General features: G+C 29.0%; 4 protein-coding genes and 1 long non-coding RNA gene across 9 annotated transcripts; 3 read left to right on the plus strand and 2 right to left on the minus strand.

Moving 5' to 3' along the window:
* Window positions 1–591: 591 nt before the first annotated feature.
* Window positions 592–3,178, minus strand: LOC127276752 (uncharacterized). The gene is made up of 5 exons (XM_051297394.1): window positions 2,788–3,178; window positions 2,234–2,381; window positions 1,791–1,873; window positions 1,100–1,250; window positions 592–1,001 (listed from the first exon to the last, which is right to left on the minus strand). The coding sequence occupies exons 1-5, from the start codon at window positions 2,845–2,847 to the stop codon at window positions 790–792; spliced, it is 654 nt and encodes a 217-aa protein (XP_051153351.1). The 5' UTR covers window positions 2,848–3,178; the 3' UTR covers window positions 592–789.
* A 793-nt stretch (window positions 3,179–3,971) lies between these two features.
* LOC127276744 (probable ATP-dependent RNA helicase DDX31) lies at window positions 3,972–20,308 on the plus strand. The gene is made up of 9 exons (XM_051297381.1): window positions 3,972–4,168; window positions 4,249–5,007; window positions 5,117–5,383; window positions 6,074–6,294; window positions 6,387–6,966; window positions 7,113–7,343; window positions 9,440–9,782; window positions 15,562–15,763; window positions 20,081–20,308. Exons 1-9 carry the CDS (start codon window positions 4,103–4,105, stop codon window positions 20,214–20,216), a joined length of 2,805 nt encoding a protein of 934 aa, XP_051153338.1. The 5' UTR covers window positions 3,972–4,102; the 3' UTR covers window positions 20,217–20,308.
* Window positions 20,309–23,128: 2,820 nt separating this feature from the next.
* On the plus strand, window positions 23,129–50,758 carry LOC127276755 (uncharacterized). The gene is made up of 3 exons (XR_007842257.1): window positions 23,129–23,230; window positions 36,146–36,194; window positions 50,405–50,758. It is a non-coding gene; the product is annotated as an uncharacterized LOC127276755 (long non-coding RNA).
* LOC127276750 (rac GTPase-activating protein 1-like) lies at window positions 26,002–28,210 on the minus strand. Of its 4 annotated transcripts, XM_051297391.1 has the most exons (9): window positions 28,140–28,165; window positions 27,975–28,053; window positions 27,766–27,798; window positions 27,326–27,561; window positions 26,955–27,243; window positions 26,823–26,879; window positions 26,661–26,702; window positions 26,298–26,438; window positions 26,002–26,126 (listed from the first exon to the last, which is right to left on the minus strand). In XM_051297391.1, exons 2-8 carry the CDS (start codon window positions 28,047–28,049, stop codon window positions 26,310–26,312), a joined length of 861 nt encoding a protein of 286 aa, XP_051153348.1. In that variant the 5' UTR covers window positions 28,050–28,053; window positions 28,140–28,165; the 3' UTR covers window positions 26,002–26,126; window positions 26,298–26,309. The 4 variants fall into 4 exon arrangements, with proteins under 4 accessions (XP_051153348.1, XP_051153350.1, XP_051153347.1 ...); XM_051297393.1 differs by lacking the exon at window positions 27,975–28,053 and having other exon boundaries at window positions 28,140–28,210; XM_051297390.1 differs by having other exon boundaries at window positions 27,975–28,186.
* Window positions 50,759–63,853: 13,095 nt separating the features above from the next.
* Window positions 63,854–65,598, plus strand: LOC127276753 (uncharacterized). 2 transcript variants are annotated; one of them, XM_051297396.1, is made up of 6 exons: window positions 63,854–63,926; window positions 64,040–64,192; window positions 64,381–64,569; window positions 64,801–64,959; window positions 65,166–65,204; window positions 65,386–65,598. In XM_051297396.1, the coding sequence occupies exons 2-6, from the start codon at window positions 64,109–64,111 to the stop codon at window positions 65,455–65,457; spliced, it is 543 nt and encodes a 180-aa protein (XP_051153353.1). In that variant the 5' UTR covers window positions 63,854–63,926; window positions 64,040–64,108; the 3' UTR covers window positions 65,458–65,598. The 2 variants fall into 2 exon arrangements, with proteins under 2 accessions (XP_051153353.1, XP_051153352.1); XM_051297395.1 differs by lacking the exon at window positions 63,854–63,926 and having other exon boundaries at window positions 64,005–64,192.
* The last annotated feature ends 6,491 nt before the right edge of the window (window positions 65,599–72,089 follow it).

Below are 72,089 nucleotides of genomic sequence, written 5' to 3' on the forward strand. Positions count from 1 at the left end.
TTCATTCGAAACCGATTTGTTTTGAAAAGAATATACAGAACTTTTTTTTAAAAAACATTTTCATGACAATGGTCAAGCACTCGATCGACAATTTATTTTAAGAAAATACACCGCACCCTTAAATCATTTTTTTTTACTTTTATGAATGAAGAGAATATGTTTGCGAGACGTTATTTATGAAAAGTAACTTAATTTTCATTGGGCCAAATTTTTATCTAATTCTTATGTAGCCTGAACTCTATTTAACCTAATATTTATCTGGCCGAATTTTTATTTAGCCTAATTTTTGTCCAATCTAATTCTTATTAATTTTTATACAGCCTAATTTTTGTTTGGCTTAATTTTTATGTAACCTACACCCTAACCTAATATTTATTTGACCTAATTTATATTTAGCCTATTTTTTCCCTTCTAATTCATATTTGGCATAACTTTTATGTATAGCCTAATTCTCATTTTGCCTAATTTTTATATATGACTTAATTTTAATTTGGCCTAATTCATACATAACCTAATCTTTATGCGGACTGTAAAAAATTAATAATTAATAATAATAAAAAAGCAGGAAATATTCAAAGAAAAGTCATAAAAAAATTCTTGCAAACATTATTTTTAAAAAATGTATAAATTTTTTCTCCTCATTTACAATAAATTAATTTATATTATATTATATAATAAGTAAAAAAAATATATTTGTTTTACAAATGTATTAATTAGTTATTTTGTTAAATATTCACAAAATTATATAAAATATCATTTAATTAAAATTCTTTTTTTTTCATATAAAAGTCATATCTCCTCGTATTTAGCTGATATCGTGTAATTTGGTGAATTATTTATAAAGTTTTGATCAGCTAAATATGACGGTGATTTTGGTAAATTAAAACCCTGTTGAACCTCCTGTGTTCTCGTTATCGTTGAAATGTGAATTGTTCGTTCCGGATAATCAAGCCAATTTTTTCTAGCCGAACGAACGATTAACAAAAAATAAGCGCTTAGCACTAAAAAAAATTAAATAAATTTTTATTATTATTATATTATTTTTAATTTTTAATTTTCGTTTTTTTTTCATTTGTTAATTAGAATTTTATATACTCACACAAATAGGAACTAGATAATGACATACTCCAGTTAGATTTATTATAAAATTTGAAATCCGAATTAAATAAATTCATAAAAATAGCAAAACTTTGGTCCATTATGCTAATTATTTGTATGTAAATCCATGGTACTAGAAAATTTGGTCTTTTCTGCAAAATTATTATTAGATAATTTTTATATACATATAAAAAAAAAAAGTGCGATACTTTATGGCATTGAAAATAATAATAAATGTTAGACTGATTTTCTCAATCTATTTTCAAACACTTTTACGCGTTATCAGGACGATGTCATAATTAAACACTCTTATCGAATTATTACAAAAATTTTGATACTAGATGAAAACATAATTATTCGATTAAAATTTATATTATTTTCTAATTATATAATTGTTTAATTAAATTTTATTACGTAAATTTGTGTTTATTTTTGTTATAAAATTAATCAGAAAAATTAAATATAGTGCAACTTATATACAATTGGAATTATATTTACTTATAAATATTAAATTTTTTTATTTTTTATTAATTTATAAATAAACAAATATAAATTTCTACTTATATTTTTTGTATATTTCATTTGTTATTCATAATTTTTGTAATATTTTATAGTCCTCGTCTTTTTAATATTTTGTTAATAAATTTTTCAGTCTAAATTTATTATATTTTTCAATATATTAGTTTACTTACTGAAATAGCAGCTAAACATAACATTGTATTTGCCACAAAAGAGCATCCAGCATAGAAAAGAACACAAAATAAAAGTAATTTCGCTGCAAATCAATTTATTAATTTTATTTTATTATAATTTATTTTTTTTATTTACATATAAATTTAAAAGTACATATAATATTTTGAGAATAAATATTAAAACAGGATTAAACGATATAAATTTGTTTTTATTATAAAAAAATTTCCTCTTTTTCTAAAAAAAAAAAAATTTGGTCATCACTGTTGTGTGTTTTTTTTGTTTTTGAAAAAAGAGGAAATTTTTTATAATAAAAACAAATTTATTATTTTTTCAGTTTCATCTTACTTTGATAATTGTTCTCAAAATATAAGTACAGTGCGAAATTAATTATACAATTAAAAAAATATACAATAAAAATAAATTATTTTATTTTTCCGCTTACCTTGATAACTTTTTTGTATATTTTTTACGAAATAAGTCCAATTTAATCCGAAAAGGGTCCAAGATTCGACAGTAATTGAAAATGCATTTGGCTCTTCTGCCGAGAAAAAGTCAGTCACTAATATATTTATCATCAATATTGAAACTGTCTGTAACGTTAAACCAAAAGAAAAACCATTTTATTTCACGGGACACTTTTGAAATTCCAAAAAAAAAACTTTTTTCTCCCATATAAATTGTATATTTTTTTTTGAATGAATTTTTTAAATTAATTGAAATTTTTATATAAATTTTTGAATTTTAATTAAAAGATTGTTTTTAATTAAAAACAGAAATTTATATTTAAAAGAAAAATGATAAAAAAAAAGATTTATTTTCTACTACCATGGAAATTGTTAAATTTGTATATATTTTTAATTTTAATTAAAATATATTATTTTAATTAAAAGGAAATTTTTATTTAAAACAATTTATAAAAAAAATATATATAAAATTAAATTTCTAAATTGTTGAAACTATTTTTTGAAAAATAAAAATTATAACAATAATACTTACAACTCCAAATGAACCGATAAGTTTAATTGCTAAAGAATAACTAATACACAATTGAGTCATAATGAAATCATCTGTCAATTTTTTTAAGAAAAAACTATAATTTTTTAAGATTTTAAAAAAAAATAATGTATAAAATTTGCTTTATTTCTAAACGAATTAAATTTTAAACGTGTTTGATTATTAACTACTTTATAATGAATGATGAACAGTCGGAAAATAAAATGTAAATAAATTCAGAGCTGTCACAAGTAGTTTTGTGACCCTTCTTTATAATAATATCGAAAATTTTGTGTATTACGTAAAATCTTTTTTCTTTGTTCAGAAAAACACTTGTGATAACAAATTTATAACTGTTCTATTTCCTATCAATTGTGCGAGTACGTTCTATTCTTTTAATATATGTACTGTTACATATGTTAAGAAAATATTTTTATCGTTATTTTACAGTCAAACATTATCATATTTCGTCACAATATTTTGCATGAAATTAAATCGAAAAAAAAAATATTTCAGAAATTTTATTTTTAAAATTCATTTCGAGAAAATAAATTGTTTTTAAAAAATATATTATAAATTTAGTTTAAAAGAAAATAAATAAATTTATAATTCAATTAATTATTTAGTTCAATAAAAAATAATATAATAATAATAATAATAATAATTTATAATAAATAATATATAAAAAAAAATTTTGATTTAATAAAATTTTTTTTTGAAATAGTTAAAATTTTATTTCGAATTAGAAAATATAAAACAAATTTAAATAAAATTATTATTAATTAATTAATTTTTTTTGTAATTTAATTTATTATTAACAGTAATTTACTTATTTTATTGTTTTTTATAATAATTATTTATTTTATTAATTATTGTAACTATTATATAAATAATAAATAAATAATTAGATAAATATTATAAATTTATCAAGAAAATAATTTAAAAGTTAATAATAATAATTATTATTATTTACGAGGTATTTATTACGTTATTTAGCTCTTTATTTTATTATATTAATTATCATTATTGTTTCGGCAATATATATTAATTGTATTTAACAAAAAAAAGTTAACAATTCATTTTTGTATAAATAATTTTGAATTCAAATTTTGAAATTAATAGCGCCATTAAGTTGCGCTTGCGCAGAGTCATCTTCCTCTGCGCATTGATTTCCGCGAGAAGTCTGCCACACACGTGTTGGAAATTTCGTTCGTGTAACATTAACAGGTTATGTTTATATCTTGAAAGTGAGTGTTTTGTTGGTGAAATTGTGTGATTATTTTTATTATTTCAAGTGATAATTAATAAATTATTTAAAATGACTGTTCCCGAAATGGATATTTGTATAAATATAACGACAGACTCGTCATCTACAAATACAAAGGTGAGTAACCTCAAAATAATTACTTGTTGACAATTTGTTCAATATTTTATCATTAAAATTCATATTCTTTTTGGCTTCAGGGTAATAAAAATACGAAAAAAATCACTTCTGAATTATTAGCAAAGAATTCGAAAAAAGAAAAATTATCAAAAACAATTCGTTCTAAACAAATTTCTGATAGTTCAATAAATAAGACAAAAACAAGAATTAAACAAAAATCACTTGCTGCAATTGTTGCAAAACAATTAGGACACAGTGTTAATAAAAAGAAAGTTTCTTTTTTAACTGATAAAAAAAATTCAGTTCCTATTAATAATTTAATTCAAAAAAATGACGAAAAATTAGATGCACAGAATATTGTAAAATTTGTTAAAACTAATAATGATAATGAAATTAAAGCCACATTAATAAGAAAAAAAAATGTCAATTCAAATGGTGAGAAAAAATCTTTAAGTGATGTTTTTTCAATAAATTCGGAAAAAACAGATTCAGATAAATTGCCATTTAAATTTGGAAATTTGTCAAAAAATAATAATGAAGAAAAAATGGATTCAAATTTTAATAGAGAAGATAATTTTGGAAATAAAAAAAATAGGGAAGAGAAAAAATTTAATTCTGACTTTAGGACAAATAAATATAATGAGAAAAATAATGACAGAACGAATAAAAAATTTAAGGGAAAAGTTGAACGAATAATGAATAAACCTACTGGTAAAATTTCATCTCTTTTTGGTAATAATCCAGATGTACCAAATATTGGACAAAGATATGTTAAACCAGTGCAAGAAAATGTTTTTTCCGGTATAAACTTTAGTGATCTCGACATTCATCCATTTTCGGTTCGTATTTTTTGTTTTATTTTTACAAAAATTTATTTATTTAAATTTAATAAAATTTATGATTTTAATTTTATTGTTTGCCGTGAATATTAATGGATTTTTATATTAGGTTTCTAATTTGGAGCAAAATATGCAAATAACTAAAATGACCACAGTACAACAAAAAGGAATTCCCGTGATTCTTTCCGGAAAAGATGTTTTAATTAGATCACAAACTGGTTCTGGAAAAACTCTAACTTATTCTTTACCGATTATTGAATTATTACAAAAAATTACACCAAAAATAACGAGAAACAGTGGTTTGAAAGCCCTTATTGTTGTGCCAACTAGAGAACTTGCTTTACAGACGTACGAATGTTTTTTGAAACTTTTAAAAGTAAGTCAGTATTTTTTTTTTTATTAATTTTTATAAATTATTTTTTATTCCTTTGTCTTTAAATTCAATATTAATTTACTATTTATTTTATTGAACTGAATGTTTATTTAATGGAATTTTTATTTATTAGAATTTCTATTTAATAGAATTTATAATTAACAAAATTTCTATTTAATGGAATTTCTAATTAACAAAATTTCTATTTAATAGCATTTTTTTTTAAATCTAATTTACACTTATTCAAATATTTATCTAAAAAAAATTTTGATTTAATTAAATTGTCATTGAATATAATTTTTATTTAAACAAATTTTTTATTTTGCAAAATATTCAATTCACTTATGATTATTTGGAAATAATTTCAATTATTTGACTAAATAATTAAATACAATTTAATTTTTTCATACAATAATTGATAAACCTTTCAATTTAAATCACAAAAAAATTTTAGAATTAAACGTGAATCGAATTAATTAAAAATTTTACTTTAAAAATATTAATACATACATAAAATTTATTGCTACAATTATTCCAAATATTTTAATTATCTGTAATTTTGAACAATTTGATTTTGAATAATATCAAATTAATTAGATTTTATTCGCATAAAAAAGGAATAAAATAATAATTTTTATTTTTAAAGAATTGTCAAAATATTTTTTTTTTTTTAATGTACAATATAAATTACAGCCGTTTATGTGGATTGTACCTGGTTATTTAGTCGGTGGGGAAAAACGAAAAGCCGAAAAAGCACGATTAAGACGTGGCTGTAATATTTTAATTGCAACACCTGGACGATTATTAGATCACATTAAACATACTGAAGCTTTAAAATTAAATGATGTCTCTTATTTTGTCCTGGACGAAGCTGATCGTATGCTTGATATGGGATATGAAAAAGACATTTCCGGGTAATTTTAATTTATAATTTTTATATTTTTTTTTTAAATTTCATTATTTAATTACTTGTAATTTTAATTTTCTTATAATTTATAATTTTTAGAATTGTAAGCGCCTTAAAAATTAGTGTATCAGATCCAAAAGAAACGGGATACGATCCAATAAAAATGCTTCGTCAAAATAGTATAAAGAAATTTAGCGATGATAACGAAGAATTACAAGAGAAAAATGAGAATGAAGACAAATTGAAGGAAGATGAAAAAGAAGAAGAAGATAAAAATGTCAATACTAAAAGAGTTTATAATTCTGAATCAGAAATGGATTCTGATGATGGAAATGTTTATATTGGAAGAAAAAAGAAAAAAATAATTAAAGACGATAAAAATGATTTAACAAAAAATGTGAAACAAGAAAATATTGATGGTGATTCTAATCAATCAACAAGGCAGACAATTTTACTTTCCGCTACTTTAACTCAAGCTGTGGAAAAACTCGCTGGTCTCACTATGAAAAATCCAACATTTGTCGATGCTGCCAAAGAAAATTTGGAAATTTCCGGCGATAATATTAGTGACATGAATGAAGATTTAATTGTCCCTCAAAGTGTCGTTCAAAGTTACATTATCACACCACCAAAATTGCGGCTCGTCAGTTTGTGCGCTTACATCCGTGGGAAATGTCTGGTAAATTTATTAGTTTTATTTATTTGATTTATTTTTAAATTTCTCTTTATTTTTAAATTAAAATAATTTTTTATAAAAAAAAAATTTTTTTGTAAATAAAACAATTTTTATTATAAATTATTATAATTGGAAAATAATTTTTCCAGAGTTCCGGACAGCATAAAATACTTGTTTTTATGGCAACACAAGATATGATTGATTATCATACAGAGATTTTAACTTCGATTTTATCGAAACCAGAAGATGAAAATGATGAAGATTCTGATCCGCTTGTGGATGTTGAATTTTTTAAACTCCATGGAAATATGTCGCAGAAAGAAAGAACGGAAGTATTCAAAACATTTAAAAAGGCCAACAGCGGTGTTCTATTTTGCACTGTAAGTAATTTTGTTCTATTTCCTTTTTTTTTTATATTTGAATTATAAGAAAATTGTCAGAAAAATAGGAATTTTTTTTTATAAGTAATTTATAAAATAAATAAGAAAATTATTTTTTTGATTCTATATCGCGAGTAAATTTTTGTGTCTTTGAAACTTTTAAGATCATCAGCGCATAATAAAAGAAATGATAATTAATAAGTAACGGCGAGGTTCCGTTCTTGAAATATGCACTCGATCATAAATAAAACTCATATAGTGCAATATGCTTCCGCGATCATAAAAAATAATAACAATATTAAAGAAATGAAGAAATAAAAAAAAGTAAAATAAAGACAAAACACAGGGAGCGAAAGAAAAGCATGCGAGAGTGCGGGCACGCCCAGAATTGTAAATTAGAGCGTGGCTTATATTTTTCTTTTTTTTTTTTTTTTGCAACTTGGAATTTAATATCTTTGGACCCACGCTGAGACCTAAGGTTAAAAATTATGCGCGTATGAGGCCCATCGTTATACCGAGTATAATTATCATTGCCAGGTTCTCTTTCTAAACCCAGTGGTTATTACCGCTACTAACTTTGTATAGTATTCCTCCTAATTTTTTTTAACATTACAAAAACGTGTACTTTTTTTAAGATAAAAAAATGTATATTATTATTTTATTACCCTACAAATGAAAGGGAAATTACGATAATTTGTAATTCTTACACAATTGCATATATATATACATATGCTAAATGAAAGATTATTTTTCTATACGCGTTTTGTTCTTTGTATATTGTTGTAGAGAAAGAGAAAAATAAAAACTATGAAGCGGAACTAATAACATGTGAGTGGCAATTAACAGAATACACGATTCTTAGAATTAGAAATTACAGGTCTATCGAACCAATTTGCAAATTGTCTCAGCGTGTTTTCAATCATCTATAAATTGCTTTATAAATGCGTATAGTATTGCATTGTCGTAATAGCTTACAGATCGTTACAGATAGTGTGTTTCGACATTTATCGAATAACGAATCAAATTATCCTTCAATTGCAAATAGAATTTATTATTTTGAAAAATATTTAAATAATCGTTTTTTGGTTTCTTGTATAACATTTTCTAATAGCCAAAAAAGATCGTAAGAAAAAAAAACAGGAATGGCGATTCTAGTTTTTAGAGGTCATTTCGATTATTAATTTTCTCGATGAAAGAGAGCAATGCTCGGATACTGCACAGCATGCTCAGCAGTGGTGAATTTTGTTTCAATGATCTATCGTCCGAGTGAGATGTTTTGAGTGGTTATCCGTTCACGAAACCCTAGTTATTCTTGCCGTCTCTTAAACGATCGTTTGTTTTAATCGCTGTCATTAATCGCCTTCACAAATGTCGGTATCGTCGACCCAAATCCAGAAGCAAGTAACCGGTTCATCGTGTGTTGACTAATTCCATCCGGATCTGTTGATTGCAATACAAAACTTTGTCTATTTTTATTTTCTCCTTTGCAATCAATTATGATCATGGAATTAGTTAGCAAATATATTTTTATTTAATCAAATTTATCATTCTAAGAGAATTTTAAAACAAAATTTAATAAAATTTTAATTGCTAATTATTTTTTTAAATTAGAAAATTAATATTTGTCAAATATAAGAGAAATATTAATTAAATGTGTCTAATAAATAATACTCGTTTGTTAAAAATAAAAAAAAGCTCGAAAATTGAATGTAGAGCATGACATTCTTTAAAATAAAATGGAATCAATTAATCTGTTGAAAAATTTGTCTTTATATTGATGTACGAGGATATATAAAGGAATGAATATTTGCAAAAACAATCTTTAAAAAACGAAATCGTTTCGTGAAAGAATTTTTAGCCACCCCCCACTGTTATCAGGATTTTTCGTGGGCCGCATCCAAGTATAGGATATATATATATACTAAATCATTGGCTAGCCAAACATAGGAGACTAAAAATCAAAAGGGAGATTTTAACTCAAACGTTCGCTGTTGGGGTTCACAGCGGGTACAATCGTTACAAGAGACGATTACAAAACGAAAAATCTTTAAGACATTTGTAAGGAGCAAACTTTACAATTTTTTTCTTTTTTTCAGGATGTAGCAGCTCGTGGTCTTGATTTGCCAAAAGTTGACAGTGTTGTTCAATACACGGGACCATTATCAGCGAGAGATTATGTTCATCGAATTGGTCGAACGGCACGAGCTGGCTCATCGGGAACGGCGACAATTTTTTTAACACCACCTGAAATTGAATTTGTTCGTATGCTTGAATCAAGACGTATTAGAATCAAACAGGATAACATGAATGATGTACTTGAAAAACTTTTGGGTCATTTATCGAAATATCGTTCAACAGAAGCGGCTGCCATTGCACTTCAAAATGAATTTGAAAATCTTGTCATTGAGAACAAAAAATTACATGAAAAGGCCTGCAAGGGTGAGTCATTGTTCAAATAACACTTTCATTCTCTTTTTTTTTTAGTGGAATTACCATAATTGAATTCCGACAAATTTGCGAGACATTTAATAGCCCTGTTCCGATGAAAGACAACGATCTTGATTTAGTTGGAGAGAAATGGGTGGGGCCTGAGGAAGACTAAACCAATTCAAATGGCACCCCAGTAGCATATAAAGTCACCCCATACGGTGTATTAGAGGCTTTATTCATCTCTCTTATTTTCTCTTTCTGTTGCTTTTTTACTCATCTGTTTATCTCTTTCTCGACTCTCTTTCTCTCTCTCTCTTTCTCTCAATCGCAGCGTATTTACATAGTCTATAGGAGAGGAGGGATGATCTTGTTTGCCATGCTATGGTTACTCTATTAGGGTCGTTATAGAGGGGGGAAGAATTTATTTTCGACAATAATAAATCCATTATGATGCGACGACTCGTACTTGGTTGGGGTGTGATGCACCCCCTCAAAAGAGATATTCCTCCTACGATTTCTTCTTTTTTCCTGACGTCATCAATGGACCTTTCTTTTTTTTTTTACAAAATTCCAGCATTTATCTATTTTTATTGGCACTAATGTCGTTCGAACGAATCATTTTAGTAGAAAACGTTTTATTGAAAGGTATTATATAGAGAGAAAATAGGAAAGTTTTTTTTTTTTTTGTTGAAATAAATCTATTTAATTGTGACGATAAATCTTTTATTTTGTTTGTAAATATTTTACATCTAAACAATATCTGATTAATAATTTTCAAATTTTTTTAATTATTATTTTTATTAAATTTGTGTCACGCTCTGAAAAAAGGGACCTTAGAGGCAAAAAATTATAGGTTATGTTTCAAAATTTTAAACTTAAAATACAATCAACTCTCAATATAAATTATTGATATTTAAATCTTCATTACATTCAAAATAAAAACTGATTTTAAGTTTACATAAATAAAAAGAAAGGTAAAACTATCCTAAACATAACCTATAATTCGTTTGCTTCTAAGGTCCCTTTCTTCAGAGCGCGTCACATTTATTTATTACTAATTTTTTTATTATTTTTATAAATAAAATACTTTACTATAATTATTATTTTATTAAACTTAAATAAATAAAGTAAAATTAAAATAATTATTTAAATAAAATATTTAAATAAATAATAAATTAGATAAAATAATTATTGAATTTAAAGTTGAAGTATCAATATAATTTTTTGTTTTGCGAATATGTTAGCCCGGAATTTTTGAAACGATTAACCATTTTTTGAGTGACACTATACACAACTAACCACTTGACCACACCTTCGAACTTGAGTATTGAAGTGATTGATAGATTAATTGTCAGCGAACTGCAATTTCGGACCCTTCGAAAAATCTTTACGATCTAAACTATTTGTCATGGTTCTCCATTCATGTCCCTTTTCGATCAATAGAATTTATTTACCGTGTCAAATTTTCACTTAAAAACCCAAATTAGATTGATTTAGATTTATAAACGTAAGATCTTTATGTCTTATATATTTTTTTTTTCTTGATGCGATATAATATAAGTCTATTGTTAATAAAAAATAGGATTTTTTATTTTAAAAGAAAAATTCAAAAACTATTTAATTATCCTGAAATATAGTCACAATATTTTTTTAACAAATATTTTTTAATTTCTAATATTCCAGTACACTCAGGAAAAAAATTCGTTTGAAGCAACCAAATTTTGGTTAAATTAACAAAATAAATGCATTGATATAGAGTTAACCAAACATTTGGTTGCATAAACCAAATGTTTATTTAGCTCAATCAAATTTTTTCTTTGTTCCAAAAATTTATTAAAATAAACCAAACAGTTATTATTAGATCAAATAAATATTTATTTGAATTAAACAAATTTTGTTTGAACTAACCAAAAAATTGGGTAATAAATATAAAAAAATGGTACATATCTTTTTTCTGAGTGTTGAATATAAAGCTATAGAATTTTTTTTTTTTAATTCCTGTTTAATTAATTTAATTTCGTTGAAATATTCTTAATATTCAAATAAAAAATTACTGATGGAAAAAAAGAATTTCCCTGTCGTACAAATTATTATTTCAATAAAAGAAAAACGCTTTATCTAAAATAAAATACCACTTTTTGTTGAAATATAATAAAAATAAACTATAATCTTAAATCAAGACATTTTCCATGTTAAGTAAAATGAGTCTCATGTTAAATAAAAAGTCCATATAAAATGTAAGAATCCATTGTTAAAATGACACTATAAGTTGAACTTTTAAAGTGACTTTCATCCCCTTTTTGAAGAATGTGTGATTCTTTTATATATATATAGTGGTTTCAAGGAAAGAATTGAAAAGATCAAAAAGGTCAGATGCGAAGCACGTGATAGAGATACGAGAATAACGGTTTCCATTCGTTGGCTACCGCAGAAATTTATTTAATTCCTGACCAAGTATATATATATATATATATAAGGGAGCGGTGGCGGTGAATTACAAGAAGTGGAAATCTCACTAATTCGTAACATTATCACCCTAATAGAGCTGAACAGCCCTCAATAGCGAATACGACTCCATGGAACAACCCCTCAGACTCTCCAAACCCTCGCCACTAAGTAAGGGATTCATCCACTCTGTTTCGTATATACATGTATATATTCACAAATCCCGACTGTCGTTAATACTCTCCTCGTTCTAACTTTCAAACTTCGAGACTACTATATATATATACTTTGAATTGCTATGTTTATTCAATTTCTGTGAAAGATTTAATTATTTTCAATTATTTATTACAAAACATTATTATATTTTCTACAAAAATTTCCTCAAATCGATTTTTTTTTCCTCAAAATTCAATTCGAGAACTGAATTTATTATTTTTGTTTGAAATTTTTATAAAATTCTTTTTATATTCTCTCTGAATCTGAATTAGTAGTTTTCTACTAATGAAAGAGTGCGTATTCGTTTACCAATTGAATTAGTAACTAATTTTTAGTTAAAAACTACTCATTGCTAGTAGAAAACTACTAATTCATGGAGTAAATCGTATTTTTTACTATTTCAAATTAATAAGCCGATTTACTCCATAAATTAGTAGTTTCCTACTAGCAATGAGTAGTTTTTAACTAAAAATTAGTTACTAATTCAATTGGTAAACGAATATGCACTCTTTCATTAGTAGAAAACTACTAATTCAGATTTAGAGAGTTAAAAACAAAATTTGTTGTAAATAATTTTTCTAAAAAGTATAATAATCGTGAGTTAGTGTATATATAGTTCGTTTGAGGGTGTGTGCTCACACGCCTTTTTGAAAAGGGGGTGGTTGTGGGGGACGATACAATCCAACCACTGAATGTGGCTTCCGCCAAAACCACTTACGCTTTGTGGCGAGAGACTCTTAACAATACGATACAGGATACAAATACAATAAGACGCAGTTACATCACTTAGGAACAATGCCACCCTGCGTGGGACGTTATACAGTCTCTCTTCTCTCATCCCTTTTTTCGCTCTCTCTCTCTCTCTCTCTCTCTCTTTCATTCTTCTTAATACTCAACCCCCCAATAGTGTTAGTACGTGCAACACACCAGCATCTCATTGGATTTATGTGTTAAATGGAGAAAAACATTTCTCCCTTTTTTTCTTTAGTTATATATATAGCATTAGCTTCGCCGACACCGCGCGAGTATTAAGAAAGATCGCTCGCTAGTTTCCTTCGTCGAGGAAAAACCGGAAATGCCAAAAAAAAAAAAAAAAAATCGACGGAAGTTAAGAATGAAAGCGTTGTTTTGAGACAAGATTTTCTCTCTATAGAAAATTATCCCTCTATATGTACCAAAAAAGTATGTTTTCCACATTAGACCTGTCGGAATTTTTGTGGTGTCGAATTAAAAATTATCGAATTATTAGAATACCAGATAGCACGGAAGCTTGCAGCAAACTTACATTTATAAAATTCTGCTAAATAAAAATTCGGTAATTTTTAAATTCGACAAAAATTCCCGTATGTGATCAAATTCGTCAAGAAAAGCGATTTCCGGAGATTTAAAAGCCAAAGGTTAGGGCAAATTTTTCTAGACGATTTGCTTTATTTTATATATTATATTATTTGTGGAATAATTTAATGGTGCGATATAAAATTCATTGATTGATATTGTCAAGGTCCCGCCTCTTGCTGAAAAATTATATATGACATAATTCACATTTAAGGTGTGGAATTTGATTGTTGTTGAAGGGCATTTCTTAAATTTTGTCACATGACATAAATGCGATAAAGATAGAGGGAAAAAAAAATGGCACACGTTTTTCGCTACGATTGATTATTTGAAAAAGCACATGTTGAGTTCACTCAGAACCATGGAACTCTCGACTTTCTCACCCGTACGGAAATCGAGGGTTAGTATTAGCCGCAGCACTTGACTCGACCCCTATATAGCTAATGCCCTTTAATAGAGCACTACAGGATACCCCATAGAAATTTGTTCCTACCCACCGAGGTACCTAATGGAACTGCGATTAATAAAAGCTATCACGTATCTCATAATGATTATTTATTATCATTTGCATCATGTGACCCTTAAAATACTCTATATTTATTCAAGTTGAGGTATTTCAAAACATTTAAATTACAGCAAATTTTGTCTATTCTTTGATGTTGTATGGCACTTTTTAAATATTAAACAATATTATCGAAAAAGGTAATATTTTTTCTAAATACAAGGTTAAAACTTTTTTCTACCGACTGATGGTAAAACAGGAAAAGGAAAATATAAAAATTACCGACATAGAAATCTACATTACCATCAGTTGGTAATGTAGATTTCTATGTCGGTAATTTTTATATTTTCCTTTTGCTATTCTGCCATCAATCGGTAATGTAGATTTCTATGTCGGTAATTTTTATATTTTCCTTTTGCTGTTCTGCCATCAATCGGTAATGTAGATTTCTATGTCGGTATTTTTTATATTCTCCTTTTGCTGTTCTGCCATCAATCGGTAATGTAGATTTCTATGTCGGTAATTTTTATATTTTCCTTTTGCTGTTCTGCCATCAATCGGTAATGTAGATTTCTATGTCGGTAATTTTTATATTCTCCTTTTGCTGTTCTGCCATCAATCGGTAATGTAGATTTCTATGTCGGTAATTTTTATATCTCCACGTTTAATATTTAAAAAGTGCCATACGGCATCAAAAAATAGACAAAATTTACTGTAATTTAAGCCCATGTAGAGTTTTTTTTTAATTAAATCTATTCTGGGCAAAGGGGGTGTTTGTATTTCTAAAAAATTTTGCATAAATAATTTTGGTTCTGATGTATTTTCGACGATATTCAATTGTTTTAGGAGCATTTATTATTGAAATACAAAAGTAACAATAATAAAAATTCTCTTATTATTATATGACCAAAGATTAAATTTATATTTCGATTCACATTAAATCCGAAGCATTAAACAATTTTTATATATAGTAGTATAGTAATCGCTTAATCTTGATGACCGCTTTTTGAGCACAATGTCACGTTTGCACAAAGCATTTCGTTCGCGTGACAAACCTTTTATGTAACTCTCGATATTCCCAACAATTTTCATAAAAATTCCATTTAACTAATTTATTTCATTATTTTCAACCGAGAAAGAGATTTTCTATTATTCACTCGAATGGGGTATTTTGATTTAAAAAAAATTTTATTATTGATATATATATTTTTTTTAATGTTTTCAAATTGAAAAATAAAAAATAATTTATTTCCTTTTATGATTCATTACCTAAATTTTTATCTTTTTCAGCTTATATATCGTGGATACGATTTTACGCAAGTTATCCACGTGAAATGAGAGAAATTTTCGATCGAAAGGAACTCCATTTGGGCCATTATGCGAAGAGTTTTGCTCTCAGGGACCCACCACAAAAAATTAGTGGAATTGGAAAAACTATTCGCGAAAAAGAAGGTACAAAGCCACAGCACAACAACAGATTGTCGAATGAAAGGTAAGTTCTTCGTTTTCACGCACTTCTTTTATTATATACATTGTATTATTGAATGGGAAAACAATTTTAAAAGCTATTGTTACATATGCCGTATATAAAATATCATTAGTCAAGACTTCGGGAATATCATCAGGATTCTTTTCATCGAAAGAAAACTATATCTTTGGTATTCTTTTATTTTTCGTCCTTCTTTTGAATTGAAGAAGGAATTTAATTTCACCATGAACAAAAAAAAAAAAAGTTCAAATTCCTTTTAAATTCTTTTTTCTTTTTCAAAATTTTAGAAAATTTCAATTGCTCGTAAAGTTTTTTTTACAGGAAAATTAAAAATTTTTTAATATTCATTTTGGTTTTAAAAAAAGTAAAAATTAGTTTAAAAATTGTTAAAATCTCTTAAAAAAAAGAAAATATTGGAAAATTGTGTATTTTAAAAATATTTTTAGTGATGAAAAATTAAATTAGAAATAATTTTGAAAATGAAGTTAATTTTCTTTTGGCACGAAACATTTTTGCTTAATCAGAAATATAATTTTCTAGTTTATGATTTTTTTTTTAAACTACCGAGTTTGCAGAAGCGAGATTTCTAATCTCACCAATTATGTGACCAAGTATTACTACTTTTCTAGTTTTCATGCGGTTTTATCACATCGTCGTTTATCGTATACACAATGATAATATATAATATATATACAACTCATGCTAGATACTTATGATGCTTTATATAACTCTAATATAGTGTAACCATTACCGTTTCAAGTTACAAACGATATTATCTCTAATTACAGGATTGATATATTTACCGTACCGTTTACCTGCAGATCGTATATATATAAAAAATGTCTCATTGCTTATAGAAAAAAAAATAATTAAATTTTTTTTTATTATTAAAATAATAATTAATATCTGATTAAAGAATTTTTTTCTTCTTTTTTTTTTTAAATACGAAATACGTTCACACAACGTGAGAATAGAAAATATACGCATATTCCATACGCCTCGGAAAGATAATTATCGAAAATTATTGCCAATTGTTTGCACGAGAAAAACTATTCTTCTAACAAATCTAACTTGACTTAAGTGATTGTTATTCTTTTATTCTTTAGAGATAAATTTTATTTTCAATTTGCAAACACAATTGCTTCTAAATTTTACTATATTTCACTATTTTCTCCTTTTAATTACTCGTGATTCATTGACTGACTTTTATGTTATTTTTATTATGACAGAAAAATTAAAGTATTTAATGATATTTATTTTTTTAAATCTCTCTCATCATATTTTATAATTTTATTTATTTCGATGAAATTTTTTTTGGTTCACTAATTTAAATTAGTTCAAAATTTTTAACAATTCTTAAAGAGTATGAAAAATTGATATCATTGAAAGAAATGTGGTATTATTCAAAGATAATGATTGACCGCATAGAATAAGAGTTTATACATTATTTTAAATTTATTTGCGAGCATTTGAGGTAACAGAACGAGACCAAATAGGACAATTTAGAACCGTTACTTTCCATACTCGATATGATTTATTTCCATTAATTCTGTATATATGTGGTAAATTGTTGTGTTGCTGCGAGTGACTGATGTGATACATACATTTGTGCGTTTCAATTGCGGTGAAGCACATTATTATTTATTCGCAACTATATGTCAAGAACGATCATCAGTTTGAAATTTTCCCTTTTTTTTAGAAACTCGTTATTATTTTCACATATACTAATTTTTTTTTTATATTGTCAATCTTCTTCCTCATTTTATCAAAAGTAACAAAAGCTTTCTATGTTTCTATGATTTTGACATGAGTTTCGTGCTTATATTAATGACGGATTCACGCCTCGCTTCTTATGATAACCATATTCTTAGGAATAAAAAAAATATATCGCAGTGGCGTAATCTTTGTATTTCTATCGAAATATGTAAAATTTTCCTTTTTCATAAGGTTATGTTCGTTTTATAAATAGACGTTTACAAATTTTGGTTTTTGTCAGATTTCTTTTAAAAATCCTATCGGGGTTCCATTACCGACCAAGTAATCTGTTGTACCGACCTAGACTCGGTCGGTAACTTACAAATGGAAATAAAAATCGGAAATCGTACAGCCAAACATTTTTCACAGGGCGTGGTTACGAAACATAACTTAAAAATAGAGTGAGTGGCGGTAAGTTACCGACTGAGCAGTCTAGGTCGGTACAACAGATTTCTTGATCGGTAATAGAATTCCAATAGGATTTTTGAATGAAATCTTGACAGAAACTCGCTAAATGATAATTTTAATAGTAAGATTTGATATTGAACCAGCATGAACTGTTTACACGAAGGGAGAATTATTCGAATTAACATGAAAATGACGAATGTCATAGGAGGAGAGGGAAATGAATTTCATTGTTTGGATAAATCATTTTATGTGTTATACGCCAGTGCGGAGAGAGAGAGAGAGAAATTAACGGACTCATGTCGTGGGCCCAACGTCAAAGCTGTCAACCAATGTAATTCGTCACATAGGACGGAACGGAGTGGACATGTCCATGGTGCATAGTCGTCGGCCATGAGCAATACGGTTCATATCTAGTTCTCCCTCCCACAAACTCTCCCACTCTTCTCTTTAGCCGCATCTCTGTTGTTGATTCTCTCTCATTCTGTATACCTGTCTCGCCATCTCTCTTTGGACCTGATGGTTTACATTTCACATATGCGGTGTATTCGCGAAACACGACTCTCTCTCTCTCTCTCTCTGAATGTCCCTATATTCCAACATGCCCCTTCTGGTTCCTCGCTATTGTTCATAATTATACAATACGGCTATTAAACAGACTGATGCGACCGCCACTTCCGGCCACTTACGGAAGCTAGCACGAGCCCTGAACCTGACGTAGGCCAGGTCCACCTTTCTGATTATGGTGAACTCGATACTGGCTCGCATGCTCAAACACGCACCCAGGCCACGAGGTCAAGGGTGTCGCGTGCGATTTCCAGTCAAAAGGGGTGGAAATAATACGATCGGCACAAAATACAATAGACGGGGATAAATTAAAATGATGAAATGTTGCCTTTTTGTGGTGAGAAACGCAGTCATATTTTGGAATGAATAGAAGTCGATATTTTTTTTTCGGAGATTTTCGTTTATAAAGGAAGTGGGAACCTTTTGTTTCGCAATGACAAATTTGTCCTGCAAATCTGATTTGTTATTCGATTTCGTAATTGTAGTTTTTTTTTTTGTTCTTCATTGAATTTACTTGTAACTTATTAGTCGAGCGGATTTTTGCCGCCATATTGGATCTGCCATTTTGAATTTTGAAAAACTGACATCAGATTCGTAATTAGCGACCCCGAAAATCCCTGAGAAACAAGTTTCTAGCAAAATCGAAAAATTTTTATATTTTGACCGCCATATTGGATCCGCCATTTTAAATTTTGAAAAATTGACCTCATGTTCGTATTCAGTGAATCTAAGAGCAAAAAAAAAAAACTGCAGCACTTCAGTGCACGTGCTTGCAGTTATATTTATGTAGGGTGTTTGATTTTATTTTCATTTTTGTTTTTTTTTATCCCATATTCTCATGTCTCGTAGCAGGTGACGATACAGGTGCAAATATTATTGATACTTGTCGAGTTTGTGAGCCTCTTCATACTTTATAATATAAATATTATGTTTCTCTCGAAAATATCTCTTTCTTGAAAGATTAAAATCTTATCTTTTTTCCATGAGACTCAAATTGCTCTTGTTAGTTTGATTGAAATCGATAAACATAACCTCAAAATTAAGTCAACTTTTGGGTCAAAATTGAAGGAAAATTTTTCAGTTTTTAGATTAAGAGGCTTTTCGGGTTGAAATTAATAAACAAATTAATATAAAAATTAATTACAAAATTAATATACAAACATAACCTCAAAAATTCAAGACTTAGTGAATATTTCAAATATTTTTGGATAATATGAAATATTTTTAACAAAATTTTACAGCTATTTAATTTTTAAAATAAAATAATATTTAGCTGATAATTGAGATTTGAGAATATGTTATCTGGGGGAAAAAATGAATTGCAGAAGCAAAAACTGAGCGGCAATAAAGGAATTCGGCATGCCAGTTGGTATATATATATAGTCTCGCGTGATATTTTAGTGTAACCCCGACGTTTTAGAGTAAATCGTTTTTTTTCTTCTTTTGTTTCCTTTTTTTTTTTTTTGTTTGTCAAATTTTCATTATTACATTATGTCCTCACAAGTCTCTGGACACATGTCATTTTACGATAAATTACTGAAAATTACAGGTTACCTTAATGTGACGATTAAGATGATCCCTTTTGCTTTTCAGACCAGCAAGGATGCCACAAAAGAAACAAATTGGAGGAATTGGCACTAAAAGTGGATCTTTGAAAAAAGTACGTATGCTCAATACATCTGAATTCGACAGTGGATTGGCGCCCATTAAAAAACAAAGGAAATCTTAAATTTAGGACTAATTTTTCTAGGTACGATTTTTTTTTTATCACTGAAAAAAGTAGAGATATGCGAATGAAGAAAATTTTATTTTTAACAAAAAGATTAATTAAAGGAAATTTTTGCTTTTTTCCTAAAAAAAAAATTTGATTTTGTTTATTTTTTTAATATGATTATTATTTTTAATTTAATTTTCTTGTATTATAAAAATATTTTTGTATTTTCAAGATTTTTCTAAAATATTTATTTAAATAGAAACTTAAAATTAAGATTTTCTTGACGCATATCTACTTTTTTCTGAGTAAATTAATTACATCTGAAGCACTTAATACATAATTACAAAAATGAAAAAAAAATTTTTTTGTTAATTTCCCTCTTTTCATTTGTAATTATATATGTAGTTTGTGCTTTTGATTGATAAAATTTTATAAAGCTTCGATTTATGTAAATAGAGTGATAGATTTAAGGAATGAAAAAAAAAAATAAAATAATATGAAAAAAAAACTTATGACAATTATAGTTTAATATTTTAAGAATTAGAACATCTTTTTAAACGACGTAGTTTTTACGATTAGCTTCACATTCATGAGACAAAGGGAAAAGCTAATTATATATTTTTAACTACTTTTCCTAGTTCTCAGATTATTTTTCAATTATTTCGAGACATTTTTCAACAATGTTATTGTTACCGTTATTTCGAAACAATATATAAAGTTGAGAGCAGAAAAAGAGAGATTTCGATTTTGATTATAGAACATACTTTTCAGTTTGAAGTTAATTAAATTAAAAATAAATTTTTTTTTTTTCAAATTTTCTCTATTTGTATATTTATATTGACGCTTTATAGTATTATTTATTAATATTATTATAGTTCTTCTTCTTTTTAATATTATTATTGTTATTATTATTATTATTATTATTGTTAATAGTAATAATACTAATTTCTTTGTTTATTATAATTTTGTTGGTATTATTGATCAATATTTTCTATCATTATTTACACTATGATTTATACTTTTTATTTAGAGTAATTTTTTTTTTCTTTATAAAAGGTGGTATTTTTGTCTAAATTACATGCTCGTGTGTAATTTAAATTTTCTTCACATCCCTAGATTATCAAAATGTTTTTATAAGAGACTTAATTTTAAGCAACTATGCAAAATGACTGCCAGGTAATTACCTGTAGTCATGCACATATGCGCGTGCATATATTTACTCGCGTAATACAGAATATTGTGGTTTGGCCAAGAGAGAGAGAGAGAGAGAGAGAGAGAGAGAGAAAGAGAGGGAGAAAGAGGGATGAAGGGGAGGGGGTTTGCCATGAGTAGCGCGTCAGTCAAGGGTGCCAAGGAATATGATTAATAACAGGACATTATTTTCAAATTTTTTTTTGTACTCGCGCGAATTACTTGCAAATAAAGCTGCGAGCAACTTCTGAGGAGTTGTAGCCGAGGTTCCCTAAGTCTCTCTCTCGTTCTCTCTCTCTCTCTCTCTCTCTCTCTACCTTTCCTCTTTCATTCTCCAGAGAGGGTTAATTTAATTTAATTATGCCTTCTTTTTACCATGCTCAAGAGATAGATGACGTGCACAGCAAGTGGTGGCCTTGGAATCGTTCATGCTGTGGAACTGAAATATCCGACTTAATGATTCTCTAATGTACTCGTCAAATTCGACAAAAGAATTTTTTTGCCCCTTCCAATCAGTTTTTTTTTTAGTGTTTATATTCGTGGAATATTTCGAAGTCTAATTTTTTTTTTTTTTGTTGCAATAGCATGATTATTTTAATCTGAATAGAATAAATATTACATTATCTGATGATCGTAACATAACCTCGAAATAAAAAATATAACCAAACATTTTCTTCACAGTACTTTAGAAGCTGCAACAGGTATGGCAAAAATAGGTGTAATCAGAGTGACTTTTAGACATAGTGGCGAAAAATGGTACTACTAGTCGTAGGGTAAAATGCTAAGCCACGCCCCCAGCGGACATTCTAATAGATTTGAAATTCAATTTATTATCATGAACATAATCTCAAAACTTATTAGGCTAGTTCGAAAGGCAGCAAACAGATGGGGAACTAGTTTAAGTTTTGAGGTTATGTTCATGACAATAAATTAACCATTAATTATTCAAATCTGTACATAATTTTGGATTTAAATTTAATTAAAAAATAAATCTAAAATTAGATTCATCAGTAATTTAGATTTATTCACACCGATTTGTATATATTTTATTGTTTAGATACGATAATAATTTATGATCATTTTTATATATAATTTAATACATTATGATTCATTATTTAATTTTATTGTTTAACTTGATCATTTGATAATGTCAGAACTTTTTCTCGTTATTGAAAGCAAAAGGTGATAATTTAGTGGAACATCTTTTCTAATGGAGGAATCATTTTTATTAATGCTTTTTTTCTTCTCTCCCCCAAAAGATTTTTCTTGTTTTCTAGGCGTCTTATAAAAACATGGGCAGTTATAAAGAGGAGTCAATTATTCTCGGCGATTACCGATTTCCAAGCAGTTAACGACTTTTTCGATCGTTTACACTTTTATTCTCTCATATATATATATATATATATATATATATATATATATATATATACTTTGTGTTTTGAGCGCCTCATTACATCTGATATCTAACAGCGTCGCTTTCTGATTTCACGCCTGAAAATTAGCATCTATCTTTTTGAAATAGGAGAAAGGATTGGGGGGGGGGGGAGAGAAAAAAATTGACATGAAAAATCTGTTGTAAATGTAGTCTTTTAACTTTTCACTATCCTTTCTAAATATCTCAATTTTTTTTATATCTCTTTTTGATTTATTTCCCATCATTTGAAACTGAATGATTCTCTCATGAGAATTCAAATATTTATTATACCATAACTAATTTAATTTTCAAACTGTTTCAGAATTTCGATCTCGTTGAATTTGGACCAAATCGTAATTTCCGCAACTTTCATCATCGTCTTTCAATGACAAATATTTTGTATAATCAACAGAGAACGTTCACGGTAAATTTTATAAATTTTTTTTTTTTAATTTAAATTAACGGAAAAAAAATTTAATCTATTTTTATTATCAACTCACCGTTAACTTGAAAGTAGCAAATTTTAAAAATATAGCTAAATTATAGCTACTGCATCAATTTAGTAAAATCTTCACTAAAATTTAGTTATATTTTAGGGAAAATTAGTAGAAATCTACTTTATTGATTGAAACAGTCAAATCTGCATTATCATTAGTCGGTAAAACAGTTGCAGATTAATCGATAAAAACAGTCAAACCTGTTTTACCGATGTTGACTGTTTCTTGAATGTTTCTCCTGTTTAAAATCAGTGAAGAATTCGACTAATTTTCAGTAAAATTTAACTGAATTTCAAAGTATAGATCTTACACAAAAGTGATTCAGTTATGTTAAATTCCAATTATATGTGAAATCTTTAGAGAATCATTTTTTAAAATTATTAAATATAATTTTCTTGCATGTTTGACATTAAAAAAAAAGAAAACACAGTTGAAAATTGAACACAAATTGTTTGCCATTTTCATAAACACGACATTTACCTTGAGCCAAATAATGCGTTTGAAAATAATTTGCATAAGACGCAAGAAAAAAAAATCGTAGAATGAAAACACTCTTATTTTCAGTTGAAATAAACAGTTCACTTATTGCCCACTTGATTTACTTCTGGGAAACAATTGCAAGTAGAAAATAAATAGTTAAAGGAGGGGGCAGAAATTGCTTTTCACCTTTGCTAATTTTCACGTTCAACGCTAATTGAGCGGGGTGAAGTTTATCCCTATCTCGTGATATATATATATATATAAGTGTGAATGGCGCCGAGGTTCTTTACCCGGAAGACGCGGAAATATTTCCGCGAGAAGGAGAGAGAGAGAGAGAGAAAGGAGAGGGGGAGACTGGCGAGTGAAATCCGTTTGGAAACGCGTTAGAATCCATGAGAATTAGCATTTTACAGTGCGCGTGGTATTATATAGTATCCTCGTGGAAACATTTTATTGGCCTGTCGTGCGAAGAAGCCATAGAATCACTGCCACAGACCTCGCGTTGGCAGTTGCTCACGTGGCGTAGCGCTTCGCTCGTTATTTCTCCTAACGCACCTTTCCATTATAATACTGCAAACTGACTTTACAACAAGCCCACCCTATAATACCCACCGTTGGTTACTTAACATCGTACTTAAGCTCTAGACGTGTTAATCCAGAGCAAAGGGACAATTGCCATCGATTCCCTGTGGCTATTTTACTATATATATATATATATATATATATTCATAATAAAAAAAGAAAACGTCAACCGGATTTTAAATTCGTTTAATGTTCACGTGCAAAAATTATTTTGAGAATAAAAAACAAAATTTTTAACTTATTCCATCATAATAGATTCACCATTTTGAATTTTGCAAAGCTGACATCAGATTTGTGTTCAGCGACCCTAAAAACCCCCCGAGACATTAATTTTCTATTTTTCACCGCCATTTTGTATTCTGCAAATCTGACGTCAAATTCGTATTTAGCGACTCCAAAAACCCCTAAGACACCAATTTTGTGTTGTTTTGGAGAAATTTTCTATTTTTCACCGCCATATTGCATCCGCCATTTTGTATTCTGCAAATCTGACGTCAAATTCGTATTTAGCGACTCCAAAAAACCCCTAAGACACCAATTTTGTGTTGTTTTGGCGAAATTTTCTATTTTTCACCCGCCATATTGCATCCGCCATTTTAAATTTTGTCAATGTGATGACGGATTCGTAATCAGCGACCTCGAAAATCCTTGAGAAACAAATTTCAAACAGATTTGAACAATTTTTAAATTTTTTCGACCGCCATATTGGTTCTGCCATTTTGAATTTTTATAAATCTGACATCGGATCAGTGTTCAGAATTTACAGTAATTTTCTTTACATAACTTTTTATTTAAGAGAATTCTAATTTATATGAATTTTAATTTAACCGAATTTTATGCGCGTTTCGAATTTTTAAATAACAAAAATTCCAATTCACCGAATTTTAATTTGTACGATTTTTTAAGACGCCGAATTTTCATTTATCCGAAATTACAAATTGCCGAACAAACAATCGACAGAAAGATTTCGGTGCAATTTTTTACAATTGACCAATCCTGATATTCTTGATAATTTTTAATTGGTTAATTTTAAAAATTGCGCCGAAATCTTTCTTCCGATTGTTTGTTCGGCCATTTGTAAATTCGGTTAAATGAAAATTCGGCGTTTTAAAAATTCTATCATATTAAAAATTCGGACAAATTAAAATTCGGTGAATTGGAATTTTTGTCATTTAAAAATTCGATTGAATGAGAATTCTGTTAAATTAAACGCGATGAATAAATTTTTTTTTACTTATTTATGTGAATTTAAATGCTTGAACTAATTTTTATTGTTCATCTAATCTGAGCATCTTAAGAGCATTTGTTTTTAGTATTTTCTGCGCAAAGACTCGCTATATCAGTTGTGTGCAGGAAGCAACACAATAAGCGTTGTATTATGATTATGTAATAGCCATTTTAATTAATACACTGAAAGTCTTCACTTTCTCAATAGAAAAGTGAGATTTTAATTCATAAAAGTGCATATAATGCTTCTTGTTATATTTAGTTGAATAAAGTTAATAATTTTTTTTCAAAATATAACCAAAAAATAGAGTTACATACAAAAAAAATCGTATATTTAGTTGAATCAAAATTTTTCTCAGAGTTTATAATTAGTAAAGGATCATAGAGATTTGAAATGAAAATAAAAATATATGATTTCAATTCTTTATTGATTAGAACAAAATCTTAATACATTTTTTTTATCCTGCCACTTTGAAAGTGGATGCAAAGTGATTTTTTTTCAGCTTTTGCTAAAAATTAGTCTCTGCACTTTTTCTGAAAAAAAAAAAGAAATTAAAATTACAGATAAATTTTACTTAATTATTTTCCAAAGTATGATGCCAATCCAATAGCTTTAAATTTGTAAATTTAATTTAAAATTTTTCCAAAGAATGACTCATATATTTAATAGTTCTATGTACATTAAATATGTTAAATAATTTTTACCTCATTTGATGTTTAAAGATTAATTGAAACATCATCCGAAATATCACTCGAAATACCACTCGAAAGACTTGCTTCATCGCTTGGTTTCTTTTTGCTTTCTTCATATTCATCTTCATTATATGTTTCAAATATAATACTATCCTAAAAAAGAGAAAAAATATTCAAATTTTTTAAAAGTGACTTTTTTGACAAAATATTAATAGTAATCGATTTCTTGTACTATTTTTGAAGTTCACTAGAAAATTTTAACTTTTCAATGAAAATAACAATAAAAATTTTTACCAAATGCAATAGGGCCAAATATGAAAAATAAGGGTTTATTTAGAAAATAAAAGTAAGTTAAAAATATTAAATAATTTTTACCGTATCTGAAACTTCTTCTTCCATTGCTTCCGAAGCATCATTCTAGAAAGAAAATATGTAATAATTTAGATTATGTGAAGTTAGTGATTGTATACTAGTGTGAAGTTTGCAATTTTTTCAAATTAAAATATTGATACTTAAACTTATTTCTTACATACTTACCAATCGAAGAAGCTCATACCAAAAATCGGATGGTATTTCTAATAATTTTTCAAAGATCTACAAAAACTAAAATTTAACAATAGATGATGCGATTATGCCAATTAAAGTAAAATAAATATAATGTTTAGTTACCTTGATTCTCGACTTAACAATTGCTATACTGTCTTTAGGAGCAATTCCAATATCACTGAATACACTTGGAGCAACAACTATAGCCAAGTTGGGAATATTCATTTCATTTTCTGGTATTCTAGGTACCACTTGCAAATGTAAAATTATAAAAGCAAGAGTTTGAATATTTGGTGTTGGAAGTTTGGAAATTATTTCTTTCAATTCCGTTTCCAAATTTGGTGATAAATTTTCAATAGCGAGTAGAAGCTCTTTCCCCAAATCTACATCAATTATTCGCCCTTTCATTGATCTGAATTTAAAGATTTATTGTTTTAAATCTTCTAAATAATAAATTAAATAAGATATTTAATAAATTTATAAATTAAGTTTACCGTAAAAACAATTTAAGTGCTCCGGTAATGTCATTAATGTCATCAAATTTCGATAAATCTGCGTTCTTCTTTTTTCTATACGATTTTATGATCTTTTCTATATTATTTTTTGAGCCGCATACTCTGTACAATCCTATTTCTTCCAATCCACGTCTTTCAACTTCTGTTATGCAGTTTCTCACAAAATAAGGTACCAACAGTGATTTCATGCCTCTTGTGTATTTCTTGATTGTACCCTAATTTTGTTTTATAGAAAAGAAATTCAAAAAAAAATTTTTTTTCAATTAAGTATCGAATTTAGTAATTTTTTTTTCTTTAGTCTACCAAAGTTAATCCGTTATATTTTTAAAATTCAGAACACTTCAAAAAAATGAAGCAAAACACAACTACAAACTTTAAAATTTATACTTATAATTTAAATATTAATTTTTGTAACTTACGAACGTATCTGATTCTTCACCCAAATGTAATGTCTAAAAGAAAATTTTTGATTATCATCTATTACGGTCATATGGTTGTGAATAAATATTTTTATATAGATTTTCTAGCAAAATATAAAATAGATTGATCTAAAATTTTGTGGGGAAATATGTGGAGAATATTTTAATGTGAAATTACACATTTAAAATGATTATATAATAAATCTTACTTTCTGCCATAGCCAACTATCTACTAGGGAAAAGGTAACGAAAAATAGAAGAAAAAATTCTTTTAAAGAAATCATTTTTCTAAAAAAGTTGAAGATTTGAAAATTATAATGTTTTTATCTGTTGGATCAAAATATATTATATTAAAATAAATATGTAAACTCAACTGATGTTTCTATTTGATAGGCATCCACAATACTGAACTATTTGCAAAGAGCAATATACTATTCAATGTTAGTTATTTAATGTCTTTATTTATTGTTTTCTTTTATCAACTTTTTCGCTTTGAAAAAATAATAAAATTAATATCTGCTTTTTAAGATAATAGAATGAAAATTTTTCCAAGCTCAAGTTTTAAAGCAGTAAAATCGTTTTGAAAAATAGAATTTCAATACATTAAAACATTATTTTATCCAACACAAAATATTTATTAAATTATATTATCTTATATTTTATTATACTGGAGGTACCCTTCTAAATCTTCAATTTTTTTAAGTTATGTTCGTATTTTCGTTCTGAGTATTGATGTAATTTTAAGGTTATTTAATGATTTTAACTTCTTTATATGTATAAGAACTTAAAATTTTACCTTGAATTTTGATTCGCTCTCTTAACCCAGAAAGTGACGTAATTTTGAGGTTAGGTTCGCTGATTTTATTCTCAAACCTAACGTCCTTTTGATATGTTATAGTATTTTGTCCCTGAACTTTGACCTAATTTTGAAATTATTTTTCAACCTCAGACCCGACTATCGCTTATGACTTGTCAAACTAACAAACATGAAAACATAACCTCAAAATTATCCTAATTATCAAATGTTTAGGACATAGGTCAAGAGGACATACTCTCTAAATCTGAATTAGTAAAAATGTTTACTAATTTAAATTAGTAACTCACTTTTTGTTTTAGAATTAGTTAAATTTTACTAATTGTTAGTAAAACTTACTAATGATTAGTAAAATTTTACTAATTCAGAAGCAAAAAGTGAGTCACTAATTCAAATTAGTAAACATTTTTACTAATTCAGATTTAGAGAGTATATATATATTTACATTTGAAGTTGAATTTTCTACATAAACTTCTCAATTAGGATACAACATTTTTTCAGTCAACTGGAAAAATCTATATCATCGCGTAGTCATTTTTAATTAGAATTTTTTTTTTTAAACAATCTCTTTGGTTTAATGGGACATATAAATTCTGATTTTTACGCTCGTTAAATGTTTTCAAAGAGAGACACCGCGCATGTCGAATATATTTAAATGCATCAAGCTCTTAATTATAATGATTGCTTAATCGCGCTATCTTATAGCTGATTATTAAACACATTAATAAATCAACTAGTCGTATATATGGCGGAAGTGTGTGGCTTGCGGTGAAAGCACTTGTATAAATATATGTATCTCATTAGAGAAATGCTTATTTGAGTCGCGGTTTACACCAAAAGAGAATTATTATTCTCACACGTGATATCTGCACTCACGTAGATAAATCTTGGATTCATTTTAAATTTTGCAATTCATTTTTAGTATATCGAATTGAGTCTCAATGATTCAAAATGATCTTGGTCGGAATTTCAGATTGATATTAATATACCAATTAGCACATAAGTTTGTCGCGCAAATATAATTTTTAAGTCGAATTTAATTTTGTTTTTTCGAGATATGAATTATTTTTGTATATATACACTGAGAATTATAGCTGGGAAGTATAATAAAAAATGTACTGCGCAGCCTTAGGTCCCATAGAATTCGACTGCGCATCGTTTTAAGGTTTTTCAAGAAAGATAGCCGCGTAACCTTAAAACGATGCGCAGTCGAATTCTATAGGACCTACGACTGCGCAGTAAATTTTTTATTATTCCTCCCAATTTTAATGTGTAATAAAAAATGTACTGCGCAGCCTTAGGTCCCATAGAATTCGACTGCGCATCGTTTTAAGGTTTTTCAAGGAAGATAACCGCGTAACCTTAAAACGATGCGCAGTCGAATTCTATGGGACCTACGACTGCGCAGTAAATTCTTTATTATTCCTCCCAGTTTTAATTTTCAGTATTGTATACAAAAATAATTCATATTTTGAAAACACAAAATTAAATTCGACTAAATTAAAAATTATACTTTCACAGCAAACTGATAGGTATACTATTTGAGATACACAAAGTTGGGGGTAATCGCAATTGCATTCATGTATATAGTTCTTGGAGAAATAAAAGACTTATTGCACCTATGTACATTTACCATTGTGAACAATTAACCGATGCAATTAAGACATCTAAATTAATTCGTTATGAATGAGCCGTGGATTGCGATCTGAATACTATGGCGGATAATTGCTCGAGTTCTCACAAGTCGAGCATCAGACCTCACACCCACTGTTTAATACACCTGCACACGTTCCTTTGACACATACGGATATATACATATATATATATATATATATATAATGTTGGCGAGGTAATGGCAACAATTACTTTATTTAGCCATCTCGGTTCTCAACCCGCGAGCCCCCAACCAATTTCATTTCCTAGCGTGTGTGTCATAATCTCTCGATCTTGCATCGCGCTTTTAAGAAATCTTCACTTTCTTTTTCTTCGTTATATATATAGGCGCAACAGTTTTACAATCTCGATTGACGCATCCGCGCGTTTTCCGCGTTCTATATAAAATTGCACGCCAATTCTAATTGGTCTGCATTACTGTTATAAAAAAAACTTTTTTTTTTGTTTGATTGTTTAATTTAACTTTCAAGTTAATTTATATATAGGTATAGTTATTTGATGTAATAACAGCAGTTTCTATAGTTATATGTATATGCGCAGTAAGGCGACAAATTTTTTTAATTCTAAAGAATTATGCGTAAGGCACCGGGTAAAATATAAAAAAAAAGATTTTATTAATTAAATAAATTATGTATTTAAATTATTACAAGAATTTACGATTAAAAAATACGTTAATGGCAAAAGTTATCTGGAATTCTTAATTAACATTTGCGTAAAAAGAAAAAAAAAGGTGTAGAATCGAAATGGGATGTATATATATATATATGAGAAACTATATATATGTACGCGGTGTTAGACTTTTGATTAATAACGTCAGCGCTCATTGGTCACGCTACTAATAAAGGAGCGTTCACACATATTAAACTTCCTGCCTCTGCGCGATCACAAGTTTCAAGTTCCTCTCTCCTCAATATAACGAGAGAATGGCGTGTCTCGCTTTTTGATTGAACTGAACACCAACAATCCAATTGCTCTCAATCATTTGAATTTCATCTTCACTGCCAAACACCCATTAACAACCGTTTCACATTCCTGCGAAAAAAAGATTCTTCAAATTCCATTGTACTTTATATTTTAACAAATAACGTGTTATTATTAAAAAGTTATTAATTTAAAGATTTCCTTTAATTGATAATATATTTTTTTTACAGAAACTATTGTCAAAAACTTGATTTATTTATATATTTTTTTCAAACAAGGAAAACTAGGCAGAGCCTGACTATAACTCTATTTCAAATAGAGCGAAGTGGTGCAATTTCTCTACTAATTTTTATCTTTTAAACTAGAAATGTCAAAAACTTAGTTTATTTATCTTTTTTTTAAATAGGGAATACTAGTGAGGCCCTGATCAATGCCCTTTTTCGAATTTTTTTTACAAAAAGTAATTTTATAACTAATTTACATTAAACTGGGTAAACTGTTGAGGCCCTGACTAGTTTCCTTTTTCAAAATTTGTTGATAATCCTATTTGGGGTTTCGCTTAGGAATACTTGTCAAACCCCTAAAATAGAAGAAATTATCACAACACTGGTCTAAACATTCTCTTTAATTGTCAATTAATTTTTTTTACATAAGGTAATATAACATTAGTGTAATTTACATTTATTTTAAACAAGGAAAACTAGGGAGAGTCTGACTACAGCTCTATTCTAATTACAGCGAAGTGGTACATTTTCTTTACTAGTTATTTACATCTTTTAAACTAGGAATGTCCAAAAACTTAGTTTATTTACATTTTTCCAAATAGGGAAAACTTGGGAGCCTCTGACCATAGCCCTATTTAAAATAGGGCCTCCCTAGTTTTCCCTGTTTGGAATAAAAAAGTAAATAGACTAAGTTTTTGACATTGCTAGTTTGAGATATAAAATAACTAATGGAGAAATTACACCACTTCGCCGTATTTAAAATAAGACTGTGGTCAGGCTTCCTCTAGTTTTCCTTGTTGAAAAAATGTAAATAAACTAAAAATTTAAGATTACCTTTTGTTAAAAAAATATATTAACAATTAAATATATCATTAGACCAGTATTTTGATAATTTTTTCTATTTAAGGGTTTGACAAGTATTCCTAGACGAAACCCCAAGTATGGTTAACAACAAATTTGAAAAAGGGAACTAGTCAGGGCCTAAACAGTTTTCCTAGTTTAAAAAAATTTAAATAAGTTCTAAAATTACTTTTTGTAAAAAAATTCAAAAAAGGGCACTGATCAGGGCCTTGCTAGTATTCCTTATTTGAAAAAAGATAACTTAAAAACCTTAAAAAGGTAAAAAAAAAACTTAGGAAACTACTTTTTTGACATTTCTAGTTTAAAAGATTAAAAAAACTAGTGGAAAAATTGCACCACTTCGCCCTATTTGAATTAGGGCTATAGTCGGGCTCTGTCTAGTTTTCCTTGTTTAAAAAATGTAAATCAAGTTTTTGATATTACTTTCGGTAAAAAAAACGCTTTTTTTGTTTTTAAATGAAAATTGTTATTATTAGTGTAAAATTGATCATTTTTAAGTTAATTAGAAAAATTGTGAATCTGTTATAATTTGACGTTTGTTTTGTGATTTGAATTTCGTGCAAGATGCAGAAAAAGAGCATTGCACACACGGAGGGAGAGCGAAAGGCCGGTGCGGGTCGTAAATTAATTCTGCAAGGAGCATGAGTTTATATATATATATATAAAGTAAAAGAAGGAGACGTGTGTCGGTAGGAGGAAAAAAAGAAGAGGGGGGAGGGCAACGAATCGCGAGACCCAAAATGGCGGAGATTACGCGAAATTATGCAAATATAAGGCATTGTAAAGTGGCTTGGGGCCGTTTTTCGTTTTATTAGAGCGGCCCTCGTTCTCTATCCTCGCTCGTATAACCGAAACAAAAGCTTAGCTAACGTTTGAAACAAAGGATTGGACGAGTGGAGGATTCTCTCGTTGCACACACATGCAACGCGAATTTAACTGCTTCCCCTTTTTATTTTTCTCCTTTCTTTTATTCTCGTGTGTGCGCGCGCTTTCTCTAATTTTTTTTCTTTCTTTTCCATTCCCTTCTATGTACTATAACATATCCAACGCTCTTGTGACCATTGCAAAAAAATGCACTTTTTCTGTGATGTAGGTGGGGGGAAACGATCACTCCATTTTTCTTGGGACAATATAATAGCGGGTCCTTTAAATGTTTTCCATTTCTTGCCTTTTTTTTCAAATTTTTATGCTTTTACATTCTAATGTTCTTTATTTTGTTTTCCTTTCCTCGTTTCTTGTTCTTTTGTCATTGAGTATTGTCTTTTCTTTCTTTTAATGAATATTTTTCAATATTTTGGACTTTTTTTTCGATAGAATTTGTATTTGTTTGACATTATTAAACACTGAAGGAGAGGTTATGTTAGAGTCGGTAAAGTAGGTAACGAATTTGCCAGGAATTAGGTTATGTAACAGTCGGTAAAGTAGGTAACAAGTTTTCCAACAATTAAATAGTGCGAAAGAGGTTATTATGTGAAACTCGGTAACAAATTTGCCAATATTTGCTAATATTTGTACTTAAAGCCTCAAAAAAAGGTTTTTATTTGAATCTGTAATTTTTTTTTTATACGAATTTTTTCTTTTCCAAACACTTTCTCAGTCCATTGTATTTTATTTTCGATTGTCTGATGTGAAAGCTTCTGTGAAGCTTGAAGCCTTTTGTAGGAGCTTTTAAAAGGTGACAAAATCCCCTCAATGAACGATTTCTCCTTAGCTGGTCGCTTGAAGTTTACAATTAATTAATCGACTCCTAGAGTGTGAGTGAGAGAGACCCCTCTAATTCACGCGGCAAGTCAAACTTAATTAATTACCACTTGATGTCAAAGGAAAGTACGATGGTGACCCGACATTTTGAAGAAAATTTAATGGATGTTAACTTTCGTCACTCCTAATACCAAATATACCATTTATCAATTAGTCCCACGAATTTTGAAATTAATAATTTATGAATATAAAAGAAAAAAAAAATGACATTGGCGTTTTCTTTTTTATTTATAAATATATAAATCGATTTGTGAAATTTTTTCTTGCTCTATTAAGACTTGTACCCTTAAATTTACTCTCTTATTTTTATCGAAGTGTCATTAATTATCGAGTGTTTTCCTTTTCGATATTCTTTTATCCCGCACGTAAAATCGACTATGTTTATACGCTGTTGAGTTAGACTTAGGAAAGAAAACTTTTTTTTAAATCAAACAAATTTCATCTTTGATTCAAAAAGTGATGAAAAGAAAACGATTTCTTTGTTTCAAAGAAATCTTTTTTCTTTGGTATATGGAATTTTAGGAATTGAGTGTTAAGCAAAGTAAATAATTATAGAAATTGCATAATTAAACAAATGAATATATATACTTGTTGATAATTAGACAATGGTATATATAATGAGGGAATTAGATAATTAAACAATTGAAAGTAGGTGATAATTACCAGTTGGAAAAAAAGACAGTAAACAAGGAAGTTGTAATTTTGTTCTTTTCGTGTCGCATGCGGTTGGCATAATTAATGAAGATATTCGAAGGACAGTTATATATATATATATATATTTTTTTTTTTCGATGTAAGGAAGACAAAAGAAAATTGGATGCAATCGCTTGGGGTCGAGAGGCGCGCACAAAAGACCGCCATGAGAGTTGAAAGCCAAAGATGAAAATTAGAACATGGAGGCGTAACTTGTTTCCCACACTTGTTAAAAAGAGCTCCAGTCGTTAATGATGAACACTTTGATGATCGCAAAGAATCATGTATATACTATATTTATATATGAACTAAAAACTCACGCGTAAGAAGGTTTCTACTTTATAATTAATCAATATTATCATCGACAATGCCCATCACCCTCCGGCTATTGTTACAGTTTACTACCGCTATCTCTGTCTCCTTCTCTCTCTCTCTCTCTTATTCTTTTCTTCGCGAGATCGAACGCCATTATCCTTTTAATTGCATCGTTTAATTATGCCTCGCCGACACTATGGAAGCCATAATATATATCGAGAGAACCCCGTTGAGATGTGTCAAGTGTGTTAAAAAAAATTATTATAATTTTTTAGTTTCGATATTATTTTATGTAAAAAGTATTAACATTTTTTTTGTTATCAAAATGAAAAAAAGGAAAATTTCGCTAGTCGATACTTGGGCAGAAATTGAAATGGGGGCCTGATGAGGTGCTGACTAGTTTTCCCTATCTGGTTCTTGTCCAGAGAAACTAGTGTCCTACTAGTCAGTCCTACTAGTGCCTTGTTACACTGTTCCCGAACAATACCCTAATTAGAGAAATAATTATCAGGGCCTTGTTACGCTGTTCCTGACCAATACCCTACTTAGGGATGAACTTATCAGAGCCTTGTCATTTTTTTCTATAAATTGCCCTATTTTGTAAGATTATTTTTATTTTATATTCTCACCCATAACGTGAGAAGAAATTTAAATGTGGATCTAATGGGGTACTGGTCAGTTTTCCCTATCTGGACGATTCCAGAGAAACTGACCAGAGCCCTACTAGTGCCCTACGCACTGTTCCCGACCAATACCCTACTTAGAGAAATACTTATCATGTCTTTGTTTCACCTGTTCCTAATCAATACCTTACTTATCAATACCTTAGAATAATACTTATCAGGGCCTTTTCAGTTTTCCTTAAAATTGCCCTATTTTGTATGAGATTATTTTTTTTTTAAATGACATTTTTTTTACCTGTACAGTATAGAAATACACTTGAGCATAAATTTGAAAAATCTCTCCCGCGTGTGGGTTCGAACCCAAGACCCTCAGGACGCGAGTTGTGTACTCTAACCACATAGCTATGATGACTTTTATCGAACACTTGTTCTTGAACATTAAAACTACATTCTGTTCAGAATAAAAAAATAATTACATTATTTAAAATTTTTAGGTTACAACAATTTTGATGACAGAAACAATTGCAGACAGCAGAGATAAAGGTAAATAATTATAATAATAATAATACATATATGTTATTTGTTTTTACTCAATATCTTTCTATAATTTTGAGGTTATATTTGCCCCTTTGGCTCATTGCCTTGACACTGATCTTGAATTTTGAGGTTATATTCTTCTTCCGTCCCGGAAATTTAACCTCATTTTGAGGTTATGTTTGAATCTTAAAAAAGCGGAAGCAGCGATATATTTTTTTATCTCTCCATGTTACAAAAATATATCGCTGCTTCCGCTTTTTTAAGATTCAAACATAACCTCAAAATGAGGTCAAATATATATATAATATATTATATATTTTATTGTATATTATATTATAATTAAAAATACTGCTTTGAAGAAAAGGCAAAATAAATAAACTGCAATTAAAAAAAAAAAATCTGTTTACACCTGGATGGTGTCAGAAGTGCAATAGACAATTTAAAGTGAATTGCTTGAACAACACGTTTGGTTGGCTCGAGGGGGAAAAAAGTGGCACAATACGAGCAACTGCTCGAAATATTTAAATAATGATTTTATTGACCGATTTTAGTTTGGAATGTTTGTGCCAATGGCAAAATGCTTTTAAACCAACCAACACAAAATGCGAACACTTTTGTGCTCTTCATTATATATACAATATTTTTTTTTTGTCTAAAAGAGAGTGAGAGAGAAAGAGAGTAGCTTACCGGAACGCGGGTAATAAACGAATTACGAAGAGAGGCGTTCGGCAGACAAAAAATTTGTTTACAATGCCGTTGACACGCGGTTCATATTTACCGCGGCATGTGCTGCATTGTTCCACGTATATAATTACCATAATTAACTTCTGCCGATTATACGAAAAATAAAAAAAATAAAAAGAAAAAAAGAAACGTTTCCCTTTCCGGACATGAGTGTCCCTCAACTTTCAACTATTTTGTGGTTTATTGCTCATTTTTTTTTTTCAGCGTTTAAGTCATAAAGAAACTGTCAACTTTTAGACAAAGGGTAATTTTTCCAAACGGCTAGCATATTATTTATTTATTATTATTTCTCTAAAAAAAAAAAGAAGTGTAAAGATTTTTAAAAGATACTCTCTTTTTTTCTCAAGGGGGTCTCGCGATAATAAATTATTATATCTTTTGTTTTTTTTTTTCTTTTTGGAAAAATATATTAACACTGTAATAATAATTATAAAAATAAGAATAATAATAATATATATTATTATTTAACATGCAGATAAATTACATAAAATATGAGTAATTGTTATTTTCTAAAGTGTAATTTATTTTCTCGGCGAAACTATATATAAGCCCGTGTCAACGCGGAGTTAGGTGGTTTTTTTTTTTAGTATTAACGAGTGTCGCGCTTTAACGACACTCCTGGGGCTTAATCAACTGACAATAAGCATGCATTTGATGCACATTATCGCGCTGCAATCCTTTTGCAAATTATTTGCGCCTCAAGTGGGAAAGAGAAAATAAACGAAGTAGCTTATATTAATGACAATATATATATTTTTTTTATGCTATACAGTATAAATTACCGCGCAATAAGTGATCTACTGTACCGACAGTACATAAAGTGGAATTATTTTCTATTATTATTGTATTGTACCATATTTCTGTTTTACCAGATTGTTTTTTTTTTATTACAGTATCTGATTTGTCTTTTGAGTTTCCACTCTATGCACTGTCGGTAAAGTAGAACAGTTATTGCGCGCGAATTTCAAAAATTATGTCCAGTTAAAAATTTAACTATAAATTTCTATTGAAACGGGAATTTTTTTTTGCCAGGTCAAAAATTTTGTGGTTATGTTCGCCTCCTGATCTAAACATTTGATTGTTTTTTTTTTGAGGTTTTCTTTCTTTTTCTTCATTTGCGTTTATATTTTTTATCTCACTGATAATCTTGGAAGGGAATTATTTTTTTTTAAATTGGTTCCTTTGACGCTACAAGTCTCGCGAATTGGGATAAGTTCTTTCATCACACACGGCATCAGAATATAATTTTCAGGCAACCCTCGACTCTTAAAAAAAAATTATACACACATTTTTATCCATCAGACGAAAATTACATTGGTGATTTTCTTTTCGAGAAAAAATTTATCGTTTAACATACGCAAACGGGTTTATAAAATTTATATTTACAGCTAAATTTTTTTTCTATTTGATCGAATTCTTATTATTATTATTATTATTATTATTATTATTATTATTATTATTATTATTATTATTATTATTCAACGGGTGCGGGATGACGAACGGAAAAAAATATGGCATAAGAGGTTGGGAGGGAGTTCGAAAAATGTAAAAGTAGCTACCGTGAACGGACAAGTCCTGACCCCCGGCAGCTAACGTCAAAAGGCCCTCAAAAGGGCCGCATTCAACCTCGCCCGTCAAAAGCTCATTTGTTTTCCGTCGAACCTGAGGCCCCCATTGCCCGACGTCTTAACCTCTTCTTTATCTCGTACCGACTATACACATGTGGAGAAAAATTATAACTGCACGAGAAAGATCATCGTTCCCTTTTTATTCTTACATTACTATTCTTTATTTCGTAATTCATTAATTTCGTTGTCAATATATATATATAAATTACAAAATAACTTTAAAAATAATTCTCTCTAATTTATATTTATTATTATACCCGTGTGGAATTTTTTCACGTTTCTGTAGAGTTTACGATACAGTTGTGTACTATTTTCTATATAGCCACTGTATAGTTAAACAATTCTAGAACTAGCAAGAAATGTAACGCTGTGGCCAAAAACTGTACATATTTAAACTAGATAGAAACAATCTAGTTTCTATCTAGTTCAACTATATGGATTCTATCTAGTTTCTAAATAGTTCAATTAAATGAAATCTGTCTACATTCCATATAGTTAAACTATCTGGAAACTAAACTGAATGGAAACTATCTAGTTTCCATATAGCTTAACTATATGCACACTATCTAGTTTCTAGATAGTTTAAGTATATAAAAACTATGTATACATATAGTTTTTATAGAAACTATAGTTTCCAGATAGTTTAATTATATGGAAACTATCTAGTTTCTAAATAGTTTAATTATATTGAAACTATCTACTTTCTAGATAGGTTTTCTGAAGAGAATCTATCTACTTTTCAGTTTTTTTTTTAGACACAAAAATTCCTTAAAACTTTCAATGGAATTCCTCACTTCCGGATTATAGTAAAATTGCCGCACATCAATTTTCCCTGACACATTAACATTTCACTTCGGATGATTGCACAGTCAATCATATTTCTTGTTTTCATTCTATATATACATATATATACAATATTCATACATGTATTATATATATCTTTCGCAAATATTTCTCGGTGATCAGATCAAAAGGTTATTTTGCAAATTGTCTTTCATATGCTTCCGTTGAATCAACGAGGAAGATCACGTTCCACTATTTTTTCCCATCCTATACATATATATTATTTATTTTGTTATGGTCGACCACATTGATCTTATGGCGTGTTAGTTCAGCGAGTATTATAGTAAAATTATCGAGATGCAATTGCTACTGAAATATCTTGATGGGCGAAGACAACAGAGATTCTTCATCACCCTCGCATTTTTTTTTTCTATGCGATACCTTTTCTTTTTTTGTTTGTTCAGTAAGATTGCCCCTTTATTTTGAAATTGACTAAAAGATTGCGGCCGACCAACATTTGCTCTGTGGCTGCCTTTCCTTTGCCTCAATATTATACCACAAAAATATATCATTTATCTCTCTGTCTCTCTCTCTCTCGCTCTCTCTTTTTTTTTGCTGCTCTTCAATATTCTCCGATAATGGCAAATATGTATATATCTTGTGGCATTGACCTTATTGAATTATATTTTCTTTGCGGTGGAATATCAATAAACAGTTTATTTGAAAGTTTTTTTTTTCCTCTACACGAAAAGGAATGAATTTGCTGCAGTTGGTAACTGATTTTTGCAGTCAAAATTTGCTCCTACAACCATATAATATTTTTCTATCCGTGTGGAAAAAATTTCTTTGTAAAAACAATATAGTAACTGTACAGTAAACTACTGTCTAGAAAGAAAATAGTTTCCATATAGTAGAACTATCTGTAAACTAATTTGTTTCCATAATGTTAAACTAAGTAGAAACTAGATAGTTTCCATTCAGTTGAACTATCTAGAAACTAGATAGTCCAGGGAGCAAATATCAAAAAATTATAACGCATCATTGGAGCCTAAAATAACATAAACGGATTAGGAATGTTTTTATAATCATAATATGAAGACAAACACAGCTAATAGAACTAACGCTAGGACCAATAAGTTTCTAGATACGTAAACTATATGGAAACTATCTAGTTTCTAAATAGTTCAACTAAGTAGAAACTAGATAGTTTCTAGATAGTTCAACTAAATGGAAACTATCTAGTTTCTACTTAGTTGAACTATTTAGAAACTAGATAGTTTCCATATAGTTTACGTATCTAGAAACTTGTTGGTCCCAGCGTTAGTTCTATTAGCTGTGTTTGTCTCCATATTATGATTATAGAAACATTCCTAATCCGTTTATGTTATTTTAGGCTCGACATGACCATCGTCCAATGATGCGTTACAATTTTTTGATATTTGCTCCCTGGACCGCGAGAGGATCTCGTAAGCCTATTAAAATATGGAAATAGTCGTTTTTTTAATCTTTCGTTACATGTCCCTTTTTAGAATTTTTGATCCATTATCAATATATGTGCCGGACACGTCGTGTAATTGCTTTTACGATTTAATGCTAAATTTTTCTTTGGATTAATTTTAATATTTTTTACTCTTGTTGTTTATTTGGGCCGAATTGTTTTGAGTTGAAAAAAATATTTAAAAAATATAACTTTCTAAAAAAATTTTCTGAATTGATTTTATATATTCTCGATTTTAATATTCAATTTTAATCTCAATTTTATTCTCGACTTTCAGTCTCATTTGCTTTTTGCCCAGGTTCCTTCTTTTCACCCTTTGTGGCTTCAGTGTACAGGCTTCTAACCACAGAGCTAAAGTTCCCATATGTATCATATGTTGTTCGTCCTGCCCCGCATCAACTGACAAACACAAGTAAAAGCACATTTTCATCAACGTGGCCAAATTTCAATTCAATCCCTGCTTCCGTCATATTTTAAAACTATTAATCAATTCCTAAAAGTGAAAGAATTTTTAAGTTTCATCCAAAAATTCTCGACAATTTTTACCAAGAATATTAGAATATATTTTTTATGATATCCAATTTTTATTACATTTATTCAATATGAAAAAGAATTTTTCAAAAGTTGAGAATAAATAAAATTAGGATAGTTTCCATATAGTTGTCATATCTAGAAACTAGATAGATTCCTTATAGTTGAACTATCTAGAAACTAGATAGTAAACTGAATATAGTAAAATTGTTATCTTAACTGTATTAAAACTAGATAGATTTACTATAGTTGAACTATCTGGAAACTAGATCTACAAACTATATAGTGGAATATAGTAAAATAGAAACTATATAGTTTCTGTATAGTTGAATTATCTATAAACCAGATAGTTTCAATGTAGTTTAAGTGTCTGAAAACTAGATAGATTCCATATAGTTTAACTATCTAAAAACTAGATAGCTTCATATAATTAGATGAAATTGAAATCAAATGATGAATAATAATTAAGAATGCGGTAAACTGATGCATTTGTGGGATTGCAATATTTAGAAAAGAAAAAATTTTTTTTGCAACCGCTATGCGCGCCTAACAGGAAACCACTGACAAGGTGCGTTTTAAACTGCTACAGAATATGTTGCGGTTGTACGGCGTTATATTCGTTTACCTTGCGTTAATCATGGCGTTTTATGGTAATTCGATCGCGTCCTTCCCGGGACAGTTGATTCTGCAATCGATCCCAACATTGATACGATTCCTGTCGACAGATATCCTGCACACAGGTAATTTGATCGATCGATCAGTTGTCACTATGACTCGACACTAACTGTTGGATCAAACATCGCTTCTCTCTATATACATTTACTTAATTTATATATATATATTAACATTATTTTAGTCAGTTAAACTAATTTTAAATTTTCAACGAAATTGTTTCAATCCCCTGTATGAATTTCCCTATCAGGGCCCTAATAGGGAACGAAACGCCACACCTGATCAGGGCCCTAATAGGGAATGAAAACCTGATCAGGGCCAAATCAGGGCCCTAATAGGGAATGAAACGCAACACCTGATCAGGGCCCTAATAGGAAATGAAACGCCACATCTGATCAGGGCCAAATCAGGGCCCTAATAGGGAATTAAACGCCACACTTGATCAGGGCCAAATCAGGGCCCTAATAGGGAATGAAACGCCACACCTGATCAGGGCCAAGTCAGGGCCCTAATAGGGAATGAAACGCCATATCTGATCAGGGCCAAGTCAGGGCCCTAATAGGGAATGAAACGCCATATCTGATCAGCGCCAAATCAGGGCCCTAATAGGGAATTTAACGTCACACCTGATCAGGGCCAAATCAGGGCGACCAGAAAATGTGGATTTCCTAATCAGGGCCACATCAGGCGCGGCGTTTCTTTCCCTAATAGCGCAGTCTTCTTCAACCCCGATCTGGGCCCTGGCAAAATTTCTAGGGAAATCTGACTTTATTGTTGCTGTATTATGTAATTATTGCTAATATTTCCGTGTCTAGTTTCTACATAGTAAATTTAATAATCGAGACTTGAAGATTTTATCCGTTTTTCTACGAATAATTAAATCAATTTAAAGAATTTAATTTGCGCCATGAGAAAAAGAGGTGTGATTATAAGACCCGCCCCTGCTCACGACTTCTTTTTTTACATATATATATATATATATATATATATATATATATATATATATATATATATATATATATATAGCTCTGAGAAACGTCGAGAATCATTATTGTCATTACGTGCCTCTCGCTATATGGTATATTACATATACATGCGGCATTCTGCATTGACTCTCGGAGCATTACCAGCAAGAGTCGAGTAAATCCGAGCTGGGTAATCCCATACAGAAAACCAAAGTACCAAGTGCCGACTTACACAATGAGAGAGCTACTGACAATACAAGTCATTGCCCATTTGATTGACAATTACTCCCCGCGCTCGTTCCATATATATATATTTTAATAATGATCGATATTTCATTAATTTTACAATAAGAGGAAAAGAATTTTTTTTTTTTTAAAAAGGATTTCAAATATAATTGGTGGTCTACAGACGGTAATTTCGATTTATAAAATCATTATAGATGATTATAAAACTTTTTTTTTATATAATTATTTAAAAGCTTTTGATGTTTGAATTGTTCATCATTAAATTGTTTTAATCCGATTTTAAAAGAGGGCTGTGGTTAGGGTTTCGCCAGTTTACCTATTTTCAAAAATGTAAATAACTATCGAAATTGACTTAATATTCTATATTTAAAATAAGGTTTCGAATAGGGCCACGCTTGTTTTTCCTAATTTGAAAAAAATGTCAATAAACTGAAAAGGCTTACGTCATCAAATCTAGTTTGAAAAAAGTATATATATATATAACTAGAGAGAAAATTGTCTCAATTCCCCTACACTAAATAGGGCTTCTGATAGGACCACGATAGTTTTCCTAATTAAAAGTTCGTCAGTATTTCGACAGCTTTACTAGTTTGGAAAATGTAAATAATTTAAACAAAAATTATTCCTATTTTTTCTACTTCTAAAGACATCTTCTCTCTTTTCTACTTAAAATAAGGCTTTGAATAGGGCCACGGCAGTTTTCCTCATTTGGAAAAAATGTTAATAAACTTATAAGGGTTTCGTCATCAAACCTAGTTTAGAAAAAATATATAACTAAAGAGAAAATTGTCTCAATTCCCCTATACAAAGTAGGGCTTTGAATAGGACCACGATAGTTTTCCTAATTTGAAGTTCCAATTAGGGTTTAGCCAGTTTTCCTAGTTTGAAAAAAAAAAATTTTTTATGTAAGGCAATAACTGTCTTCACGTATTATATACTAATTTTTTGTTTAGAAATTCTATCCGCGTGAAAATTTATTAAAAAACATTTCCAAGGTGCAAAAATTGAAATGAAAGGGTGAGTTTGATAAAAGTGGTATAATATTCTACATAGTTGTGACAAGATATGTTCTCTCTTTTTTTTGCAATTTATCGTTCGATATTGGCATATTTCTTATGCAATTGGCCAATAACACGATTGTCAGGAATAATATTTGTAACAGTATCAAATCATAATTGCTACTTGACACCAACTTTGCTTACAATGTGTATAGTATATATATTGTCCCTCTTATTCCCCATTCTCACTGATATTCTATTCCTTCCTTTAACCTTGTCATCTCAGCAAAAATACTTCAGTTATGTTGTTATTTGATATCTGTGACAAATATGATGAGAAGGTGTTTGGCCCCATTTTATTTATATACGACAAATAGTCCATACGATACAAGGGTATGTTACATAAAAATGTAATTTTTTCAAATTTTTATTAACGGAAAAAAGGTATTTAAAAAAAAAAAATTCCAAACTAGGTTTATGCTGGCGAAATCCTTATTAATTTATTTACATTTTTTTCAAACTAGGAAAACTATTTTGATCCTATTGAAAGCTCTATTTGAAGTAACGAAATTTGACTCAGCTCCTGCTACATTTTTGAAACTAGGATAACTGGCGAAACTCTAATCAGAGCCCTATCTAACGAATAATTTTTAATCCTCGGGTAGATGATTCTCTCGTAAAGAAATGAAAAAAACATATAAATATAAATAATACGCACGTACGTTGTATGTGGCAAAAGGAGAAAGAGAAATGGTAGAAAATAGTGGATCACTCTCTGATGCTTCCCATTGTGGGGTATTATCTGAATTGCAGGCCTCTCTGGGTAAAACTGCCTCTGCCCTGCGGAATTCAAGACTGCTTTATTGTTGTTATTTCAATTAATGCGCGCGTTTTCTTTCTCTTTTCTCCAAGACTGATAAAACGATATATATAATATTAAAAGGGAAAAAAATATGAGAGAGAGAGAGATCAACATTCAGGCACTCCTTACTTTTCTTGTTACGTTCCGCGATTATTAAAGCGATTATCAAAAGAAAAAAGTTATAATTGAAATGACTGATTCCAGTATATATATACGACCTACATTACACGCTGAGTATATATATCTCTTAATCTCTTTTTCTTCCTGCTAATATAACGTAATCGTCGCGGCTCATGATTTTCTGATGATTCTTCAAATCAATATCTCTCCACCTCTTTAACGCTTATAATTTAGGACTTGATGTAATTTTCTTCTTAGATTCTTTAGTTTCTATATTTTTATAATATAATGTTTAGGGGGTGTTTTTTTAAAATAGCCGAATAAGGTCCAATTAGCGCTTTTTCAGCGTAAGGTCTAATAGACCCAAGTCTAGGACTCCTGTCTCTTAGCAGAATATTTAAAACAGCGAACAAAAAAATATTCTAAAATTTAGAATATAATTTAAACAATTTTCAACTTAGATGCAATACTTAAAATTAGAATTTCTTTGATCAGCATTTAAAGAAATTGCGTATATTATAAATTAGTTTCATTTAGATCATGTTTAATATAATAATCTGTTTGTGATTTGAATATGTAATGTACATATGATGATCGTTAGTAATCTTGTGGGGGGTAAGACATTCTCAGTGCAGGTGCAGAAAGGAAAACGCCGATTACTCATATATATATATATATATATATATATATATATATATATATATATATATATGTCTATCTATGGGAATTCATGCTCGTTTTAATTCGAAGTGAGTTCAACAACGCCTCGCATCACCTTTGTTATAGTCCTTTGCTCTCATTTAACGATAGCGATAATGACCCTGCATAAACATACTACTAACTATATAATAATAATATTAATAATACAAGACCAACGAGAAAATTCTCTTTATCGTAATTACCTTTATTATTATTGCATCCTGGAAGCGCCTTAAACGAGGCTATTCGTTAAAAATAATGATGGAACCGTTGAACTTGTTAACGTTAGTCATATATTATAATAGGAGATTTCAACTTTCATGTTTAACAATTAGGGATGCGTATATATATGGAAAAACCTTATAACAAGACTCACCGCGATGCATTAAAAAAAATCATACTTGATTTTATTTCGCATAAGTTCCATTATTACCAATTTTTATTGTAAAATGAAAATTTCAACAAGTAAAAAAATTTTGATAAATATAAATTCGATCAAATTAAAATTCTTTTAATCTAGTTTCTAGATAGTTCAACTATGTGGAAACTATCTAGTTTCTAGATAGTAAAACTATATGGAAACTATTCAAGTACAACTATATAGGAACTATCCAGTTTCTAAATAGTACAACTATATGGAAACTATTCAAGTACAACTATATGAGAACTATCCAGTTTCTATATAGTACAACTATATGGGAACTATCTAGTTTCTACATAGTACAACTTTATGAAAAAATCTAGTTTCTAGATAGTTTAACTATATGAAAGCTATCTAGTTTTTATATAGTACAACTATATGGAAACTATCTAGTTTCTACATGGTACAACTGTATGGAACCTATCTAGTTTCTAAATAGTTCAACTATATGGAAACTATTTAGTTTTTCTACGCGGGAAATTCGAACAATTAAAAATTCGACTAAAAGAAAATTCTATCGAATAAATACTCAATAACAAAAAAATTTCAAATAAATTAATTTTAGACATTATTTAAGCGTCTGATAATGTTTAAAAAAAATTTTGAAACATGTTTGGAAAATTGGAATCACTGTAAAAATTTGATATTTTTAAGATAAGGATCAGTGTTAGTAGAAAAAAAAATATATATATATATGATGATACTATGGGTTCGGCGTCTTGAATTATTATGATCCTTTGAGTTTTAAGATCATCGCAGGACGAACACGGTCAATTAGAGTTCGAGATCGTCACCCCAGTTTCTCTTGGATCAAGTTTCCAACGTGGGCGGTCGATGGGATCTCTTCCGATAGGATGATCTTGTGGCACTTTATAAGAGGCTTCCATTCTCGATTTTGCAAACAATTTTTCGCCTCATTATTCACAAGAGAATGGAAAACTGTAAATAAAATAGATTTTTTTTAAAAGGAAAAATATATTTCAAGTATATTTTTTTGTTACATTTCGTTATAGTTTCTATCTACTTTCTATCTAGTTTTTATCTAGTTTCTGCCTAGTTTATATCTAGTTTATATCTAGTTTCTGTATAGTTTCTGTATAGATTCTATTCTAGTTTCTGCATATAACATATACGTTATAGTTTCTATCTAGTTTTCATCTAGTTTTTATCTAGTTTCTGCCTAGTTTATATCTAGTTTCTGTATAGTTTCTGTATAGATTCTACTCTAGTTTCTACATATAACATATACGTTATAGTTTCTATCTAGTTTCCATCTAGTTTTTATCTAGTTTCTGCCTAGTTTATATCTAGTTTATATCTAGTTTCTGTATAGATTCTATTCTAGTTTCTACATATAACATATACGTTATAGTTTCTATCTAGTTTCCATCTAGTTTTTATCTAGTTTCTGCCTAGTTTATATCTAGTTTCTGTATAGATTCTATTCTAGTTTCTACATTAATTGTTTAGAAAGTTTAGGGCAGTTATAGTATTTAGTTTTTAGATACTTGAACTGTATGGAGACTATTTTGATTATAGTTTTTAAGAAATTTGTCCACACGACAGTGAGGAAGAAACAAAAAAAATTTTTCTCATTTGAAATAATTGAGCATTTTTTTGGTATATATAAATGAGAAACAAAAAAAAATATGACACTTCTTTGGACTTTCGCCAAAATGGATTACGGTCTCCTCGCAAGAAGGTAATCAAATTTTTCGGTTGGTTGGTTTGAAGATAATGTTTCAAATTTCAAAGAGATATGCGGACCTTTTCGCATCAGGATTAAATGAAGAATCAAACCAAAGTCAATATATATATAGTATATTTATATATACTGATGTAAATCCTAATCTAGCTCGACATGATATTTGAATCGCGATGTGGTAAAATCCGCGAAACTATGTTTCTTTTTCCGTGACAGATTAGCAATCGGGTAATCGATGGATTTGCAATCTACTTCGAGGTTTCTGGGGTTTCTGTAATCTCATTTTCAAAGCTTTCAATGTTGCTTGGAAATTGGAATAAATGATGAAAAAAAAAAGAAAAACGTATAACCTTGTTTCATCAAGATAATTTTCCAACGTTGAAAAGAAATATTTTTTCTAAATTATAAATTTTTTTTTCTATTTTGTTTTCAATTCAAAATTCCCGCCTATAATTAATATGCTCTATTTTACCGACTGATTATTAAGAAAACGGTAAAAAAAAAAAATAAAGAAAGAATAATTTAATTACAAAATAAAATGTAGCTCGAACATAATTTGAATTTAAATTAATTTTCTGATTTTTTTTTTTTTTTTAATTACACAAACGTGGAATTTTTTGGAAAGTGTACTTTAATATATAATTGGGATGGTGTGAGGTCCGATTATAAAATCTTGGACACTCGTACGCGTTTTTACGAGTCGCTGAACATGAGAATCGTTAACGAGGATGAACAGTGGAACTGGTCTATATATGCCGGGTGTTATGACGATGTTCGCAGGTATATATATATAGTGTGTGGACGAATTCAGGTGCAATCAGGCGAGAAATCTGATCGAACGAACTGGAAAGGACTGATCCTTGTGTGCTTCGTAACACGAGCTCGATTGAACCGCACACAAATATTATATTTGATATACATATATATGTATAAATTTTAATGTGTGAAATCGAGATTTCAGATTGTCTTGAACGATGATCTGGCACACTCTCGTCCTTACTATTATTATATTCTGTTGGAGACGTTGCGATATGTGTCAGAAAAGGACGAAAAATGAATGAGGTGTCGAGGCGTCTCAAACGATTAGAATATTACCATAATGCGAGTCACCTATATCAAAGAACTTCAATCCCCCCCCCCTCCCTAACCCCCTCGGTTTTTTGGATTCAAAACATTCATGCTTAAATTCGAATAAATTTAATCTGTACCCTCCCTCTTTTACTTTCGCCTTTCCTTTTTTTCATAATTTTATTTCCACTTTCTTAAAAGTCGAAGTGAAAGTGGAAGTGAAATGGTATTTTCTTTAAAAGAAGTTTTACCGTTTTATTAATCATCAGTCGGTAAAGTAGAGCACATTAATTATGGGCGCGAAATTTAAATTCAACAAAATGTTGATTTAGAAAAATTTATATTTAAGAAAATATATTTCTTTCTCTATACATATATGAGTATAGAAAGAAACAGTTTGGAAAATTATCTTGTGAAACAAGATTTAAAGAATAGAAATTTTTTTTCATCATTTCCAAGCAACCTTTGAAAATGAAATATATGTAGAGTTTAGAAATAAATTTTAAAATAAAAAGAAAAAAACTATCAAATCAAAAACGAAGATTAATCGAATAAAAAAAAAGTTCCTCAAACATCTGTCACGAATGAGATTCGAAATACCTTTTGTGCCTATATATAATACAAGTGGTGTGAACTTCTTTGAAAATGATTCTCTTCGTATGTAAAGAAAACCCATGACTAAATAAAATTGTTTTCGAGTGCATGGCATTAAAATATAAAATTGTTTATGAATACCAAAATGCAATTAGAGATCCAAAGATTAATCTTTTCTTATAATTCGATTTAATCTTTTAATCAGACTGTAGGTGTATAATATAATGTGGAATTATAATTATAAATTTAAACAACTAACAAATTCCTTGTTCAGATTTTTTTAGTTGCACTCATTTTTTAGTAGTAAAATCTTTTTTTACCGACAGCTGATAAAACAGATTAAACTGATTAAATAGATAATAGTTTTAGGTCAAAACTGTTTTATCTACTGCTGATAAAACAATTTTGACTGATTAAAACTGTTTTACCGAGCTCTAATAACGTATAGAGTTGAATGGTTATTATATATGCTATAATTTCACCGACAAAATTATTATACCGACTGCTGGTAAAACCTATTTGACGATTTACACAAATTTAAAACTGTTTTACCGACTGCTGATGAAACATATTTGATGTATTGCATCGCATCGGTAAAACAGATTTAAAATAATTATTTAGTGTTTAATTGATTAAATTAATTAAAAATTTAATTATTAATTGAATTTATTTTTTGTTTCAGGTCGCGCTTTTTTTTTTAGTTTTACATTATACGGGAGTGTTCGAATTTAGTGAAAGTGGCGGTCGTTTAATATGTTTATAATGTAAAATATTTTTTTCTTATTCTCGTTATACAGCGTATACGGATACCGCTGTACGTGTCGCGACGGATTTAAAATCTATTAGCTTCGGGAGTGTTCGACATTTTTATAATCGCGAACGAAATTTTCTTAGGGTGTGTTTTTGAAAATTCGTTTTCGTTGTTTGTCTTTCGTTATATATATATACAAGACAACTCGTTACGCGCGCGTTCGAATTACAATTTAAATCGCGATCGTATTTTTGCGCGAATATTAAAAGTTTATTTTAAATTTGGGAAGAGGGGGGGGTGGGAGGGCTGATTTCTTACTATTATGCCAGGGACTTCGAAAGCGTCTTATTGAGAATTGAATATATTTTTCATAAAAATATTTTTATAAAAAATTTATTCGAGGATCATCCCGTAAAGTTTATGCTTGACAATATTAGCCATGATTGTTAAATGCAATGATCATATAATTTGTCATCTGATAATCACCGGATTGATTGTTTTTGGGAAATATAATGAATCATGCATTTAACATCACGGTTCATGTTTCCCAGTATATCTTTGCAATTACGGCTGTATACTTTGTAAGTAGTTGCAGCCATCGACCCGCTAGTGGGATAAGACGAGCGTACTGCGTATACCCAACTGCACATTCTTTTCGCATTTTATTTTTTTAAGTCTGCGTAAGTACACTTTATAAAACAAGTACACTAAATTTTCTTATTTCTAAATGTTATTATTGAGGTTGGAGTGAATGGAAGGATTGATTGATGAATAGATGGTTGGATGTTTGGAGGAATGGATGGATTTATGGATGGGTGGATGGAAGCATGTATGTATTTATGAATGGATGGATGAATAGATGGTTGGACGTTTGGAGAAATAGATGGATTTATGGATAGGTGGATGGAAGCATGTATGTATTTATGAATGGATGGATGAATAGATGGTTGAATGTTTGGTGGAATAGATGGATGGATAGATGGTTGAATGTTTGGAGGAATAGATGGATTTATGGATAGGTGGATGGAGGGATTGATTGATTGCCGTATGGATCGATGGATGAATAGATGTTTGGAGGATTAAATGAATTTATGGATGGGTGAGTGGATGCGGAAACACCAATAATAACATTTAGAAAACACCCCTAATTGATTTAAAAAAAAAATATATTTCTTAAAACTAAACAAATAATTTTATTAAAATAGAACCAAATTAAATTCAAATCAGTTTAAAAAAAAAATTTTAATTAAAATTATAATGCATAATTATCTTAATTTTGTCTCCAATTAGCACAACATATGACCATAATATTTCGTATATTGTGATTATATATTTTACTAGTTGGATTTATACAAAGAATTACAGTCCGCTTCAATGAATTAAATTAACATATTGTTCTCTGCCTACAATGAAATTTTATCTTAACATTAAAAAGTAAAATGTATTTAAAAAGAACATATTTATTTTAAATTGTATAAAATCATTTTTTTATAATACATTTTTTTTTGGTGAGTGTTTAAAAAAGTGTGCTTATTCTAACAAATAAAATAATTTTCAAGAAGTTTGCTGCACGTTTTGTTTTGCGAGTCACTTTCTTGGCTACCTCTTTAAGGGTAAATCTTATAAGATAAGCTTTCTGCTGGTCTTAAAGATTCACCCTTGAAGTTGTTTTAGGGCTGAAGAAAGAAGAGGATCCGCTGGAGCTGGGTCCCGGAGCTGTTTGTTAGGACCCATCATCAACATTGGTGAGTTCTTTTTATTTTTAATAACGCATAATTTAATTAATATTAATTTCTATACTGCAAAAACTGTCCGTTTTAACAATGCAAAAAATATGTCTTGTTTTAAGATGTTTTAAGCCAAACCGATATTAATAGGGTTCCGAATCGTGTACGGTTAAAAAATATATTCTGCGCAAAAAATAAAAAATTTTGATGCGCGCGCAAAAGAGAATACGGATGATGGATTCTTGTTGATCATTATATAGGCGGTTTTATGACATGAACTCGTCGCGCTCCAATCCACAGTTGTGAGCATCATCTCGGAGTTGTGAAAGGCCATGTCAGGTTTAAAAAAAAAAAAAAATTTTTTTTAACGGGAGTAATGACCAATAAATGCGTATCGAGCACTATATACAATGTATACCTTTAGGGCAATAAAATCCCTCTATATATATATGTGTGAGTAAAGAGTCCTTCGGAGGATGTATATATATATAAAAATTGAGGAGCGGGAATTTGGTAAATCCGTGCGCGCGTTGCCATATTGTAAAAAAAAAATGTGCGTGCACCTCGCGGGACTAATTTTTCATTCCTTTCGGTCTATTTGGTCAGGTTGTCCCGGTCGCTCGCTACCAAAAACCTTCTTTGCTGCCGTGCCATGCCTCCAACGCAGTGAGAGGAGAGATTATAAATCATGCATCACGGGGGTTGTAATACCCTCGAGAGACCATAAAAACTTAATTACCTTCGTTAATCGATGGCTGCCGAGACGATCTTTACACGTTGCACTTTACCCATTCTCTCTCTCTCTCTCTCTCTCTCTCTCTCTCATTCCATTCTGAGCGTTTTTCGTTAATTTCCTTCTGCCAATTCTATTCAAATTTTTTTTAGTCACTTCATATGCAGTATATATATGATTTACCTAATGATCTTTAAGGTTTACTTAGAGATCTATTAATTTCCCCTGAAAATTTATTCAATAATTTCTATCTATTTAAAAAATACAATAGAAATTAGACAGAAACTAGACGAAAACTAGACAGAAACTAGATGGTATAACTGCTCTGACCTCTCTGAATACAGTAGAAACTAAACAAAAACTAAACAGAAACTAGGCAAAGCTAGATAGAAACTAGATAGTTTAATTATCCTGTCCTTTCTAGACAGTTTCAATACAGTTCAAGTATCTACAAACTAGATAGTATAACTGTACTGTAACTGCATAGAAACTGGAACATTTTCATATAGTTTAAGTATGTAGAAGGTAGATAGTATAACTGTACTGTAACTGTACAGAAACTAGATAGGTTCTATACAATTCAAGCATTTAGAAACGGAATAGTATAACTGTACTGTAACTGTACAGAAACTAGATAGGTTCTATACAATTTAAGTATCTAGAAACTGGGCAGTATAACTGTACCGTAACTGTGTAGAAAGTAGATAGTTTCCATATAGTTGAATTATACAGAAACTAGATAGTTTCCATATAGTTTAGCTATCCAGAAACTAGATAGTTCCCATATAGTTGAAGTATCCAGAAACTAGATAGTTTCCATATAGTTGAACTATCCAGAAACTAGATAGTTCCCATATAGTTGAAGTATCCAGAAACTAGATAGTTTCCACATAGTTGAACTATCCAGAAACTAGATAGTTCCCACATAGTTGAACTATCCAGAAACTAGATAGTTTCCACATAGTTGAACTATCCAGAAACTAGATAGTTTCCACATAGTTTGACTATATTATTTCTTTCATAAAAGTTGTACTTTTTTTTGTTCTTTTATAAAAATTCTTAATTTATTTTTACCAATTTATATTTGTTTTATAGAAATGGTGAAAAACCAATCAGAATACAGATATTGATTTTTGAAATGGAATTATATTGAGATAGGAAAAGTTTATTGCAATTTAGCGAGAGAGATTGACGCGGTACGGTAGCAAAAGTCGATAACTCTATACTCCTCTTCTGAAATTCCTATATAGCAATCATTATTTGTAAATTACACGAAATGATTGGATCGTTTATGCTGATCCTTTGATCTTGTCCCTCTTTTTTCAACCCTTTACACTCTTTTCCTCTCTCTCTCTCTCTTTCTCTCTGAGAGAGAGACGGAATTTATCATTGGCCAAATAAGGCGAGAGGAATAAAATAAGGCGCCTAATATAACTCTCATTCGTATGGACCATACTTCAGCTGCGGTCAGGGACAATCAGCAGCTGAATTACCAATATGATTGCTACTGAAATATTCCACAGCCGACAAAGACTGTGACTATAGTTTTACCATCATCATCTCTCCATTAGTCGCACGCATATTTTTTTTTTTTTGTTTGCATAGTTCATTCTATCGATATATATATAAATATAATCTATATATGAGAAAATATATTTTTCTTCAATGCACGCAACAGTTCATTTTCCGATTGAATATCAATATTGATATGAATCAAATATTCCATTTCTTATAAGCTATATATACTCACAAAATACAAAATCTATTATTGCAATAAGTGGATTGGTCAATTTTCAAACCAAAAATGACATATGGAAAAAGATGGGAATTCTAATATAAGTGACATTTTTCTTTCTTAAAATCCTTCAGAAAATAAAAAAATGTACCAAGGATTATAAATGAAAGTTTAATCATTAAATTGTTACATATTATTTATACCGTATAACATTACAAATTAGCGACCATGGTGTAATTTAAAGTTACCTTTCTCCGATAAGTTAAAGTTGTTAATTTATAAACTTTTCTCTAGTGTTTCGTTGGAAGAAAAAAAAAATTTCAAGTAGCGTGTTAAAAATAATAAATTCTAATGGTAATGAGAAGTAGTTAAATCCCCCCGCTCCTCCCCTCTCTCATTCTCTTTCGACTAAAACAAACTGCTAAGTAAAGCGATAGCGTCTTAACTCTTGAAAAGCGTTTAAGCGAACGCGAAAATACTTATTTTAACAAACGCGAGTTTGCGTTTTGCTCTCTAAAAGAGGAGAAGAAAAGTTGGGTGGTTTATATATATATATATAGTTGAATGCGGCAATCAGAGGCAATTATAAATTTTATTATTTCACCAGCTCGTGCTGATGTAAACGGCGCAGCTGCAAAGTACGTGAGGTTCGCGAATATATAACATTATAACACAAACAACCGAGAATTTTATATACACATGCATGTCTCTTTGGTATATATCGTACACGAGATTATACAATGGGGCCCCCTCCTAATGACTCGGCAGAGCCGCCAAAGCCACGATTCGTGCCATTTTATTTTACTTCCGCGGGCACCCTATAGCTCTCTATTAATTGCCGTCATTCCATGCCAACTTTGCCTCAAATCCATCTCGATCTCCCGGTGCCACGATCCACGGGATACTCCTCCCTTTTAACTTCACGTGGACATTGCTAACTTCCTTTTTAAGTGTTTATTATTATTATTATTATTATTTTCTTATTTTTTTATTACTTTGAAATAAACTCTGCACTATTTTTTGATAAATTTTCTGCATACTGTGTAGAAAGTAATACATTTCTGCACAGTATGCAGCAATGTTATAAAAAAACCGTGAGGAAAAGTATATACTTTTCTACACAGTGTGCAGTAAAGTTGTAGAAAGCGATTTTATATATACTGTCTTCTAGATTATGTTGCATTAAATATAATTTTCCACAGAGCCTGGGGAAAAGTTATTAAAACAGTGCAGAAAAAAAAAATATTTTTCAGCAAAATTTGCAGAAAAGTTTTAGAAATAGTGCGGAAAAGTATACTTTTCTGTACAGTGTAGTAAAAATTATAAAACAGTAAGGAATGCAGAAAAGTTATCAGAACTGTGCAAAAAAGTATACTTTTCTATACACAGTATGCAGCAAAATTATAAAAACAGTGCAGAAATATATTTTTTTCCTTCTTAGTTTGAGGAAAATTTATTAAAACAGTGACAAAAAGTATTTATTCCTGTACAGTAAGCAGAAAAATTCAAAACATAGTGAAGAAAAGTATACTTTTCTGTACAGTATGCAGTGAAATTGTAAAAAATAATGTAGAAAAATATACTTTTCTGCACTGTTTTCAATAATTTTATTGCATACTGTGCAGAAAAGTATACTTTTCTTCACTATGATTTTAAATTTTCTGTTTTCTATATAGGAATAAATACTTTTTGGCACCGTTTTAATAAATTTGCCTCAAACTAAGAAGGAAAAAAAATATACTTTTCTACACAGTGTGCAGCAAAGTTGTAAAAAGGGATTTTATATACTGTCTCCTCTAGATTATGTTGTATGACATATAATTTTCCACAGAGCCTGGAGAAAAGTTATTAAAACAGTGCAGAAAAAAAAATACTTTTCAGCAAAATTTGCAGAAAAGTTTTAGAAATAGTGCGGAAAAGTATACTTTTCTGTACAGTGTAGTAAAAATTATAAAACAGTAAGGAATGCAGAAAAGTTATCAGAACTGTGCAAAAAAGTATACTTTTCTATACACAGTATGCAGCAAAATTATAAAAACAGTGCAGAAATATATTTTTTTCCTTCTTAGTTTGAGGAAAATTTATTAAAACGCAGTGACAAAAAGTATTTATTTCGGTACATTAAGCAGAAAAGTTAAAATCATAGTGAAGAAAAGTGTACTTTTCTGTACAGTATGCAGTGAAATTGTAAAAAATAATGCAGAAAAATATACTTTTCTGCACTGTTTTCAATAATTTTATTGCATACTGTGCAGAAAAGTATACTTTTCTTCACTATGATTTTAATTTTTTTGTTTTCTATACAGGAATAAATACTTTTTGGCACTGTTTTAATAAAGACTCAAACTAAGAAGGAAAAAAAAATACTTTTCTGCACTGTTTTTTATAATTTTACTATTTCCTTTTTTTTCACTGTCTTCATTTTATTTGCTATATACACATTATTTGGTACAAATTTTTATGTTCCGTTCCTCCATTTAGTGAAATTATTCTTTATTATACTGCATTCGTAATTCTTGATCTTAAATCTTCAAAAATCAGATAAGAATTGGATGAACAATAAAAAAAAAAAAAAAATACCATAATAAATTGATTGTCTAATTTATATGAAAAAAAAAATTGTGCTCAGAGTTAATAAAACTATGGTTTTGAAGGATGTGTTTGGCTGCGTGATCGCCAGTAATAACGATTTCAGCCATTTAATTTTGAGCGATCCATCGTCATTGCGAGGGAGGTGAATTCGTCGTCGTATAGTTGTATAGTCGTCGTAGGTATTCGCATTCGAATGACAGTAATATTGCCTTGTGGTTTTGTGCACCACGGTCTGATTATAGCCCACTTCCGCCGCGTAAACAACGGTCTCGTAGCAAAACCTCTTTAATGGCTTTAACCCTCTTGAGTTAGGGCGAGCTGAAGTCTCTTCTTGTACCCCCTCGTAATTATCTGCACCCCAATTTTTGTCTCTCTTTCAACTTCTTTTTCTTCTTCTTTCTTTTTTTTTTTTTTTTTTTTTTTGCTCAGTCAATAGGAAAATCATCCGCCTTGATAAAACAAGCAACCAATATAAACGGAAATCTGTTTTTCATGTATAGAAGAATTTTTTTTCAAGTTAATAAGCAGGTGTCTGTATTCCTCATTCAAAAAAAAAAAGAAAAAAAATATTGAACCTACACCGAAAAAAATAAAATCTCCAAATGAGAAGAAAATTCCGCTCATAAATTACTTTTACATTTTATTTTCAATATACGAATATTCATCTACAAAAAGGAGGATTTTTCTTCTTTATTTGAGAATATTTTTATTAAATGATAACTTTTAATATTTTCTCTTTCATTGAATTTATTCATTTGCATTTAAGATTTTCTTTCTATAATTGAAATTATTCCTCTCAAAATGAAACAAATTTATGCTGTAAAAAAGATTTTTATAGCTTCATTTTGTTTTGTTGCGCGCATCTTCAAACTGTTTGAAAAGTGACAGTTCAAAATAAAATGGACAACGAGCTGAAAAATCTGTTATCTGAAATTGGACTTTCTACATTAATTATTTAATTAACAAATTTTTCACTGAAAATTAAGGTTTTAATGTATAAAAAATTATTTCTATTCATATTAAAAACTGTGATAAATTTATTATAATTTATCAAGAATGCGATCTGTTTAACCTCTATTTTTTCTAGGGTTAGAATTTAATAATATTCAAATCAAAATTGATTATTTCATCAATTTGACCTCTACACTATTTTAAAAATATATTTACTTTGATTTGAATAATCCATTAACTTTTTTTCACTTGAATACTGAGCACTTTATTTTAAAATGAACAAAAACTAAAAACATTTTTAACAACCTGAAAATCTTTGGTACTTTATTGTATAAAAACTCAGCTCGTGTTTTCGCCGTCTATATTTTTTCTCCAAAAATGGTTCCTTTCATTATAAATTACTTAATCCGAGTAATAACGAGTAAATTAAATCATAAATTTCTTTTAACCCTGTAAAGAAGGTTGACATTTCTGAATTTGACGTAAGTTTAAAACAAGATGAATAAATCTTTATTTGAAATTATTCCTCTCAAAATATAAAAGAGGAAAATCCTCTCAATTAGATATGAAAACTTTAGTGCCCATATATAAAAGGAAAACTTGCTGCAAAAGAAGAGGAATCCTCTAAATTTGAGAACTTTTTTTTTTCGGTGTACCGGAAATTGACAACTGTCGCAGTACTGATTTGCAAGTACTGGAATGTCAATACTGGCTCTCGAAGCTCTTAAAAAAAAAATTTTTAAAAAAGTCGTTAGTATTAAAAAATAGTCGAACACTTCCTAATTATATATTAAAAACCGTCGTCATTGAGAATTTTACTCATTGTGAAAAATGAAACAGCCGGCATAAATGACATTTTCCCTTCTCGAATCAGGAAAATCTTCTTAAATGGCAGCTGCGACACGAAAATTGTAATATGTGTTGCCAAGTTCAGTTAGGTGTATATATCCTCTCCTGGGTAGGATAAATTTTAGAGAGGGAGTTAGACGGTAATGAATTGTGTTTCATTTGAGTTGCTTCGAAACGTGTAATTTCGTTTCTTAACCTGGGTTAATTAAGAGGAGACATCTGTGAGCGCAGAGGTTCTCAATTATAAATATATAAATTCAATGAAAAATAATACAAGTGTAAAAATCGTGTCAATATTTATCAAGAATATTGAGAATCACGGGGGGGGGGGAAACTACTATATATATTTGTGTTTTATATGTGTGTGTGTGTGTATTTTATCGAGGCACGTCTCATTCGTATCTCTGTAATTTTATACTAATCTTCTTCGCCGAAGATGAGAAAATATTATATATCCCTTTGCCAATTGCAATATAATACCTCTATCTATTACCACCAAACCGGTATAACTATCTACAAGACACTAATTTGTTACTAATTTTTCTCTATATACAAAATAATAGAAACAATCTTGTGATATGAAAAATTTATATTTCTTTATTTTATTATTATTAATAATAATTATTATTATTTAGAATTTTTTCAATATTTTCTTTTTTAAATGACATAAAACCTTGAAAATTTATCAAAAAAAAACCTGAAGTAGTAATAAAAATTATTTATTGTTGAAATTGTTTAGCTTACATTTTTTATATTTATAAAGTATGTGTTTTTTCGATAGCTTTCAAAGTTAAACGTAACTGCTTTAAAATTTTAATAAAAATAATTATTATTATTATTTGAATCAATGACTGAATTTTTTTTCTATCAAATTATTTTTTGTTTAAAAAATTATTTAAATTCTTAAAGTCATTAAATGAGATGAAAAAATGTTTTTTATCCATTTTAATTTATAGTTAAATAAATTCAGCTAATTAGAAAATCTAACTTTAATATTTTGCTAAATTAAAATTCAATAATTTTGAATTTGACACCACACAAAAATTCCGACAGGTTAGGAATATTTATGCGTGCTATATATTAACCTAAACTTGTTTCTTTTATAGGATAAAATAATAATAAATAAATATTCTTTAAGTGACCACAATAATGCATTGTGAGATTTATAATAAAGAAGCGGTTATACATAAAATTTCCGGAAAAATATCTAGTGAATTGCGATTACGAAGCATGAAGTCGACTTGTGACTATATAATAAAAATTGTATACAATGTTATATTATACCTATGTATATATATATATACATCAAATAGAATCAGGTTAAGAAATAGAATAATAATATATGTATATATATGTTTTATGCTCAAGAGTTTTTGGGGGGATTTTATAAGCTGTGTGACAAATTGGCAACCGTTAACTTAACAAAATACCTGGTAAAAGGTTCCATCCATTAGAATCAAAAATTTGCAATTCTTTATTTAGTCAACAAGGTATATGAAGAGAGATACCCGTTTAGTTATGTACCATCGCGCGATGGTCATGCATTATAGTCAAAAATTTTTCAAAACGCACCCCGGGTGACGATTTCTTGGCACATTTTGCCTATTAACCGCATCTTCATTTTTCGTGAGGTTTTACAAGTCTCTTGAGATAGAGAGAGAGAGACTTTTTCTAATAGTCGAATTTATTGCTATCTGTCAAACAATTTGTAACGGTCTCATACCAGTTTCGTTTGTTTGTTCAAGAAAAATCCCATTAGCAGGAGTCAAATTTTTAACTCCACCCATTTTAGTGTAAACGATGATGCGGTATGCAGTTTTTCCATTGCAAAATTTTATGAGCATTTGCGTTTACAAAAGAAAATTTTATGAGTGAAAACTCTAGAATGGGGCGTAACCGAATATTATATATTTATATGTATAAACGCCAAAAGAGAACCTCTCCACATTTTTCTAATTTTCATTCTTTTGTTATCCACAAATTTTTTTTAACCCTTATATATTTGAACTTTTGAAAATGCGGTTCATTAATATATGTTAAAATTCATTAAAATTAAGAATAAGATATTTCGTAATCGGTGACTTGTTATTGGTTCTAATATTAGAGATGGATTGGGTATATATCATATGGATAATTTTTAAGTATATTAAAATTATGGTCATCAGAGAGCGATAGTCATTGACATCAAAAATTCTTTCTCTCTCTTTCTGCATCAGTGGCAAAAGAGTTTTGAAAAAAGGTGAAAGATAATTAAGGCACTATGTGTAGTAAATAAAAAAAATTATAAAAAAAAAAAAAACAGTGTATCGAGGTGAATATACATAACTTTGTGACATATATTGATGATGGTAGCACACTGCCATCTTTTAACTACCGCTGCGGCTCTCGCGTTAAGAGAAAAGACCAACGGGAATGAAAAAGGGGAGTGGGGGGGGAACAGAAGAGATAGGTCGAGAGTGTATTAGAGGCTAATTTGGCAGCGTGTGGGTTGTTAATTTTAATTACAAAAATAATCCAATACAACACAAAGAAACTACCCCCTTCCCCCCCCTCCTTTCTTTCTCTAAAGCATGAAAATAAAATCCGCAAGCATTTGGCAACAATATAAAAAAATGTTTTAATGAAACCTATATATAATATAAAAAGAAATTATTTTTTTAAAGAGTCCTCTTATTACTATCCTCTAAATAAGAAAGGAAAATACTCTTATTTCAAGTATATATAAAATTTAAAAGGATTTTAGAAGATTCTTTTTTTTTGTTTTCGGTGCAAAATGGAAATTAAATGGTACAAATGTATTTTAAACCAAAAGGAAATGTTTTTCAGTTCAAGGAGAAAGGGAAGAATTTTTTCTTCAGTAAAGAACCTGCTCTGATGATGGCTTTCTACAAAAATTTCTATAAGAATGGCGAGGCGACCCTTATATACCAAGAGCGAGCTCTCGAAAGGAATAATTTGTCAAACTTGTCAAAAAGACAGCGGCACGACCGAGAGTTGCACGGGCTAATGAAGCGTCAAAAATTTTGCCCGCGAAACACGTTGACGATTTATCCAACCCGTTGCACCCGGGTTTGTGTACCATGAGAAAGGTCTTATTTCATGCCACATTTAATATATATATATATACTGCCACGCGATTTTTACCATGCACAAAATGAAAATTTTTTAATTTAATATTAGCGCAGAATTCTCAATCAACAGAATTGCAAGTAATTGGAATTTTTATAATTCTATAATTTTCTAATTTAACAAATTTTCATTTGTCACAATTATCATTTGTTAGAATTCTTTAAACTTCGAATTTCACATATTTTTTCGAAACTGGAAATGCGACAGATAGAAAAATTTCAGCGTATGATTTTTAAAATTAACCAAACACAATTTTAAAAATTGCGCCGAAATTTTTCTGTCTGTCATTTCCAGTTTCGGAAAAATATGTGAAATTCGGCGTTTTAAAGAAATCTATAAAATAACAATATTTTTTGGAAATAAAATTCGGACAAATGAAGATTCAGTGAATAGTAAATTTTGGAATTTAAAAATTCGAATTAATTAAAATTCTGTTTAATGAGAATTATGTTAAATTTAGTATTCGGTTAAGGTAGAATTTATATATATATATAAATTTACACTTGAGAGTATAAAATGAAGAGAGAAATAAAGAACAAGTATATATAGTGAATATATATATAGTCTGCGGCTTTATAATGCAAAGAAGGCCTACATTAGCGACTAACAATGCTAAAAGAACTGCCCCCTCCTCTGACATCTTCGTCCCAGTAACTGGCTCGTTAAAATAATAACTCTAATAATTAGAGTTATTACTTTAACATCATTAGGACACGCCTTCTCACCTTTTTGAATTGACTCCACTCGCTTCTGCGTTTTCATAATTTTATCTTCGAATATATATTAATACCGTCAAAAATATAAGGAAATTAATTAATAAAATAATAAAATTTAATGAAATACATTATTTTATATAATTTTTTGCACTTAGCATAAATTTTAATTGATATTTTGATTATATGAATTAAAGATATTATGATTGACATGTACAAGAATAATAATTAATATATTTAATTCAATTTCAATTCAAAATGCAGAATATAATTTACAAACATCTTAAATATTATTAAGCCTATAGAAATTAATTAAAATTATTTTTTAGGTTTTATAATAAATTTTAGTCTTTACTGGTTTTACTGCTTTAAAATTTTCAAAATAAAAAACATATTTTAACGTCTCATGAGATATCGTTTTTTTATTATTATTTCTTTATCGACAAATTTTTTTACTCTATTTTCATGATTCTGAATATTAAATTGTTGTAGATTTGAAAAAATTTCCTTTCTCTAAAACAATAAACTTTTTATGAAATGGAATAAAAAATTTATTTATTTAATTACAATGCACGGGCTTACAAAAAAAGAGAATAAAACTGCCCTTTAGTGCTAAAGTACTTCTAATGAATATAGGTAATTATAAATTACCTAAATCCAAATCCAAAAAATGTTAAAATAGTAAAAAGTTATTTTTATTTTTTTAAAGTTAAATTAATTTAAATAATTTCTAGTTTTTATAAATTTTTTTTTTATTTATTATGGTTTTTACTGCTTTAAAATTTCCAGCTGATAAAACAAATTTTAATGCCTCATGAGATTAAAAAAAAAAAAAAATTTTTTTATTATTTTTCGTTACGCTCATGTTAAAAAAAGTATAAAATAAAAATAAAAAATACAATAACTATAAAATTATTTTATATTTTTTTTATACGAAATTCATGACTGATAGTAGTTTCGAAGTTCTCTATAAATACCGATTCACATAGTGCGCATTTCAAAAGTGTTCTGAACTTTCGTTCAGGTAAGTATACTTATATATCCAAATAAAAATCGATTAACAGATTAAAAAAACTAAATTTTTTTTATTCACATTTATTTTATAAAGTTCTAAAATTTAAGTATTATTTTTTTCAGTGTATAAATACAATATTTATTATACAATAATAATTCTATTGTTCTGGATTTTTTAACTTTTTGAGAAACATGGTTTCTTTAAAAAGAATTTTGCTGTTGTGTCTATTTATCTTTGTTCTGGTACACAGCTTTCCGAAATTGTCAAAGAAGAAAGTAAATTATAATTTTATTTCATGATATGTAATTTCTAATGTTAATAGTAATAACAATAATATGAATATTATTAATATTATTAAATAGTTTAACTAAAACGTTGGCAAAATCAGATTTTACATATTAACGTAAATGTGTACAATTATTATTAATAACATTATTTAATTTCTTTTTATTTGTATATATAGCTTGGATTTAAAAAAATTTCATCATTAAAAAGTTCGTTAGGAAGTAGCAAAGATGTTTCATCTAGCAGCGGATCAAGTTGGGTAAAATCTCTTTCTAGTTTCGGAGGATCATTGTTGAAAAAGAAAAAGAAAAATAAAATATCGCCAGTAGAGAATTTTTTTTCAGGCGGGACAAAAAAATCCAAAAAGGTACATTTGAAATATAAGTTGGAGATGTACTAAAAGTTTTAGAGTATAATTATATATTCTAAAGAAAATAGTCGCATACGGAAAAAAGATTTACTTGGAACAGCTATATAGGTTTCATTAGAATAGCAAAAATTCCAATTGTTTCAGTTAAAATTTTAACTATTCTAGTTAAACATTTCGTGTAACAATTGTAATTTACATCAAATAAATTTTGTTTTCATATATATATAGCGGCCAAAAAATTCGTCAGTGGAAAAATTGAAGAATATTAAAAAATCAATATATAATAAAGGAAAAAAGAAATATAGAAAGATGAAGAAAGTTGGAAAATCAATTATTAAGGAAAGAAAAAAGGAATATAAAGATTTAAAGAAAGCAATGGACGAGAAGGTTAGAAAAAGTTTAGAGGTGTATATAAATATTTCTTTCACTGTTAAAAAAAAATTTTTTCATGAAAAATATATTAATCGCAAGAACGCAATTGTTTTATTTTGACTTCTATTTTCATTTAATCTCTTATTTTGATTTGTAATTATATTTTTCACTAAAAAAATTCAAGTCAAAGTCAAAATGAAATTATAATTTTATTTTTATAGAAAATGGAATCGAATGAGAAAATTTTAACCGATGACTTGGTATGAGTTTAAAAAATTTCTAAAACTTCTATATATATGTATGTGACAACAATTTTTATTTTATTATTATTATTAAAAGATGAATGATAAGGAATAATTATTTACCATATCTATAAACCAATTAAAACAAAATCTCCTTTTTTGGCAACTATAATCTCAAAAATATAATTTATTCTTACAGGCAGAATTAGATCTCAATGAGAAGGAAAATATTCCCAAAAAAGAGAAGAAAAAGAAAGGCTTTTGGGGTTAACTAATGGAAATTAGTAAGGAAAAAATGAAGGCATAATTATTTCAGTGTAATTAATAGATAAAGAAAGATACATTGAAAAAAATGTTTTATTCAAATAATTGTGTATATATTATCAAATAAATATTTATTTGCATCCAATAATTATTGAGTCAACTTTTTATTTTCTATATAGAAAAAATACTTTATTCCTATTCCAAAATGAAGGCATCCAAAAAAATTTAAGGCACCGAAAAAATATTCTCTTTAGAATATATATATATATATATATACTTATTGTCATTAATACTTTAGAATATTTTATATTTAAATATTCAATACTAAATTAAAATATATATTCCATCAGAGTGTTTTTTTCGGTGGGTTCGAAGTTACAGCGCATATCTAATAATACTAAACTTGATCGGATTAGTATTAAATTTCAGTAGCTGTATATATATCTGATTTCTTGTAAACATGTACGATGAATTTAATACAAATTTTTCTGTGTGTATTTATTTTCCTAAATTCGTGTTTTAAAAAGCAAATTGTAGATTTATCATTTTGTTTAAAATTCTAAATTGATGAATTTGACTTTTGGTGTTTTTGGTTTATGTTCGGACCTGACTTCTAAGCGGGCGGTCACTGTATAAATAGAAATGGTCATAAACAGCGGTTTAGGTGACATCTTTTGACCAATAGAGTGATAATATGCGGTGTACCATAGAATGATGCGTCTTTACGGTCTCGCCACTCTAGGGTTTAATTTATTGCCACTCTCTCGCAATCTACTATAATAATAGTTTAGGGTCCAGAGGCTAAATGGGCACCCCTCTCTCTCTTTCTCTCTCTTACTCTCTCCCAAGATCAAGGAGTGGGCCGAACGAACGAGACAAATGAACCGCGAAACAAAGAACCGGTACGGAGTGTGGGGCGTGGCGCCACGAGTATTAACTTAACGTTTGTTATATTACCATTGTTGAGCTTGTATTATTGTTGTAACCATTTTGGGGTTAAACTTAATTGGATTTAAGTCGAATTGTTTGTGTACCCGCACCGCAGGTTCTCTTTGGAGTTACAGAAATATTCTTTGAATATATTTACATCGTGTACTGGTGCGTATAAAAGAAACATAACTATGCGTCCTTTAGAAGCGTTGCATTTTGAAAAACAATGAGTGCGAATGAGATGCGTGTATTTTGTCTCTTGCGCACTCATGGCCTATAAGGCTGAGTTCACAATGGGAACTTAAACATGGCTGCGGTGCAATAGCTAAGGCTCTGTTCAAACGCTATACGTTAAGTCAACTAATACGTTAAGTCAACTACCGCACCCTGCTCTAGTAAAAATTTAGTGGCTTTTTTAGTTAAAATTATTATTATTGTGATTTTATATGAATTGTAGTAAATCATTATGTTTATTATTTATAATTTTGTTCTGCCATTGGATGTCCTCGTCATTCTGAACTGAACTTCCTTGAGTGCGATTTGATACACGTGTGATTGCCGAGAATCACTGACCGTTCATCAGTGTAATGTTGCACAATTGATCTTGGGAACGATTTGTGATTCACTTCTATACTGCGCGGGGGGTTCCTTTCGATTATATCTATATATTAAAATGTATACGCAAACTTTTGCCCCAGATTTCGTAACGTTTCTTTTATCCAATAACATTTCCAATTCTCTAAACGTTTTTTTTTTTAAGATTTGATCGAGATTTAAATGGAACTAATGAGATCGTTTCGGCAACTTGATTCATAAAAAAAAATTAAGAATGTTTATAATTTTTTGGCTCTATACATATGTATATAGAAATATTTAACACCAATTTATATGTAAAAATGAAATGTGTAAATTTACCGAGATTGTTGAAAAAGCAAATTTTTTTTTCTACTATTAGTTCCAATAACGAATTTTTGAATAGATCACTGAAAACTAATATATCTATAGAGAATGAATAGAGATCAATCGAAATTTCTTTTGTATCATTGAAAAGAAATCGAAATAAGTCAGTAGCCGAATTGAAGATTAGAAGTGCCGACAAATTTTGTTGTCCATTTCCTTCATTTCGTCATAGTATACTATTGTCACGCGTGACATGGGATGATCGACGCTCATTTGTTTCATGGCGGGCGGACAACAAACAGATGTATTCCTTCTGACGGTAATTTTGTACGTCAGCGCCGAATATTAATTTGAATTCCTACGGCCAAAGGCTGATAAAAAAAAATATTGAAAAAAAACGATCCTCGATGGGCGTCCAATTGGAGATTACGGGGTGAGAGGGAGAGAGAGAGAGAGAGAGAGAGATGAAAGTGTGGTGATGGACTATAGTATAGTGATGTTGAGTGTTGAAACTTTTTTGTCCCGGTAAATGAAATATCCTCGGTAGCCGGACGTCCCACTGAGTTTGCGTTCGATTCCACGCTTTTGTTCAACGCAGATATATTCTTTGGCAGACTCCCTGCCGCGGATAAGTGGAATCATTTCAACCATTTCTGAATTAAACCGACGACTATCTTCTCGCTACTGAACCCAAATGATATCTATCGGCTTTTTGAATTGATAGAGCGATTCCCGTTCTCACGTTATTGTTCCTGATTTTGATATAAAGATATATATATATTCAAAAAAAAGTGTAACATTTTTCGTTAATGTAAATTGAGAAAGAATTCTTGATTTGCAAAAAAAAGTAACCTATTAACAGAAAATATTTGTTTTTTTGATTTCAGATGAAGCCGCAACTGTACTTTTTTGTGATGGGGATGCCTCAATGGTAAGTAAATAATTTACAAAATACTAATTTGTCACTTAAAAATATATTTTATATATTGATAATTTTCTTTTTCCTAAGACCGATTGTTAAAATTCCCACCTGCCGCAAATGATGTTTTAAAATATAATTTAGTTAAAAAGTTAATTGTTCATTCTTTTCAAAAAAATGAACGATTTGCGGTTCCTTTGACGTAATTAATAGTTGTAAACCTACCTAAATGATTCTTCATTCATCTTACTGATTTGACTGATGTGTTGGTCATCCTGACATTCGATCGACCATTTCCCAGGAGAACTGGTTTGACGCGCGGTTAGCATAATATTTCTTATATGTTAAAAGAGAAGACCTCTGTAATATCATATTCTCTGTGCTTGTGGCTTTCATGGAAAACGTATTTATTATTTAATTACCCAATCAAAAATTTATTTTCAAACACATTCCAAGTAAAAGAATGTGCGTAATATATATATATATATATATATATATATATATATATATAAATTGCACAATATTATAAATCAACATTGGTGAAATACATTTTGTTATGATAAGAAATTTGATTTAGTTTGCTACTCGGTAAATTTCGAAAAAATGTTTGTACAAATTTTATAATATTTCGAATTAGTCGAATATATCAGAATCAATCATTTTTGGTTTTATTGTATGGAGCCGTATATATTAATAGCCGCTTGTTTTAAGTATATGTATATATATATAACGTGTTATAAGGTGCAAATAATATTTTTTCCTGATACATTTAATTGCCTCTGCCAAGTGAGTACCTGTCGAAGAACCCACATACCTGTAATTTAACAACTTGTCACCTACTTTATCAATTTCCTTCAGGACAGTCTCTAGATTCATGTATCCCGTAAATGCATTTACCTACCGCAATACGCGCGCATAAATAATGTGTCCATGACTTTACGCCTACATTATAAATCAGCTTCTCGAATACGATCCTGAATATGCATTAAAGGTAAATCTACCCTAAGTTGTATATTAATCCCTGATTCCGTTAATAATAATCCGGTGTTTGGTTGCGCTTATATTTATCGAATTAAAAGCGTCTTTTAAAAGGTTCTGTATTAAGATTATTAATTTCTGTTTTGCAAATAGCTGATATATATATGCTTACAGATTATATATGATGTTTAAATATATAATATGCAGTATATTAAGAATATCTTTTTAATTTAATTGTCAGATGACATTTCTAAATATGGGTTGGGTAGCAAGAGCCCAAAATATGTTTCTCGGGTGTAAAAATCAAATAATAAAATTTTTAGAAATTTTAGAAGAAGATTATATTATAGTTGGTTATAGGAAAGCAGACACAATATATTTAATGTTTGGAAACATTTTTTTTCGTATAGATAAAACGGTGAGATTAATCTATTGTCTCCCTTGTTTAGTTTTACAGTGGTAATTGTTTGGACACCATATGCTTGAGCATGATAGTCGACTCAACACGAAACGTTAAACGGAGGAAGCTCGGTTCATCTCGATCTTAGTATATATATATATAGATAAATGCGCGATACGATCCATCCGGGCTTCTCTTCCTAATTACAATATTTTAATTTCCCACCGGCATGTGTGAGTATATATATATGTATATATACATACATATATATATATATATACTCCCAAATTATAACGAGGCACACGAAACTTGAAAAAGTGGTAACTGTTGGCGAAACATTCGGCCTTTATCGTGATCGCAATACAATTAATTAGCCCGGCAGATAACACAAGTCAAACTGCGCGGCCGCTCGTTTATACGTGTTCACTATATACATATATATACTCTCCTTAAAACTTGCAATGACCACGACAAATTATTGCTTCCTGCTTATGACTATTTGTATGCGCACATATTCTAAATGTACACATGCGCGACCAACCGACTTTTCTCTTTTTTCATTTCTCACAATGTATATATGTACATATATACTGTATCTTTTGCAATTGTAATGACTTTTTTTTTGACATTTCCTGTCGAATAGTATAAAATGTGCGTTACTATATATATATATATACACGACACTTCACGAGAGAAGGAACCGTAGGTAAAAAAAATTTTAGGTTATGTTTGTGATTTTTGAAGTGAAAATACAATTCTTCAAGACATATATTAAGTCCTCACTTGCTGCATTTATCATAATTTTCGTCAACTACCCCACCTTGCTTTAGTCAAAATTTAGTGACTATAGTTAAAATTAAAAAATAAATATTTATATATGTATTTATTAATTAGATCGGAATTTTTTTAAAAAGCGCGAGAAAATTAAGAATATTTTTTACTCATCTGCATATATATATAATAACAGAATCGAGTTAGTTTTCGTGTACGATGATGATGATCAATTATATACAATATATCATCAAAGTGTGTTTGTATGTATACAAACAATTTGTCATCGATGGTACTCTATGGTGCGGTGACAAATCTGATTGCATGCACATTGACGACCGTCGATATTCGACACTCGATAATGGTGAGCCATCGATTATATTGTGCACATTCGCCTCGTTAAGCCCGCACATGCAAATCTTTCCAACAAACATATATATATATATAGTGTATATGGACATGCACGCGCTCTAATATAAGTATGTGCGAGTTTATGTATATATATACATGTATATCGTACCGGTTATTATTGCGCGCGTCTCATCTCTTTTATCCATTCCACTTATATATCACACTATCCTTCTATATTATAATTTATTACTTTAGTTTAATTTGCAACGCACACATAATGTACCCGCGCGGTACAATTAAATTAGGTTTAATTAAAATGTACTACAATATGTGTTGCGCTATTTGTACTTGTTCAAGTATTATTAGCGGGTTTTATAATCTTGTCTTTTTATACTTCAATTTATATACGTTACCGGCAAAATCCGAAGTCTAGGTATTTCTCGAAATTTCTAAGAATCACTAGGAAATTCGAATAATTCCTAAAATCGTAGGATATATTTATCTTCTCTATTCTCTGTATTACTCGTCCCTATACTGATGGTAGAACAGGAAAATAAAAATATAAAAAAAATTACCGACATAGAAATTTACCTTACCGACTGATGGTAAACAGAATTTTAGTATCTTCTGGAATTTCTGTTTTATCATCAGTCGGTAAGGTAGATTCCTATTTTTGGGAATTTTTATATATTTATTTTTCTGCTTTGCCATCAGTCGGTAAGGTAGATTTCTATGTCGGTACAATCGACCTTTAATCTTACATTTAAATTGGACAATAAAATAGATTTAATAGAAAATGGTATTATTGTTGAACATGAATAGAATAATACTAAATAATAGGGATTATTTTAAAGTTTAAAAAAAGATCTATTAAATAGTCTTTATTACAATCATTCATATATTTTTTAATTTACAGAACTAATCGAAAGTTATTGTGAGAGACCTATATATATGGATTATTTGAAAGCTCTGTAGGTATTATTTAAAGGTATATGATTAATTTGATCAGGGAAAATTTTTAATAACTTAATGACCACGTTATATCTATATATATATATAGATACATGGCTTTTTGTTATGTTACGCGTCTTATATATAGTATATACTATATATATTCTATGAATAATATATATATAAAAGAGAGGTGTATTTTAATAATGAGTGTTCTAGTATTTGAAATCTATCTAATTATACCTATGACTCTAATTAAATACATGTCGTTTCGTGTGACAAGATCTCATGCATGACAAAGGGTGATAAGGGACATGCGAGCCTGAATTTCAAACGGTTGCAAGTCATCGCTTATCACCTGTGCAATTGCGACTCTTTCAACTTCAGATTGCATGTCCCTTATCGTCACTTATACTTTCAAGTATAAGAAGTGATAAAA

Source organism: Leptopilina boulardi, unplaced genomic scaffold (assembly GCF_019393585.1).
Source record: "Leptopilina boulardi isolate dan_hultmark-lab unplaced genomic scaffold, ZJU_Lbou_2.1 LbouV2_151, whole genome shotgun sequence".
NCBI classification, from domain to species: Eukaryota; Metazoa; Arthropoda; class Insecta; order Hymenoptera; family Figitidae; genus Leptopilina; species Leptopilina boulardi.

Bases quoted from the DNA above. Each gene is read 5' to 3' on its own strand.
- LOC127276752 (XM_051297394.1), bottom strand. From the start codon at position 2,847: ATGACTCAATTGTGTATTAGTTATTCTTTAGCAATTAAACTTATCGGT. The intron at 2,382-2,787 runs GTAAGTATTATT...TTAACGTTACAG, and splicing joins TTATCGGTTCATTTGGAGTT to ACAGTTTCAATATTGATGAT. The intron at 1,251-1,790 runs GTAAGTAAACTA...ATAATTTTGCAG, and splicing joins TATGTTTAGCTGCTATTTCA to AAAAGACCAAATTTTCTAGT.
- LOC127276744 (XM_051297381.1), top strand. From the start codon at position 4,103: ATGACTGTTCCCGAAATGGATATTTGTATAAATATAACGACAGACTCG. The intron at 6,295-6,386 runs GTAATTTTAATT...TATAATTTTTAG, and splicing joins TATGAAAAAGACATTTCCGG to AATTGTAAGCGCCTTAAAAA. The intron at 6,967-7,112 runs GTAAATTTATTA...TAATTTTTCCAG, and splicing joins ACATCCGTGGGAAATGTCTG to AGTTCCGGACAGCATAAAAT.
- LOC127276750 (XM_051297390.1), bottom strand. From the start codon at position 28,049: ATGATTTCTTTAAAAGAATTTTTTCTTCTATTTTTCGTTACCTTTTCC. The intron at 27,562-27,765 runs GTAAGTTACAAA...AAACAAAATTAG, and splicing joins GTGAAGAATCAGATACGTTC to GGTACAATCAAGAAATACAC. The intron at 26,880-26,954 runs GTAACTAAACAT...TAGTTTTTGTAG, and splicing joins TTGTTAAGTCGAGAATCAAG to ATCTTTGAAAAATTATTAGA.
- LOC127276753 (XM_051297396.1), top strand. From the start codon at position 64,109: ATGGTTTCTTTAAAAAGAATTTTGCTGTTGTGTCTATTTATCTTTGTT. The intron at 64,193-64,380 runs GTAAATTATAAT...TTGTATATATAG, and splicing joins CGAAATTGTCAAAGAAGAAA to CTTGGATTTAAAAAAATTTC. The intron at 64,570-64,800 runs GTACATTTGAAA...ATATATATATAG, and splicing joins GGACAAAAAAATCCAAAAAG to CGGCCAAAAAATTCGTCAGT.